Source organism: Panthera leo, chromosome D4 (assembly GCF_018350215.1).
Source record: "Panthera leo isolate Ple1 chromosome D4, P.leo_Ple1_pat1.1, whole genome shotgun sequence".
NCBI classification, from domain to species: domain Eukaryota; kingdom Metazoa; phylum Chordata; class Mammalia; order Carnivora; family Felidae; genus Panthera; species Panthera leo.
Window position 1 is genome coordinate 22,489,620 of NC_056691.1, and position 72,089 is coordinate 22,561,708.

General features: G+C 37.6%; 1 long non-coding RNA gene and 1 pseudogene across 1 annotated transcript; one reads left to right on the forward strand and one right to left on the reverse strand.

Annotated features, from left to right (window-relative positions):
• Positions 1 to 26,222: 26,222 nt before the first annotated feature.
• Positions 26,223 to 40,734, forward strand: LOC122204652. The gene is made up of 3 exons (XR_006195729.1): positions 26,223 to 26,316; positions 26,449 to 26,528; positions 40,349 to 40,734. It is a non-coding gene; the product is annotated as an uncharacterized LOC122204652 (long non-coding RNA).
• A 4,998-nt stretch (positions 40,735 to 45,732) lies between these two features.
• LOC122204650 lies at positions 45,733 to 53,377 on the reverse strand (annotated as a pseudogene).
• Between the last annotated feature and the right edge of the window lie 18,712 nt (positions 53,378 to 72,089).

Sequence of the window (72,089 nt, forward strand, 5' to 3'; positions counted from 1 at the left end):
AGTACTTTGAATTTATGCCCATTTCTGACCACAAGGTAAAATTATTATAGGGCAATATGTCCTTTGTCCTCTTTGAAAGTACATCATACTAAACTGAACGGCAATTCACAGACTAAGAAACACAGTAATCAATAAACTCGAAAAATGGTGTGACTTTTATCTGTGATAAGAAATACATACACAAAAATAATGTATCACATTCCACCTTTCAAATTTGTTTAATGATAATCATCGATTCTGGCAAGAATACAGAAAAAAAAAAAAAAAAAACAGATATTATCACACATTACCAGGAAGAGGGCAATTTATACTTCTGATTGTAGAGCAATTTGTAGTAGATAAGAAGACCCTTAGAAATGCTCTATTCATTGACCCAGTAGATCTTCTTCTAGAAATTTAACTTATGAGATTAATCTGTGAGATTCCTAAAAATTGATTTAAATAAAAGGAAAAAAATGACAGCATATAGGGAATTTGGATAACAAAATATAGATAGACTTCTATATGATGGGAGGATAGAAAAAAAAATCAAATGCATCAATATCTTTCAGTTGTGCATAGTTAATTGATTTGGAATGGGGGCATTGTTTGAGGAAAAAATATACCTAAATTGAAATTAAATGAAAACATATCATAACCAATTCTTATATTGGTGGTCATTAGGTAAAAATAAACAAAAACCAAAGAAACCCCCAAAATATCCATCAGTTGCTTAGGCTGTTATAAAATCATGATTTGGAAATGAAGTTTGCTTTAGCATTGATATGAGCTGAATTGTGTCCCCCAAATTAATACATTGAAGCCCTAACTCCTAGTCTCACAATGTGACTGTATTTGGAGACAGGGCCTTTAAAGAGGTAATTAAGCTAAAAGGCTATCAAAAGGAAAGCCCTAACACAATCTGACTGGTGTCCTTATAAGATTAAGACACACAGAGAGACGCTAAGGATGCGAAAGTACAGAGGAAAGCCCAGGTGAAGATACAGCAAGAAGGTGGCCATCTGCAAGCCAAGGAAAGAGGCCTCAGGAGAAACTAAACCTGCTGACACATTGGTCTTGGACTTTTAGCCTCCAGAACCGTGAGAAAATAAATTTCTGTGTTTAAGCCACCCAGTCTGTAATATTTTGTTACGGCAGCCCCAGCAAGTTAATACTAGAATGAATCAGACTTCTCCATAGCTCAGGGAAGTTTGAATCATTGAAAATATGTAAGCATAACTTTTAAAGTTGAAAAATATTTTTAAATAATTATTGCCAATCTATCTACAGTGAAGGACCATTTTTTTTTTAATGTCAAATCCACTGTAGACCAATACTTTGTAAAACATAAAATCACATGCTTCGATGTTACTACCACAATGTCAAAATGCTATAAAAGTTCCTAAACATTCTCAAAATCTGTACTAATTTTTACAGGCTGGTAACAAATAGAACACAGATCTACTGTTTCATGGGCCACATTTTGAGTAAAGTCATCTTAAAGTTCATCTTGTCCAACCCCTTCAATTTATAGCTAAGAAAACTGAGGTCTTGACAAGTTCAACAACCTTCATAGTATCAGGAAGCTTGTTAGATTCCCTAGAGGAATCATGTTTCATTCAAGCTTATATAAGTCTCCAAAATCCTCAATCCATTTCCTTTCTAGCTTTGCTAATATAGGCCTGATTTCTCCCAGTTTTTCCTCTGAGAGATGTACGTCCACTCCTGACATCATTAATGCTTAAGACAACTGAGTCATTTAATTATCTTGTTCAGAAATTCTACCCCTTCTCTCAATAAATTACTTTTGCCACCTGTGAGAGACTCTTGCCTTCTCTACAGACATCTTGTTTTCATGTTCTTGAAACACACCTTATTATCAATCCTCTTGTGCAATCTTCCCTTCATTTTCCACCTTTGATTTGCCTGAGCTTTTGTACACTCTCTAAATTTATTCTGTAATCTCTTCCAGCCTCTTCTATCCCGAATGTTTTATACCTTGCATATGCCTCTTGCTCACCCTTGATTACTCTCAGCTCTGCTCCTTCATTTACATGGTCTCTATAAAGCCTCTATTGTGTTTATCATTCAATGGTTTGCATAGCCCCTGGGCATATATTAATTTTTGCTCAAATGCTTGCCATTTCCCTCTGCATCCTTTACTTCCATCAACATGTTTTATTTGTTCTCAATCATCACAGCATGTATTACTCAAAAGATTGATTTAAAGTTTTAAAAATATCCTTGATGGGGTGCCTGGGTGGCTCAGTCACTTAAGCATCCGACTTTGGCTCAGGGCACGATCTCATGGTTCATGGGTTCGAGCCCCACATCAGGCTCGGTGCCGACAGATCAGAGCCTGGACCCTGCTTCATGGATTCTGTGTCTCCCTCTCTCTCTGCCCCTCTCTCAAAAATAAATAAAACTTTAAATTTACTTTAAAAAAATCGTTGATAACTGTTTATTCAAAACCCTAAAATTATCTCCATTTCTTGTTAGTGACTAATGATGGTACTTATCACCCTTTTCTCAGCAGTTTTGCAGCTGACCAATTATATGATGTTGGGCAAGTCATTTAAATTCTATAGGCCTCTTTCCTTATCTGTTATATCAAATAGTTGAACTAAATATTTTACAAGTTCTATCTGGCATTAACATTCTAAGTTCTCAATGTTTACTATGTCATCTATCCCTGAAAAAGATAGTTTAATCAATCTATAACTTTTGGAATATTCTATTGTTTCTCCAGCCATCTGATCCTACCCATTTCTCAAAGTCAACATCAGATCTAATAGCTCCATTAAGTCATCCCTAATTATTCCAGTTTATATTATATTATATTATTATTGTTGTTGTTGTTATATTATATTAGAATCCCTCATGTCTTATATTGATTATTTAGCCTTAAAATAGCAATTGAAAAACATATCTAAGTTTACTGTCCCCTCAATGAAGAGTCTTTGATGGCAGTCACTATGAAGTGTTAACACATACATATGTTACATATATATGTGTGTGTGTGTATATACATATATACATATACATATATACACACACACACATATATATATAGTTAAGCCATTTGAAATTGCCCTTTTTTTGTAAGTAAAAAAATGACTGAATATCAATAACTTTATGTTTTTAATCTAATATATAAAATTTGATAATTAAAACTCTATTGAGAACCTACAACTTGATACTGTGCTGACTGATGTTATATACAGTGTTTCATTTAATAGTGAAAACAGCCTATGAGCTAAAGATTATTGTTTCCATTTTACAAAGAAGGCAAATTGAAAGGTATAAATGATTTTCCAAGATCATACAGTTGAAAATAGTTAGAACAAGGATTTACAGTCAGTCTGCCTGACTCTAGAGTTCTTCTTTCTCAAATTTCCTGGAACATAGCACAGAACAGGTAAATACTGATTTCCAACTTTGAAATAATAATTGTAAAAATAAACAAACAAAAAACTCAAAGCAGAAAAAGAAACCTTTGAATGTAAGTTAGTGATTTGCAATAGAGAGCAAACATTTACAAGTTAAGTTAGTGATTCGCAATACACAGCAAACATTTAGTTGGTGATTTGGTTCCTATTCTGACTTTCTAAAAATATGACTAAGATTTTAACTAAGTTAGCCAGTAACCACTTTCCTATTGCTAAAGACCTTGAGAGAAACCTAATTCAGTAACTCTCCTTCCAAATGGTTGGAAAGTTCAGTAAACCTAATTCAGTAACTCTCCTTCCAAATGTATCTACAATACAGTATGTAGTTATTTAAAAAATAAACTGGTAGCTCCACATGCACCAACACAAAAGGATATAGATGATACACTGATGAATGAAGTAGGAATTTTGTTGAAGAACAAAATTATAATACAATTACATATAGAGGTTTAGAAAAGCTGTAACTGTGCCTTTGTGGTAATGTGAGAATAGACCCATCTAATTACATATTTGTGTGTACAAAAAATATTTGGAAGGATAAAGTGTTAAGTAAAAATGGTGCCTGTCTCTTTTAATATTAGAGTAGAAATATCAAGTAAAAGACAAAGAAGTTTTCTACTTTTACATTTTATTCTTCTAGATTGTTTGCATTTTTTTTAAACAATTGTGTTCTTCTAACAGGAAAAAAGAGGAACATTCATTCAATCATCCATTTTAATGATAAACTACTTTCCTTATTGGGAACATAGCTATGCGGTTCATGTAAGTTTGTGTTGCAAAAAGTGCATGTTCTAACACTGACTGTAACATACAAGACTACACTTGACTATGTCTCTTTATTTCATGTGTCGTATTTCTCATTCCTATTGTGATCACTGTCGTTCCCCACTGAACAACCAATAGTAACTCTGCAATGCTCCATGTGACTTACAAAGGGCAGCTTACAAGGCACCAATAGGAAACCCTACCTAGCATTCACCTGTCGGCAAGATTACTTTTACTACAATAGTAGGCATTGATCCATCCTAGGGTTGTAAAGGATAATTCCTCATAACTACATTCTCTTATATCTTCTAATAATTTTTTTTAAGTTTTATAATCTTATATTTATGGTATCAACCATTTTGTGGCCTTAATGATAGGTTGTTCTAAAAAGATAAGTAGGATCAGTAACAATTCCCATGAAAACTGTCTCCCACACTGTCTAAAAATGTGAAGTCTCCTACTAAGTAAATGAAATTTCACTGATTAGAGCTGCTGATAAGGGACTTCTTATAAAATGAATAGGACTTTGAGAACCTGTGAACTCTTAGATATGTGTGTGCAATAACCTTATTCATATTTAAATATTCTCGAAAGACTGAGATGGACCAGAGTTGGTTAGGTAGAGATCCTAGAAATAGGTGAGAGATACAGGCATGTAACTGAGGAAGTGCTTCTTGGGAAGGCCCTACAAAGGACTGAGCAAAGCAGAATAAACACAAAAGGATGTGCTTTTCAGATTGTCTACTCACGGCCTGATCCACCACTGTCCCAACTTCAGGCAAGGAGGCCAGGCTTTGTACCCATTATCAGTCAGTCATCAGCATCAGGTGAAGAGGATGTAAATCCCAGAATCCTCTGGGCTACAGAGCAGGCAGTACCCCAGAGAAGGTTGGAGGGTATTAACCATTACTTTGGCCACTCAAAGCAGCAGGGAGTATGTGCATACTGACTGAAAATGGGATCTGGATCCTGTGCCTACAACATCTACCAGGGCTTTAATGAAGAAAAGGGAGGAACAAAATAGGGGTAATTATGGATTGGGGCACTAAAGAAGGCAAAAGGCAGAGACTAGACTAGGTTTTCTTCTTCTCATTAAGAGGTCACCGAAGGGTAAGGCAAAGGAGGTCAGGAAGAGTCAAAAGAGTTAAAGTAGAGTTTAGAGAGTTCTAAATAGAGACTGTTACTCATTTCTTAGTTAATTAAAAAATGTAAATATAGAACTTTGTTCTGCCACTGACTGGATTAGTTTTTTCCTTTTAGAACTTAAAGCACTGAAGATTATTACACACGTTCTGCCATCTATTTTGCAAACATCACCTTGAAAAACAACCTAAAGGAGCATCTGTGTAGTTAGGATTCACTAGACACCCCATGTCCTTATCTCCAGGACTCTACCAGAGAGCAGGGAACAGGCCCACGATTTACGGTCTTCACACTTGCGGCTGTGCAAAGACCCTCCTTGATTAATGTGACATCATAAAGCACCACCTGGAAAGAACACCTCAGCCCACTAAAACCTGAAAAATATCTTTTCCAGAAATATACTCACTCCTTTCAGACTCTGTGCTTTTCAGAACGATGTCAACTTATAACAGCTTCTTGACATTAATTACCATGCCATCCCGTAAGTTTAACTCTCTGTGAAGCCGCCTGAAGCTGTCAGGGAGGGTCACATATTTAATATCCACTTACCTTGACACCAAAGTAATGCTCACTTTCAGCTCCTCATTCCTTTTCAAACATTAGAAGGCAAGTGACCCACCATCCAATTCACAAATCTTGATTAATTCCTTCCACTTAGCATGTCCCAATTTCTGCCAAGGTATGTGGTCTGCAGATTGACAGCCTCATTAAGAGCTTATTCAAGTGCTTGATTATACAGCTTTGGAAGTTCCTTGAGACCTGAGTCTGAGGAGTAGAATCTCCCTCCCACTGCCCACTGCAGCACAATAGTCTGTATTATACCCACAGGCAAAGAGATTTAAGGACAGTCAGTCCCTGTACTTAAGTTCTAAGCAGCAGTTTCTGCTCTTAAGCTTTCTCTTCAGTAGTACCTGGGTGTCTGCCCAGTGTTTCCTCTCCACCAGGGCTGGGTAGAGAGGAGAATTCCAAGGACAGGCTCATGAAGGGACTGTGCACTCAGAATCCTTACCTAGAACCAACTCCGAAGCATGCACATATTAATCAAGCCAAAGATCAAACACAGAGTTACAACTCAACTGGTTATAAACTTTAAAATAGGGTAAATGAGGAAAGAGATCTATAAGAGAAGCACTATATTCCTATTTACAAAACATATCTTGGGGGCATGTGGGTGGCTCAGTTTGTTAAACATCCGACTCTTGGTTTTGGCTCAGGTCGGGCTCTGTGCTGAGCGTGGAGCCTACTGGGAATTCTCTCTCCCTCTCTCTCTACCCTCCCCTGATCACATGCTCATGCACACACTCTCTCTCTTTCTCTCAAAATAAATAAACAAATATATTTTTTAAAAAGTATCTTGGGGTGCCTGGGGGGCTCAGTTGGTTAAGCATCTGACTTCAGCTTCCTCTTTAGTAGGGGCTAGAAAATGACAGCAATAATTTAACACTGCTAAAATTAAGTTTCAGCCCCCCCTCCTTAGTAGTTTGGATCCCCCTGTGTTTCTTTTGGGTCAGTTATTCGGAAACTGGTAGTGTTTTTCCAGTGACACTATGTCAGTATGTTAGCAAAGGTCTTAAAACAACTTGCTATCAGCAACTTAACCATATCATTGTAAATGCCATCAAGCTTTGGAGGTAGAAACTTCATAACCAGCAACAAGATTATTACCCACATTTTCATATTTAAAGAACAAACAAAAGTTGAGATATAAAGAAGTAATTTTACCAAACTCATACAGTTTAAAAAAAAAAAAAAAAAAAAGACTAAGCCAGCATTGAAATGGTCTGTCTGATCACATAGAACTCATAACCACCATTCTCTACTCTCTCTTGGAATCACTGCTAATGGAACTATCCTACCAACAGGACTAGAGTTTCCACCACATACAATGATGTTCAATGAGAAATTAATTCCATTTATAAATCTAAATGCCCAAATCACCTTTTCTCTGACACCATCCCTGGAGTGAGAACAAAACCTGTCTTCCAAATTCCTCATAGCTCAATGCATCCCAGTTCTGCTTAGTAGCTACCTCTTTGAGGAAGCTTTCCCTAACCCCCTGCTCAGCAGACTGGGTTACAGGGTTCACTTTTGTGCTCCACAGCTCTCTTGATTGACCTCAGTGGCCACACTCACCTCACTGTTTTATAATCATCTCTCCCCTTTTTCGTCTCTTCCATTGGACCATGTGCTTCCTGATGGCAGGGGTTATGTGCTGACCAGCTCTTGATCCCCAAGGGCTGGTGCTAGTAATGTACCACCTGAAATTGACTGATGTGAGCAGGGGTGGAGGTTCTAGGGAGATTGAGGAAATAGGTAATCTAGATACTAGAATATCCTGGAGACAATTTCCCCTAGGAATCCTGGTTGATCTTAGACAGGCAGACCCTTCCTTTTCTGCTCAACCTCGAAGATCAGTCAACATCATTCCTATCAGTATCCCTACCCTATCAGGGTTTTTCTGTTCCCCTACGGTCCCCTGTGGAAGAGTCATTGCAGCAGAGGAAGAAAGAGTAAGGGATGACGCACTGTCTCTTAAATGTCTCCATGTCATTTGGTAGAATTAGTCATATGACCCTGCCTAGGCACCCAGAGAGCTGGGAAGTCTAGTCCTGCCCAGTCCACACAAAGGAGAGAACCAGAAATGGGGTAAGCACTAATAAACCCCACCACAATCCAGAACTTGGGACCTTTTCTTGCTTTGTTCTTTTTGTGTGTGCAACCTAATCTTTACGTTATTTTGTAGAAAGTTAGGTAGCCACTAGCTGAACAAAAATTCATTGATTATTTAGAGGACAACTTAGGAGCAGCATCTCTCTACCTCTCTTCCTTCTTGAAGAAACGATGATGAAGGTTTCTTCGTAGGAGTGAGGAGAAGGACTTTGAATTGAAGAGGCAAAGGTTGGAATTGGTCCTCAACTGGGTTATTGAGAGGTATTTTGAAAAAAACCACCAAATACCAGGGAGAAATGAAATGCCTACTGCTACCTAAGACAGCCACTTTCATAAAAGGCAAAAAAATAATAATGAGCTAAACTCATGAGCTAAACTCATAGAGCATTTTAGTACTTACAAAGCTTTTTTTAAAAAGAGGTTGGGGGACTTAGGTGCCCTTTTTTACCGTGATAAAGTAGAAATAACATAAAATTTACCATTTTTCCCACTGAAAAGTGTACAATGCAGTAGCATCAAGTACATTTATGACACTGTGCAATCATCACCACTGTCATCACCACTAACTGTTTCCATCAGGCCATCACTGTCCATTTCCACTTTCTCCCACCCCCTGAAAACCTCTAATCTGTTTTCCATCCCTATAGATTTGCCTGTTCTGAATATTTCATATAAATGAGATCATACAATATGTAACGTTTTGTTTTTGTCTTCTTTCATTTAGCATGCTCCCAGATTCATTCATCTTGCATCATGTATTAGGGCTTCATTCCTTTTCATGGATGAACAACATTTTATTGTATGGACATACCACAGCTTATTTACTTATCTACCTATTTACCTTTACCACTTGGCAGACATTTGTGCTGTTTTCATCTTTTAGCTCTTGTGAACAGTTTTGCTATGAACATTCATGTACAAGTTTTTGTTTGGACACCTGTTTTCAATTACTTGGGAGTATCATGTCTAGGAGTAGAATTGTTGGGTCATATTATAATTCTATGTTTAACTTGTGGCAGACTCTACGAAACTTTTTAACATACGCTATTACATTTAATCTTCCCAGTATGTATTACAATCCTTATTTTACAGATGAGGCTCAAAGACATTAATTGAATTGCCAAACTAGGCCTTGATTCACCATTCTACAGTAAGCATTTTATGAAATCACAGTGAAAACCAGAGTAAGACAGATTCATTTCTGGATATATATTTCTTCCACCTTAAAAATAAGATGAATCGTAAAACAGAATATTTCATAATAGTGATAGAGTACCATGGACTCCAGGATAAGGAAAAATCCTTCCTAGCTTCTGCAGTCTCTTGTATGCTTCATTAATTTAATTTTTAGGTCACTACTTTTATTAGCTTGAAGGAGCTGGCATAACAAAAAATGAAAAATGCTCTAAATAAAAATCAGACCTGTTACATATTTACATACACGGAAGTGATTCTGTCCCAAGACATAGAAGTGGTGGTGTCACTTGCTAAGTTAGGATGTATGAAATGTCACAAAGGGACAAATACAAAGAAATGGGTGACAGGGAGAGAAGTGGACACACCGGAGCTATAGCCAAAAGAGCCTCACCTTTTGCCATCCTGTAGTACACAGTCTGTGGCTAAAAAGTCCTGAGCAACTTTTAACATTTGGATAGTTTTGGTGGTCCAGCTCAGAACTATCCATTTCTGAAAACTGTCTCCTTCCACAGATCACAGTAGTGGAAGGCGGGGAATGTGGAAGCCAAGCTTGCACTTTGGGACCCTCACTATTGGTCTCAGTTGAATTGAACTAGGGCAGCTGAGGCCAATCAAATTCTCAAGCTTAGAAATTTGGAATTGAAACTAGGAAAGTAGTTAATGTATGCATGCAGTCAAGACTATAATGTGAGAAAACAGGGCTATGGAGCAGCCATATTCTGCCTTGTGGATAAAGGAGCAGCTTAAAAAAATAGTGGGATGAAACAGTGACACAAAAATAAACAGGGAGAAAGAGAGAGAGAGCTGTCTTATTTCTAGGTCCAGTCCTTTCCTGAAGATGTAGGATTCTGTGGGAACCTCTATACTCTTGTCATAAATCCCATTTGGCTTAAGCTATGTGGTAGACTGGCCAGCTATTTACCAATTACCATTACATGGCCAGCTAATTACCATTGGTATTTACCAATAAATACCAAATGAATATTTATATATCCATTTCCTTTCACCCTGGGCACACAGCCAAGTATATTCCCAGCCTCCTCTGTATTTATCTGTGGCCATGTGACTGGGCCCTGACCAACAGAATGTGAGAGGAAGTGACATTCTCCACTTTAGGCTTGGCACTAAGAACCTCCCCCATGACTCTTCACTGGCTCTCTTTCCTCATAGGCCAGCTGGGTGCCCACAAAGGCAATAGTGAAAGCCTTGTGTTGAAGATGTCACAGCCTTCTTAGCCTAAGTTCTGACAGCATGCTTGGAGCAGCCATCCCATCCTCACCAAGGAGGCTTTCCAAGCTCAAGAAATAAATTTCTCTTATGTTAAGATTTCAAAGAGACTTCAGGCTTTATGTAACACATCAAGCTTTATCTGAACTAATGCAAGGTAGTTTCGGTAGGTTTTTTTTTTTTTTTTTTTGAAACCTACCATCAAAGAGTCTTAAAGCATCACACCTTCCATAGCTTCTCTTCTTATTCAGTTACCGTCTGTTGAAAAGGCTGAAGACCTTGGGCCAAATACTTCATGTGCCACACTCTGGAGACTGCAGCAGAGGGTAGAGGTAAAAGATTCAATCTCCAGGATGCCAAACAAGGCTACCTCAGGTGACCTCACATACCCAAACACACTGCCTTTGTTGACAGATATCCTTTGAATGCTCTACCAGTTCTGAGAGTGATCGGCCACCCTCTCAGTCTCCATATGGCTGTGCAAGCTAAAAGCAAAAATCTTTCATGTAGAAACTTTGTGTTTCTATTGAAGTCAGTACTGAAACGTGTTTCCTTTCCAAATGATTCAGGCAGATTTCCAAGAGGGCCCAATAACACCCTGTTCAATTACTGGAGTTCTAGCAAGGAAGGGCTGACCAAAGAAAATGGCTTTATCAAAGAGCTATATTGACAGCTGCTATGCCTTTAAGTATTCTGGAAGGCAGGTTTGAAAGCAACAGCTTTCTATGTGCAATATACCAATTTCCTGTTCTCTCCACATAAGCAATAACTCCTGTGTAAGAGCAAATTTAATGGAGTCGTAAGGGCTATTAACAGAGGACATATAAGGCAGATCTTCTTGACATTATTTTACAAACCTAATTGGGCTGTCTGGTCAATAAAATGTCTCTAGAATAGATATGTTAAAGGCAACAGAGCTTGTTTTGAGCCCAAGTGCTTGCTTTAAATGGCATGTAGTTTTTGTAATATTTAAGCTAATAGTCTTCATTATCTATAACATACAAGTTGAAGGTGTAAGAGCTTAAGTTCAGGGGAAACAATGAAAACGTATTACCTCCATGTAATTTTATCAGTCTTTCAAGAATAGAAAAAGCCTCCAAAATGTGGGGAAATATTAATACTTCACTTTGGGATCTGTTTTTTTAGCACCAGTGCTAAGGCCCAGAGAGATTTGGGGTAGCCATAAAAGCTATCATCACCCTCCCAACTGCAGCCTCTTTCCTCAAACTCTTCTGATGTCCCACTTTACCCAAAATATGCCATTTTGTTCTTGTCTATAAAAAAAAGTCCACAGAATCTGATAAGCTAAATATTTGAAAGATCACAACATTAAGTAGAACATGGCGCTCCCCATCCTCGGAAGGCATGTATCCTCGGAGACATGTGGTAGTGGTGGGGGACTGTAAGTTCTTCAGCACTTTTTCTGGTATCTCAATATTGTGGTCCACAAAAGGGGAGTGAATGAGATAGAAGAAGCCCTCAGCAAGACCATAGTCAACTTCTTTAGTTTTCTACTTTGATATTGTACTCTGGAAGACACAAAGTACCTCATATAATTATCTCATTTAATATTTAAAAGAAGACTATGAAACAAGAACTGCAAAATTTGAAGATTAGACTAGAATAAGACAGAAAAGATCAGCTACCCAATAAGTGGCAGAGAGAGTTTTGATTTTAAGAACAAACAATAGATTTTCAGTCTTTCTGATGTTCATTCCTATGGATCTAACATAATTTTTTCCACAAGACTTTAACACTAGAAAAATATCATTAGCATCCACCATAGCTCTACAGACAAAGCAGAAATATTTGAGTGGACAGACACTAAGGATACATACAGTGCAATTTAGAGCCAATAGAGAGCAGCGATTCCATTCGTGATAGTGAAAGTCGTCCTACATAATAACATCCTCTCTTATCTCCCTCACACCAGCCATGAAGGTTTTCAAAAGTAACTGCAGGCTAATTTGTTTATTTTTCTTTATATTTTGTATTTTCTTTATTATTGTGTATTATATTACAGTACTGTAATCATTTTTATATGAATATTTTGGGGTTGTCGAACAAATCATCTGAGTTTCTGTTATTTCTTGTGGGGGAAATTCACGTTGATATACAAGTGCTTTGGATTTCAAGCATGTTTCTGGAATGAATTATGCTTGCAAACCAAGGACTTACTGTATCGTGAATGACTAAGTTGGTTTGGTTAAATGTGAATCTCTGGATATATCAGAAAAAATGAGAGGGGGTCGGTAAGACTTTTATGTTGCCTCAGGGGACAGAACTAGTAGGATTGATTTTATCTCCAAATAGTAAAAACTCTTTGAAATGAACAAAGCAGTGGCCTCCATGTGAATTCTTCCCTTCCCTGGAAATACAGAAACCAAGTAACTCCTTGTCAGATAGATGGCAAAAGGGATCCTTGCAAGGATGAATTCCTTAAATTATCCCACACTTGCAATTTAGGAAACCCTAAATTTCCTTAGAAATCCCATCTGCCCTGCTCCCCCTGCCACTTGTCTTATTTTTTACTGCCTCTCATTAAGCACTGTTAACTAATACTTCATTCAACCATCACAACATCTTCTGTGATAGATTATTATTACTCCCATTTTGTGATAAGGAATATAAGGCTTCCACATGTTAAATAACTTGCCAAGAATCATCCAACTAACAAGCAATAGAACTCAAATTTTAACCCAGATTCTTAACCATTATTCATTCAGCCACTTATAACTTCGCTATGTTACCTTACAACAGCAGCACTATAGCTTGTGAGAAATGCAGACTCTTAGGTCCTAACCCAGACCTACTGAATAAGAATCTGCATTTTAATAAGATCCCTGGTGATTTGTATGCACAAGAAAGTTTCAGAAACCTTAATTCATAAAAATGTATTTTTTAATAATTCCAAAAGTACTTCTGATCATTAAACTTGCTCCATGGTTCATTCTATTCCTGGGCCTAGTCTAAATCATGAACAATATATTGATCTTCTCACTCTTAGTTGTATATTAGTCATGTTTTTTACTTTGTTAGCTTTGACATCTTGAGGTCTTACTGACACCAGAAGGGACTATCCCTCCTGCGTTTAGCTAATTCCTAGGATAGTAAACATGTACCCAACAGCATGCTCTTCAAAAGCAAAACAACCAATCCAGAGCTCCTACCCCCAACCACCACCTTTACTGGGATCTCAGGGGCTCTCACATCCCAAGCCACTATCCACTTCCCCTAATCACCCCAGTGTCAGGTACCAGACAAGTAGGAGAAACCCCTACACCTCAGGGCCCACTGAAACTATTCAAACTAGCTAACTCCAAACCTGCTTTCTCTGATTTATCTTTCCCATGGAAACCACCATGAAGGCTCTTGCCCACATTTGCCCCCCACTTCCTTTGCCTGCTAACCAACCCTGTTGCTTTCTCTTGTTGTCCTGTGTGGCATGCCATGCCTCCTGCATCCAGGAATCCGTGCGTATAAAAATTTTTTCCTTTGGGGCACTTGGGTGGCTCAGTCGGTTAAATGTCTGACTTCAGCTTAGGCCATGATCTCACTCTTCATGAGTTGGAGCCCACATTGGGCTCTCTGCTGTCAACGCAGAGCCTGCTTCAGATCCCCTATTCCCATCTCTCCCTGTCCCTCGCCTGCACATGCTCTCTTACTCTCTCTCTCAAAAATAAACAAACATTAAAAAGAATTTTTTTTTCCTTTATGAAAATCTGTATGTCATGTCTGTATGTCTTACCATACCTGATTAAAACAAATCGGGTACATTTTAAAACAGTTAATATAAACTTAGGTCACTTACGTCTCAAAAATGTCTCTGATCTGTATTTAAAATGTTCCTGCTAGTATAATAGCTGGATTGGTTTTCTGAGTCAACTTGGGTATGAGAGCTCATTCTTCCTTTGAAGAGAATCATTGAGGATTCTTTAGAGAGACTCTTTGTAGTTGATAGAAGTGGTGAGTAGTTTGACTAGCCAGTTAAGATTCCTTCTTCAACCCCTGGGTCTCCACGGTGCACCTCTGAACCTCTATGTTGGGTTCCCATCACCCTACAGGACTGCCATAAATATACTACAAGATAGACTCAGGCAAAATGTGCTATTTTGACCCCAAGTCTATAGCAGGGCAGTTACTTAATAACACTCAGTCTTCTGCTCTGCTAGGTCATTCACCCAATCTCTCACTCTTAAGATGTCTCAGATGTGAGTCAAAAACCAATCCACAGCACCCCTCAAAATGCAGGAGTCACATATCAAGCTTTTCAAATTATTTGTTGAAACTCCTCTTGGGTGGATGATATAGACACTCCTGCTCTATCTCAATAGAGAAGAGGATTCTGAACACAATCAGAAGTTCTAAAGAAGTCTTCTTCTTAATGTCCAATTTTTTTTTTGGCATTTTTAAATCTCTGAGATTAAAAATGGGGGGGGGTGGTGAGCAGCTGAAGTCACTTTTAAAAAAGGGATGGATCTAAGTGGCCCAGACCTCCGGCCTTGATCCCTGATCTCTCATCCCTAGTCGAGGGCCTGGGCTCCCTAAACTGAGGCAGGCAGCCTCCCAGACAGGCCCTAGAAGTCAAACCCATGGGCTGGTCCCGTTTTGAGCCCGTGGCCAGGACTGTCTTGGCCCCTGGGCCTGCACTGCCTGCAGGGGCAGCCCCTTGGCCTGGACTGGGGACTGAAATGTGGGAAGGGTGGTTTCTTTTTTTCTTTTCTTTCTTTTTTTTTTTTCTTTCTTTCTTTCTTTCTTTTTTTTTTTTTTTTTTCGTGCTTCAGAGACACCAGAATTAATAACACTATTTTTGATTTTGAAAAAAAAAAAAAAAAAAAAGGGAATAACTTGGGGCGCCTGGATGGGTTAGTTGGTTAAGCCTCCAATGCTTGATTTCAGCTCAGATCATGATTTCACAGTTCATAGGATTGAGTCCCATATCGGGCACTGCACTACCAGCAGAGAGGATGCTTGGGATTCTCTCTCCTTCTCTCTCTGCCCCTCCCCCACTCGCTCTCTCTAAAAATAAATAAACTTTTAAAAAAAATAAATAAAAAAGGAATGTTTACCAAACTATAACTGGCATATAGTAAATTGCACGTAAAGTATACAATTTGAAGTTTTGACATACACTCACACACCAATGAAGCCACACTACAGTCAACATAAGGAACATGTCCATCACAGCCAACAGTTGGCTCATCCCCCTTTGTAACCCTTCCCCCTCCTTGCTGGCCCCTCCAGAAACGACTGATCTTCTTTCTGTCACTATATATCAGCTGATTTTCTAGATTTGTATATAAATAGAATCACACAGTATTTACTTTTTTTATTGCAAGATATACATGACATAAAATTTATTATTTCAACCCTTCTTGAGCATATATTTCATTAGTATTAAGTACATTCACATTGTTGTACAAGTATGCACTCTTTTTTTGTATGACTTCTTTCATTCAGCATAGTATTTTGAGATTCATTCATTTCAATGTTCAATAGTTCACTCTTTTTTATCACTGATCAGTATTGCATTGTATGGCTATACTATGATATGTTTATTTATTCACCTATTAATGGACATCTTGGTTGTTTCCAGCTTGAGGCTGTTGTAAATAAAGCTGCTACAAACATTTAAGTATAAGTCTTTGTAAAGATAATTTTTCATTTCTCCTATGCAAGTACCAAGCAGTGAGATGGCTGGGGCACATTTAACTTTATAAGATACTGCCTGTTTTTCAAATGGGCATAGCATGTTACATTCCCACCAGTGGTGTCTGAGAGTTCCAATTCCTACACATCCTCACCAATATTTGGTATGGTCAGATTTTTTTCCCTAGTCGCTCAATAGTTGTATAGTGACATCTTATTGTGGTTACATAACTTAGAAAAGGTGGAATCAGAGTAGTGGTCATTCTGGGGCTAATCATTTCTTAGTGCTGAACCGAACCCTTCTGAGTGCTCTATACAGAGTCTTATACATCATGAGGTTTTGCCTGGGGGGCCCAGTGGGAACAGGAACTATGCACCCCCTCCCAGGAGAGAAGGTAAAACTGACCCCTGTTATTCTATCTTGGCAGAAAGCTGAAGACTCCAATTGATTTTTGACCATCTTCTTTAGCAGTTCAGGCCAAGTAGATTCACATCTCACTTTGGAAGGTGAGAATAAGAGCCATCTCTTTTCTTGGGTATTCAATCAAAACAGAAAGGAAAATGTCACTTAACATATTATTATATGTATAAACAATACATCCCCCCTGTGTTTTGTTTGACTGAGTTTCCATAAATAATTTCATATGACTATAGCACGGGGTGATGGTTCTCTAGACAATGATGATGAGTCATGTACATCCAGTTTCTTCTGGCACACAACTTTCTAAGGTACGTTCTTTACACTCTTACATATACATTGACTCCAATATATTTGGTAAATTTACAATTCAAACTTAGATAAAAGGAGGGTGATTATAAAGTAAATCTTGACTTGGGGTGAAGGGCATGTTTCTGGAGTCATTCAGGACTGCGTTTGAATCCTGACTCTTCACTTACTGGTTGTGAAAAATTATGCAACTAACAACCTCCTTGAGCTGCCAGGAAACCAAGTTGCTTACAAACAAGGGAAACAGGTTCACAATTAGCTAGCTAAATATGATGACATAATGCAATGCATCATTTTCCATATAATGCATATAATGCTTTTCCATATAATGCATGTAATGATGCAAGATAATATACAATACAACTATAATAAATTTTAATATACTTTGAGAATTATTGTTATGCAGTAGAATTACTTCTTATCATAGAAACTAAGGCAATCCATAATCTGCAGAGACATGGACATTCTAGAACTTTGAATAGACACTTCTCTAAAGAAGACATCCAGATGGCCAACAGGCACATGAAAAGATGTTCAACGTCACTCCTCATCAGGGAAATACAAATCAAAACCACACTGAGATACCACCTCACGCCAGTCAGAGTGGCTAAAATGAACAAATCAGGAGACTATAGATGCTGGCGAGGATGTGGAGAAACGGGAACCCTCTTGCACTGTTGGTGGGAATGCAAACTGGTGCAGCCACTCTGGAAAACAGTGTGGAGGTTCCTCAAAAAATTAAAATAGATCTACCCTGTGACCCTGCAATAGCACTGCTAGGAATTTACCCAAGGGATACAGGAGTACTGATGCAGAAGGGCACTTGTGTCCCAATGTTTATAGCAGCACTCTCAACAGTAGCCAAATTATGGAAAGAGCCTAAATGTCCATCAACTGATGAATGGATAAAGAAATTGTGATTTATATAAACAATGGAATACTACGTGGCAATGAGAAAGAATGAAATATGGCCTTTTGTAGCAATGTGGATGGAACTGGAGAGTGTTAGACTAAGTGAAATAAATCATACAGAGAAAGACAGATACCATATGTTTTCACTCTTATGTGGATCCTGAGAAACTTAACAGAAGACCATGGGGGAGAGGAAGGAAAAAAAAAAGAGGTTAGAGAGGGAGGGAGCTAAAACATAAGAGACTCTTAAAAATTGAGAACAAACTGAGGGTTGCTGGGGGGTGGGAGGGAGGAGAGGGTGGGTGATGAGTATCGAGGAGGGCACCTGTTGGGATGAGCACTGGGTGTTGTATGGAAACCAATTTGACAATAAATTTCATATTAAAAATAAATAAAGATAAAAAAAAAATTCCACAGTAAACCTATATGAGAAACACTTACTTGGCACTAATGTTTGTAGGTTCAAACATAGGGGTGATCCAAAGATACTCCAGCAATTTCAACTCTTCTCTCTCTTAATGATGAACAAATGAAAGATAATAGATTAAAAAAAATGTATTATATAAGATTAAATGATTTGTCATTACTACTAAACTCTTTGTACTTGAGTATTTGGAGAATACAATCCTTCAAGCCATTTTGGCTTTTAACTTGATTATTAGGTTTCCTTTGCTGACTTTCTTTCTCGTCTGCAGAATGGGGACAATAGTGGTGCCATGTGCCACTGTTGTGGAAATTCAACAAGATAATTCTTGTAAAGCACTTAACATAGTAATAGTACTCAAGGCTATAGGCTATAGGCTATAATTACTTTATATACACACCAAGACACTCAAACTAGAGCGCTTTGGATCAAGGCAAGTTGAAAGCTTAACAGTTCTCAGTGAGACCATCATAAGTTATAAACCAATTCAATTGCTTCAAATAAAATAACCACAAATTAAACACGTTACCTTCAAAGGTTCTATACCATATTCTCAGCCTCTTAATTAAAATTGTGGAGTGATATTTATCTGTTTCAAGTGAAAATGTTATTTGGGAGCCATTGCAAACAATAGTATAGTTTTATTTTACATACTAACTGAAGTCCATAAAAAACAATGAGAAGAACCAAAATTATCAAGAAATTTTATATTTTTACATTCTAGATTCTTCAGATATGGTTGATGTCATAATTCCCCAATCAGAATTTAAGTTTCTTGAGACTAAGGACTGTTTATTACTCATTACTGTCTATCACTTCTAGGTAACGCATAAATAAATGTGTGCTGAAGTAACCAGATCCCAAACACCTTCTTCTTTACTCCATCTTAAAATGTAAGGTATAGGGGCGCCTGGGTGGCTCAGTCGGTTAAGCGTCTGACTTCGGCTCAGGTCATGATCTCGCGGTCCGTGAGTTCAAGCCCCGTGTCGGGCTCTGTGCTGACAGCTCAGAGCCTGGAGCCTGTTTCAGATTCTGTGTCTCCCTCTCTCTCTGACCCTCCCCCGTTCATGCTCTGTCTCTCTCTGTCTCAAAAATAAATAAACGTTAAAAAAAATTAAAAAAAAAAAAGGTATAAGTAAAACAAAACAAAACAAAACAAAAACACTGATTACCTAAGTAAAGATATCTATATTTAAAAGTAGATCTTAAGCAATATATACCAGTAATTTGCTCTTTGGCACCTCAAACTAATTTGCATCCTTCTAGAAACATCTGGGCAGAATCAAAATTTACCATTTTGATCCTACTTCATTTATCCCTATCTTACCTCATCTTCTGATGGATTGTCTATATGAGAAGTTTTCCCTTTCCCAACGTACTCCAGCCCTTACTGATCACCCGCACTTTCAGACTCCTAAAACACTAGTGATCTGTTACATAGTGAAAAAGTATCTCCAATTTAATAGGTATTTCTGACACTTCAAGGTAGCTGCTCTGAGAGAGAAAAACCCTAGAATTAGAGTCTGAAGCCTGGGTTCAAATGCTGGTCTCACTATTTATAGGCTGAAGGGACTGATGCTTGACATCTCTCTATCTCAATTTCCTTAGGGTAAAACAGGCATTGTATTTTAAAGTTCTTATCTTACCACGGGTGCCTGAAAAATGGCATGTCAATTGACTGATTCACTGAGTGATTGATAAAATTCTCACCAATAGTAAAAATACTGCAGACCCCACAAAATTCCACAAAACAAAGTGAATAGCTTATGAAGTTTTCTTTATGTGGCACATATTCTTGTACTGACACCCATGGACTTCAAGAGAGCTGTGCATGCCCTGAGATGGTATGAAAAATTACATGTGTGTATTCACATGTGTGTACTTGAGGGAGAGATGAAACCAGCAGTGTTGAGAACCACTGTTCTCAGATGATATAAAGCCAGAAGTGAGAGGGTAGAAGAGGGAAGGGGAGCATATAATTCAAGGTGCCGAAGGAGCTGGCGAGGGTAAAACAGGACTGCTGGTCAAAGCAACAGTAGGTTGGGTACTTATCTAACTCTGGTCTAGTCTAGACCTACTTAGTCTCCTAATCCATGATCTCTCTCTCTAATTAGTCTAACCAGTCAAACTTGCCTTGCCCACAATACCCCTACTTCCCACCACAGTGCCTAGAAAATAACAGGCATGCACCAATTATCTGCTAAGAACTTCTTCCAATTTTCTTACCTGTAAAAGGAAGGAGATTGAGTAAAAACTATCTTGAAGGTTCCTGCCAATGAAAAACCTCTATTACATTCGAAGCTAATTATTTTATAGAAAAACAAAACAAAACAAAACAAAACAAAACAAAACAAAAATATGGGAACTGCCTTTCCCCATCTAGAGAAGGTCAGAATTCAGCATCCTACTCCAGCCTCACACTTAACTTGTTTCTAGATGAACCTCACCTCCAACAACTCATTTCTCAGAAAGATGACTTCTAGAGACACCTGGGTGGCTCAGTTGGTTAAGTGTCCAATTTCGGCCCAGGTCATGATCTCATGGTTTGTGAATCTGAGCCCCACTTTGGGCTCTGCACTAGTGCAGAGCCCGCCTAGGATTCTCTCTCTCTCCTGCTCTCTGCCCCTCCCCCACTCACTCACTCATTCCCCCTCTCTCTCTCTTTCTCTCCCCCTCTCAAAATAAAAAAAAAAAAAAAAGAAAGATGACTTTTATTATTTTGGTTGTTATTCTCTTAAGTAAGCTACTGACAACTCCTTAAGATCCCTGCTTTCTTTGGGGTTCTGACAAGGGGCAGGTAATGGATACAGTGCATTAACAAATCAGTAATATTTGAAGAGTTACTCCTCTCACAGCCAGGCTTTTAACAGGCCTGGATTTAAATGGCATCTCTTTCAAGCACATTTCCTTTATCAGTATTCGAAGTTTCAAAGAGCAATCAATGTCAAGGATCTGAATGTTAAAATACAGCAGACCTTTGGAAATGCAATTATCATTTTCTCCTATAGATAATTAACAACTGAAAAAAAATTTACTTCTACTGAGGGCTTCTGGGAAAATACCACTGAATCCTACCTACATGCTTTGAAAGAATCAGGTGTTCAAACTACCAACAGGGCAGCCTGGGCTTTGTGGTGCTGTTCTAGCAGTGGTGATGGTTTCGAACTAGATAAGCTTCCCAGTGCTACCCCTTCCTCCCCCTTCCCATCCACATACCCACATGAACTGCAAAACACTGTACAACCTGTAGCTCAGGGCTACAGCCAATTGTGATGAAATAGTTCTTTCTGTTACACACAAAGGAGCATCAGAAGAATCAAACCTACAAGCTTTCACTTCAGTACTCCTCTGAAAAAATACAAGATGGTTGAAATTGACTTCAACTAGTACTGAAATGATAAACATCGCAGCATAAGATGTTGGTTGGACTTAAACATAAAGGAATTTCTAACAGATTCAGCTGCTCAAAAACGAAATAGGATGTCTTCAGGGTATAACAAAAGTTGTTCAAGCAAAGCTATTTAATCTACTATCAAGGGGATTCCCACAGAAAGTGGGGGCTCATTTTTCAGGTCTTCCAGAGCTTTAGGGTTCTACCTTTCTCTAAAGCAGACCTTTCTTTAATTTGTTTCATTGCAGTGACATGGAAATTTTCAGACACAAAGAGACAGAGAATCTCACATAGTATTTATCCTCTAAAATTCAAGACCAAATATTTTTACAGTTAGCCCATCATACTTTAGTCCTCTGCCAGACTCTTCCATAGTCTGAGTATCCCTGGGCCCCTGGCATGTGTTAATATCTCCATGATTGGGCAGAAGGAAGAGGCATCATAACTTTTTTGTCCCGTCATTTCCCCCCAAAACAAAAGAAAGTGTTACAAAATTCTACCAGTGCACAACATGCTTCATTTGGGAATTTTCCTAAAATCCCCCATAACCGTTTGTTTCCCTCTTAAGGAAGAAGGAAAATGAGTAATTTTTGTTGAGTACCAGGAAATATGCTAATGGCTTCAGATACCTTCATTTCATTCATTTCAGTCATGAGAATCACACTTTGAGGTAGTTTCAGTATGTCCACTTAATAAATGAAAAGTCTGAGACCTAGACAGTTTAAGTCAAATGTACATGGTCACACCACAAGTAACACAAAAGCCAGAATTCGAGACCTTGTGTGTTCAAAATACCCCTGCCCCAACCTATCTAGAACTCTAGCATATAAAGGTGTGGTCATAAACCAGGAAACAGAGACCTGCGCATCTTTATTCTAACCATGAACTGATCCTTTCAGTAGGCTTTGCAAGAGAGGAATCATTAGAGTGCAAATAACCTAAAGGAAAAAAATTTTTTCCCTGAAAACTGAGGTGAAAAGAATGTGGGAGAGCGGGGCAGTGAATTGTCAGGGAACAGCTCGGCTAAGGAAAGCTCATCCACATCAATCAGCTCTTGGAGTCAGTGCCCTAAGAGAGAACTGACATGAAATTACACAAAAAGTTATGAGGCTCAAGACACTGAAGCTCTTCTTGGGAAGAAAATCATCTTTCATCCTCAGCTGACCCCAGGAAGAAAGGGGGCAGAATAAAACCTGAGAGATGACAATCTGAGGAACTAGGGTGGGGTTTTGGTGTAGCTGGAGCGAGAGCAAGATGAATTAAAAAACAGATTATCTGCATAGATTCAGCTGAAGTTGAAATGAATGCCTCTTGTTCAGCTAGTATTTCAGGGGCTCCTGTGTGCTCCTCGTGGGGGAAATGGTACCCAGATCAATGATCTAGCATCAGAGCAGCTAGTGGAGAACAGACTACAGAGCAAGACACCCCATCACACCAGACTCACAGGTAGTTTTGAACATAAGACCTCTGTTCCTGTGCTGGCTGAAGACTCATGAATTTCACAGAACTACTGCTGGGAATTGAGACCCAGAGAAAAAAGGAATGGGGAATATGCAGCATTCAATGATAATGTCTTGATGGTATTCAGAGGAGAGTTTTTGATATTTTCAACTAAAGCATTAGGAAAAAAAAAAGGAAATTTGGCCTCTATCTCACATCACACACAAAAGTTAATTTAAGCAACGATGATGTTTTTAGAGGAAAACATAGAATATTTTGTGAAATATGAAAATTTTTCTTGGATAGGACACCAAAAGTACTAACCACAAAAGCACAAGCCAGACTCAAAATGATATATATTCTCTCCGACACAATGTCCAATTCAAGCTCTCCTCTCCTCATGAATTTTATTTTGGCGGGGGGAGGTAGAGACACACACACAGTGATATCTTCTTTCTCTCAACTCCTGTTGTAATTATGTCAGAATTATTTAAAAATTATCACACAGTGCTATCATATTTATTGTGAACAGTTCTTTACTGCCAGCCATGGTACAGTGGAAAATGTTTAGTAACAGGCTCTCTAGGGTAAAAAGCCCTTATATGTAACATTTGCCAATTTCTGTGGTGCAAATACTCCACCATGGCCTATTTCAAGCCATCAACATGACGTTACTAGATGTAGAGTTGGAAAGAAATCCACACAACTGCATGTGAGCCAGCTCAGCCGGCTGCAGCACATCCCTGGTTGCCTGTCTCCCCAGTGAGTCTGTAAGCAATCCCTGGTGGTCTAATTGAATTCAACATGGTTCCTCAGTTTCCTCATTTGGTGAAAAGTGGATAAACATACTCAGAGAGAGTAACTTCCTCAGAGGATAACTAATTCTAAAGCTCTATTGAAAGTTTAAGAAATTAGAGTGGACATAGAGTGTATCTTCAACAGCCATATCCTCTTCTAGAAGAAGTCTCTGTTTCCCATTTCAGATCCCTCCCTCCCTCATTTTTAGTCCACAGTCCTCAGGTTAAGCTCCCAGCCCAGCTCTGGAGCAGATCATGACCAAGACCAATTTGCACATGACATTCTCTAGCCCCAGTGATTGGTCCATGGGATTATCATGTGATCCAATGACAAAAATAAGAAGCAGTGAGACCTTTGCTGAAAATCCTGTCAAGTAACTGGACATTTGTTATAAGGGACTTGAATCAAAAAGAAGCTGTTTGCATCTCCATCTTGGCTCCACATGCAGCCTGTGAAGGATGTAAATCCAACAGAAAGAGAAAAATTAAATTGTGAAAATGTTTGAGCTTTGAAGTAAAAAATAAAAAGCCAAAATTTGCAAAGCCTCAGCCTTAGACATTCTATTTAAGTAAGCCAATAATCTCCTTTTTCCTTAAACCAATCTGTGTTGGGTTTTCTCTCACATAGAGCAAAAATTTCCAAACTGATACAGAAATACACCCTGATTAATAAGCTGTCTGTATTATTAACATATTGGGAAACAGTAGCAAAATATCATAGCATGATAATACTTTTTATAAAGCATCATTTTATCAGCTTCTTACAAAGTTAAATGTACCCTTGTTATATGTTCTAGTTGTGGCAGGCAGAATAATGTCCAAATTCTCAGAACCTAAGAGTATATTACCTTTTCTAGCCAAATGGGCTTTGAAAAGAACTTAAAGGTGTGATTAAGCTAAAGATCCTGAATTATCCAGGTGGGCCCAATATATTTATAAGGGTCATTAAGAGGGAGGCAACAACAGAATCACAGAAGGAGATGTGACCACAGAAAGAGAGGTTGAATGATGCAGGGCCACTAGCTTCTGGGTTGCTTCCAGAAGCTGGAACAGGTAAGGAAGTGAATTCTTCCCTAGAGTCTCCAGAAGCAACACAACCCTGCCAACATAGTTTAGACTTCTGAGCTCCCCAACTGTAAGAGAATAAGCTTATGTTATGTTTTTTTTAAGGGATTAAATTTGTAGCAATGAGTGACATCAAAATAGAAATCTAATAGCATAGCAATCCCACTTCCAGCTGTTTTACCCAAGAGAAATGAAACCTGATACTCCCCCCCAAAAAACCATATGCAAATGTTTATGGCAGGTTTATCAGAATTGCAAACACTGAAAACAACCTAAATGTTCTTCAACTGATGAATGAATAAACTGGGTAGCATTCAACTCAATGGAATACTACTCAACAAGAAAATAAGAATGAACTATTGATGTGTACAATGAATGGGTGAAACACAGATGTACTATGTCAAATGAAAGAAGCAAGACTCCAAATGGTACATACTTTACAACTACATTTATACGGCATTGCAAAACTATAGTGATAGAGAACAAATCAATGACTGCCAATGGTAGGAAGTGGAGAAATGGTTGATAACCAAGGGACAGCACTCGGGAATTTTAGGGGTAAAGGAACAGTTCTGTATCTACAGCATGGTAGTAGTTTCACAACTATATGCCTACGTCAAAGCTCATAGGTCTGTACACCAAAAAACAAAACAAAACAAAAAGTGAACTTTCCTGAATATAAGTTAAAAAAATAAAATTGAATGGAAGTTAAAAAAAAAAAAAAAAGAAGGATCTATATATTTGAGAACAAGTTTGAGATGCTGGCATGAAATTGTCTGTAGGAGTTGTCTTCCTATGTTCATCTCACTCACATTGTCAAGCTTTCACAGGCTTGCCCTTCAACCACCATCTCTCAAATAACTAAACAATGGTATAAAAACTATACTAAACTAAAGAGGCAAGTCCCTGAAGGACCTACCATCTCTAGAAGCTCAGCCAGCAGTTCACTAATCCTTTAAAAATACAGTTCTTAACCAAACTCTGACCCTAAGATGTTGCTTGGGTCTTCATCCCTATTATTGCCTTATTAATTTTTAAAAGGCAAGCATTTCCACAGTTACACTGGGTTTACAGCCAAAAAATAATAACCTTTGTGGTTTTTTAAGAGTTCACAACTTTGACCTATGTGCATCACCAGAGAAAAACACTGGGACTATCTTTTAAAAAGAGAAATAGAAAAGAAGTATAGTCTGATAAGAATGGATACAGTGAGGGGTGGGGCACAGAGGGTGGCATATTTCCAGGAAAGTAGATAGATGCATGGAATGTTCGTGCATGACCTCAGGCATGAGGAGGGCAGAGTCATCCTTCTTTATGACCCAACTTCATCTCATATTATTCTGTAAGAGTACAGTGCCTCATTTTCTTCAGAGTTCAGGGTTACAACTAGACAACAGCAGAGGAAGAAAAGAAAAACAAGGGGGAAAAGGCCATTTTTCCAGGATCTCAGAAATGGAGCTCAGTATTTCTATAACATCTTAGTGGGTCTTGAGACACAAGCTTAATGTTTTTTCATGAGATCCCAGTTTCTACTGCATGGAAATGTTAACATATCACTCATGTCACAAGCCAAAGAAATAAAATCCCTGTCTGTCTTTATTTTAATACCACAGGATAAAGAATCTGAAGTCCATCAGATCCTCAGAGAATTCCAAGGTGCTCTAAGAGTGATCTAAATTTGGGCCATCTCAAGGTAAAGAATAGTTATGATTTTGGCTCTACCATTTCACTAATTCTTGCCTTAACAATCCAAAACAGGCAACCCTGCTATAAAAGAATCATCTTAAAATCATCAAACAGAACTCACTTCCCATTAATTCTATAAACAAGATACTACTTCTTTTGCCTCCCTACCCTATTAGTCTCTGCCCTTCCCTCTAGGAAAACTAACAAAAACTCATCTTCCAAGATTTCTTTGCTAGTTACTAGCTACCACAGGTACTCTACTCAACATCTACACCATTTTATAGACAGCATCAACTCATTTTTAGGGTGATCTGGGAGACTGGAAGTCATGTCACTGAAATTTCTAAATTAATTATTTCATTAAACAATTAGTAAAATAGTTTCATTGCTGTACCATGGGAACAAAGAGATCTAAAGAAATGCACAAACAATAGCAAATCTTACTCTTTTAATCACAAATAAATTTGGGTATTATTTTAATTTTTTGAGAACAAAATGTGAGGGAGGAAAAACTTTTGCACTACTCTCTTTTGTTCACTGACTGGGGACTTGTGAATGAGACCAGCAGAAGACAGATTAACAAGGCACATGATTTTTATTAATGTCTTAGGTGCACAAGAGTTCACAGAAAAGAAATGATACTCAAAGTAGTTGGACTTGGGAGCTTATATACCATTCTAACAAAGGAAAGGGGTTGGGGCTTCAAAGGATGATAAATTGTGGGAAAGTGACTAGAGAATATACAGTGGAGCCAATGGAAGACAGGGTTGTTTTGGTAGGGTTGTGTATGCAGACTCATCTTAGTGCAACTGTCTATCTCTGATGATGAATCTCTCTCTTCTTCCTGGTACAGGAGAGGAACACCTTCACAAAAAGAAATTTACACCCTGCTTTTAGGCAGAAAAGGGGAAGGTAGAGAGCTCTTCTTACATCTGTGGATTCTCAATTGCCTACAGCTCAAAATAATCCTTATGCCAAAGTGGCAGATTTTGGGGTGGCATATCTTGATCCCCTTCAAAAATCTTTCCAAAACATACTATAGCCAATCAAAACATAATTTAATCTTTTCCAAAAAACAGGGTCATCAATAGGAACTCCAATTAATATACCACATGACAATATAGATTAGTTCTTATTACTTACTTCTTCCTTTTCATAGCAACCATGTTGGAAAACAGAATATAGGATTTGTATTATAAGTAGAAGAGTTAAGATGGCATAGTATGGGGACCCTGAGCTTGTCTTAGCCCTGAAACACAGCTAGATCAGCATCAAACCATTTTGAATACCTAGGGAATTGACCTGAGAATTAAAACAACAATCTACATAATTGGAACCAGAGAACTTGGCAGGTACATGGTGTGAAGAAGTGACTTGGGGGAAAGAAAAGTCATGAAGCTGCAGAGGGTAGGAAGCCATTTTTGTCAGAGAGAGAACAGAGAGAAACAGAAAGGGTTACAGTGCAGCACATTGGGATGGTGCAAGAAAAGCACTCCCCCTGAAAGTAGCTGGAGAGAACGAGAGAGAGAAGGAGTGAAAACACTCGCAAGGGACTGGACAAAAAATCTGTTCCCCAAAACCACTGATGGGGAGAAAGGAGAGGGTTTCAATACCACCAGGATTTTATAAACAGTGGAGTGCAGAATCTGAAGTTTCAGATCTTAGTGCCTGGTGGTGCTCTGGCGAGGAAGTAGGGTGAATCCCCAAGAGCAGGCAGCAGGGTCTGAGGGGTCTGTGTGCCACATGGGGAGAAGTGATTCCCCTGCTTGGAGAGCATTTGGTAGCAACCATATGGCCTCCTTGCCAGCAAAAGTCCCAGCGGACCCTGGAGAGCAGCCACATTTACTGATATTAGAACAAAGACACCAGAGGGCAGCAAAACCTGGCACCAGTTGTGTGTTGTGATTTGCCATGAACTCTGGGCCTCTGCCACTGCATGGTTACATGCATGTTTTCTGGGACAAGCTGACCTGGCCATTGCTTGGCAAGACCCTCTCCCAGAAAGTCAGTGGAGGTCCAAGCTGTGGGTGTCTCTGAAGTATGGGAGTCTGAAACACAGCCCCATTTGAAATAAAATTCTGGAGGAAGATGCCACCGGGCAGGTGGACAGCTTGGACACAGAGTAGAGGTAGGGAGCAGATGGAGGCCTGAGACAAAGGAAGGCTGCTTGATCATGGGTCAGCGAGGATGTAGGGTTCCTGCACCAGACACTAGAGAGCTTGGTGAGGCCACTTTCACTTCTAGCACATGCGCACATGTGCACACACAAGGAACAACCCCAGTGAGCTAAGCAGTGGCACCAAATGGAGAACAGAGCTGTTTTACCAAGCCCCACAAATTGGCAACCTCGAGGCACATCCTCCAGAAGACCAGCACAAATTCCTTCCACCTGCTTAGTTAATGGACTATAGCATGCTGCAAACTTTCAGTTCTAGGGAAAACTGGATGTAACTTCATTAGGGTTTCATTCTTTTTGCTGGTTCATTTATTTATTTGGTTGGTTTCTTTGCTTGTCTTTGCCTAGGTTGTTTTCTTTTTTCTTTCCTTCTATTTCTCAGATACTGAAAAAAAATTCCATTTTATGTAGTTATTTTATTTTGTAATCTATTTTATTTTCTTTGTTTTATTTTATTCTATTTTATTATTTTAAAAAAATAATTAAATTTTTTTTTCTTTCTCTTTTTTCTCTATTAATCTTCCTTCAACAAGTAGACTAAAACACACCTAGGATCTAGCTTCCTTTGATTTTTTGCTTCATTTTTAACTTTTAAATTTTAATTTTTCATTTCATTAATATTTTTCTTCCTCCAAAAATGAAAAGATGGAGGAATTCACCCCAAAAGGAAGAACAGGAAGATGATGGCCAGTTAAATTCTGAACTAGAATTAAAAACCATGATTATAAGAATACTAGATGGGGTTTAAAAAAAAAGCATTTAAAAGACCAGAGAATCAATCCCTTTCTCTGAAGATTAAAGAACTAAAATCTAGTCGACCAAAATTAAAAATGATATAACGATATAACCCAGATTCAATCTCAAATGGATGTTGTGATGGCAAGGATGGACAAACCAGAGCAGTGAATCAGTGATACAGAAGATAAAATTATGGGATGCCTGGGTGGATCAGTTGGTTAAGCATCTGACTTCCACTCAGGTCATGATCTCACGGTTTGTGAGTTCAAGTCTCAAATTGGGTGAGCTCCTGCCCTGCTTCAGGTGAGCTCAAGCCCTGCTTTGGGTGAGCCCCACTTTTCTCTCTCTCCCTCACTCTTTGACCCTCATGGGATTCACTCTCTCTCCTTCTCTCTCTCTGTACCACACTCACTTGTGCCTTCTCTCTCAAAATGAGAGAGAGAGAGAGATAAACAGTTAATGCATTAAAAAAAGAAGATAAAATTACAGAAAATAATGAAGGAGAACAAAAGAGGGAAAGAAAGGCAAAAGCTCACGATACAAGACTTTGAGAACTCAGTGACTTAGTAAAAAGGAAAAATATTCGAATCATAGGAGTCCCAGAAGAGGAAGAGAGAGAAAAAGAGGCAGAAGGTTTATTTGAGTAAATTATAGCAGAAAACTTTCCTAATCTGAGAAGGATACATACATGAAAATTCAAGAAGCACAGAGAACTTTCATTAGATTCAATAAAAACCCACCATCACTAAGGCATATCATAGTCAAATTCATAAAATACACAGACAAGAGACAATTATGAAAGCAGCAAAGGAGAAAAGAGTCCTTAACTTACAAGGTTCTCAGCAGATCTGTCCACAGAAATTTGGCAGGCTAGAAAGGAATGGCAGGATAGATTCAACATGCTGAATCAGGAAAATATGCAGCCAAGAATTCTTTATCCAGCAAGGCTTTCACTGAAAATAGAAGGAGAGAGAAAGAGTTTCTCAGACAAACAAAAGCAAGCCATGCAAGAAATTTTAAGGGGGACTCTTTGAGTGGAGAAAAAACAAAAAAGACCAAAAGCAACAAAGACTAGAAAGGACCAGAGAACATCATCAGAAACACCAACCCTATAGACAATACAATGGCACTAAATTCCTATCTTTCAATAATCACTCTAAATGTAAATGGACTAAATGCTCTAATCAAAAGACATAGGGCATCAGAATGGATAGCAAAAAACAAAAACAAAAACAAGACCCATCTATATGCTGCCTACAAGAGACTCGTTTTATACCTAAAGACACCTGCAGATTGAAAGTAAGGGGATAGAGAACCATCTATCATGCCAATGATTGTCAAAGCCAGAGTAGCCATATTTATATCGCACAAACTAGATTTTAAAACAAAGACTATAACAAGAAATGAAGAAGGGCATTATATCATAATTAAGGGGTATATCCACCAAGAAGTTCTAACAACTGTAAAGACTTATACCAACTCGGTAGCACCCAAATATATAAATCAATTAATTACAAACATAAAGAAACTCACTGACAATAATACCATAATAGTAGGGGACACCCCACTTACAGCAGTGGACACATCATCTAAGCAGAAAATCAATAAGAAAACAATGGTTTTGAAAGACACACTGGACTGGATAGACTTAACAGATATATTCAGAACATTTCATCCTAAAGCAGCAGAACACACATGTTTCTGAAGTGCACAGGGAATATTCTCCAGAACATATCACATACTGGGTCACAAATCAGCCTTAAACAAGTACAAAAGATCAATATCATACCATGCATATTTTCAGACTACAATGCTATGAAACTTGATATCAACTACAAGAAAAACTTTGGAAAGATTACAAATACCTGGAGATTAAAGAACATCCTACTAGAGAATGAACGGGCTAGCCAAGAAATTAAAGAAGAAATTAAAAAGTATATCAAAGCCAATGAAAATGAAAACATGACAGTTCAAAACCTCTGGGATGCATCAAAAGTGGTCATAAAAGGGAAGTATATAGCAATCCAGTCCCAAAGGAGGAAAAAATGTCTCAAATACACAACCTAACCTAACACCTAAAGGAAATGTTAAAAGAACGGCAAATAAAGTCAAAACCAGCAGAAGGGAAAAAATAAATATTAGAGTAGAAATGAATGATAAAAACAAAAACAAAAACAAAACAGTAGGATAGATCAATGAAACCATGAGCTGGTTCTTTGAAAGGATTAACAAAATTGATGAACCCCTAGCCAGATTTATCAAAAAGAAAAAGTAAAGGACCAAAATAAATAAAATCATAAATGAAAGAGATGAGATCACAACAAACACTGCATAAATACAAACAATAGTAAGAGAATATTATGAGCAATCTGGAAGAAATGGAAAAATTCCTAGAAACATATAAACTACCAAAACTGAAACACAAAGAAGTAGAAAATTTGAACACTCATAATCAATAAAGAAACTGAATCAATTAATCAAAAAAATCCCAACAAACAAGAATCCAGGGCCAGAAGCCTTCCCAGGGGAATTCTACCAAACATTTAAAGAAGAGTTAATACCTATTCTTTTGAACCTGTTCCAAAAAAATGGAAATAGAAGGAAATCTTCCAAACACATTCTATGAGGCCAGCATTAACTTGATTCCAAAACCAGACAGATACCCACTAAAAAGGAGCAATGAAGACCAACTTCTCTGATGAACATGGATGCAAAAATTCTCAACAAGATACTAGCAAACTGAATCCAACAATACATTAAAAGAATTATTCACCACAATCAAGTGGAATTTATTCCTAGACTGTAGGGCTGGATCAATATCCACAAATCAATCAACGTGATACATCACATTAATTAAAGAAAGGATAAGAACTACATGATCTTCTCAATAAATACAGAAAAAGCACTGACAAAATACAGCATCCTTTCTTGATAAAAAACCCTCAAGAAAGTAGGGATGGAAAGAACTTACCTAAACATCATAAAGGTCATACACAAAAGACCCACAGCTAATATCTTCATTGGGGAAAAACGAAGAGCTTCCCCCCTAAGGCCAGAAACACAACAGGGATATCCACTCTCACCTTGGTTATTCAACATGGTACTGGAAGTCTTAGCCTCAGCAATCAGACAGCAAAAAGAAATAAAAGGCCTCCAAATTGGCAAGGAAGAAGTCAAACTTTCACTCTTTGCAGGCAATGTGATACTCTACATGAAAAACCCTAAAGACTCCACCAAAAAAACTACTAGAACTGATACATGAATTCAGCAAAGTCACAGGATTAACATCTAGAAATCACTTGCATTTCTATACACCAATAACAAAGCACCAGAAAGAGAAATCAAGGAATCAATCCCATTTACAATTGCACCAAGAACCATAAAATATCTAGGAATAAACCTAACCAACGAGGTATAAGATCTGTATGCTGAAAACTATAGGAAGCTTATTAAAGAAACTGAGGAAGACACAAAGAAATGGAAAAACATTCCATGCTCACGGATCAGAAGAACAAATATTGTTAAAATGTTGACACTACCCAAAGCAATCTACATATTCAAAGCAATCCCTATCAAAATAACACCAACATTCTTCACAGAACTAGAACAAACAATTCTAAAATTTGCATGGAACCATAAAAGACCCCAAAGATCCAAAGCACTCCTGAAAAAGAAAACCAAAGCTGGAGGCATCACAATTCCGGACTTCAAGCTGTATTACAAAGGTGTAATCAACAAAACAGTATGGTACTGGTGCAAAAACAGACACATAGATCAATGGAACAGAACAGAAAGCCCAGAAATGGACCCACAAATGTATGGCTAACTAATCTTCAACAAAGCAAGAAAGAATATCCAGTGGAAAAAAGTCTCTTCAGCAAATGGACAGCAACATGCAGAAGAATGAAACTGTACCACTTTCTTACACCATATACAAAAATAAACTCAAAATGGATGAAAGATCTAAATGTAAGACAGGAAACCATAAAAATCCTCCAGGAGAAAACAGGGAGCAACCTCCTTGACCTCAGCCACAGCAGCTTCATATTAGACATGTCTCTGGAGGCAAGGGAAACAAAGGCAAAAATGAACTACCGGGACCTTATCAAGATAAAGAGCTTCTGCATGGGGAAGGAAATAATCAACAAAACTAAAAGGCAATTGACTGAATGGGAGAAAATATTTGCAAATGACATGTCAGATAAAGGGTTATATCTAAAATCTATAAAGAACTTATCAAACTCAACACCCAAAAAACAAATAATCCAATGAAGAAATGGGCAGAAGACATGAATAGACACTTTTCTAAAGAAGACATCAAGATGGCTAACAGACACATGAAAAGATGCTCAACATAACTGATCATCAGGGAAATACAAATCAAAACCACAATGAGATACCACCTCATACCTGTCAGAACGTCTAAAATTAAAACTCAGGCAACAACAGGTGTTTGTAAGGATGCAGAAAAAGAAGAACCCTTTTGCACTTCTGGTGGGAATGCAAACTGGTGCAGCCACTCTGAAAAACAGTATGGAGGCTTGTCAAAAAATTAATAATAGAACTATCCTATAACCCAGCAATTGCACTACTATACTAGGTATACTATACTATGCTAGGTATTTATAAATGCTGTTTCAAAGGGGCACATGCACCTCCCTCTATGTTTATAGCAGTGCTATCAACAATAGCTAAATTATGGAAAGAGCTCAAATGTCCAAAGTCTGACAAATAGATAAGATGTATTACATATATACAATGGAATATTACTCAGGGATCAAAAAGAATGAAATCTTGCCATTTGCAGCAATATGCATGGAACTAGAGTGTGTTATGCTAAGCGAAATAAGTCAGAAAGATAAATATCATATTATTTCATTCATATGTGGAATTTAAGAAACATAACAAGTGAACATAGGGGAAGGGAAGGGAAAAAAAAGATAAAGAGAGAGGGAGGCAAACTTTAAAATACTCTTAAATACAGAGAACAAACTGAGGGTTGCTGGAGGGATGTGGGTGGGGGGATAGGTTAAAGGAATGCTGGGCAACAAGGAGCGCACTTTTTGGGATGAGCACTGGGTGTTATATGTAAGTGATGAATCACTATATTCTACTCCTGAAACCATTATTACACTATATGTTAACTAAGTTGGATTTAAATTAAAAAAAAAAAAAAAACGGATTCAGAGTCTAATGCACATAGGTGGCATTCTAGAACTTCATATGGCTATGTCACCCTAACCATGTCTCTTACCTCCACAGAGGTTAGTGTTTTACTCTGAAAAGCAGAGCAGTATGTTTTTCTCCAAGAAATGCTAATTAAGACTATACAGATAATGCTTGTACCATAAAAATTGATGACTTGAGAATATGACATATTGATTGGTTAGGTCTTAATCACATGATCCAGTCCCGTGCTGAGCCTATTAAAAACAGTTAACAGGCTATCAATAAGAATGGAAAGTATTATTGTAAGGTTTCAGATACCTCTGAGGTATTAGAAGTGTTTATGTTTAGAGCAAATGGCCCTATAATTTCCTTCTCAGTTTGTTTTGGCATCTGTTTTTTCATGATTTTGTATTTCCTTTTTCCCTGCCCGTGTATCAGTTGCTTGTCTGTGTGTTGCTTTGAAGGTACATGTAGTAGATTATATTATTTGTCTCAAGTCTTCACTAAAGCATATGCATACATGTCCTTGCTATGGCTTTATGATGGAAAAAGTACTTTCCCATACTTTGATTTTCAGTGTGACCACAGGCTTTTCATTATCCAAGGGGATATTAGCAGGTGTTTTACAAGCAGAGATTTGAAATGTATTTGTGCAGTTTGACATGCTCACTTGCAGTCCAGCCTTTATCATCAAAAGAAAGAACTCAAGTAGCCAGTTATTGCAATGAGATAAGAGAAACAGAAGCAAACTTTTACTCAACCTGCAGCTTGGAGCCTTAGGTCACTGGAACTTAAACTAACATGCAGATGCAGAAGTAAAAAATAAACGATTTCTGGAAGCCACTGAATTGGTGTTGTTAGGCATCTTTGTTGTGGCATAGCTAACTACACAGTGCCCTCAATCCTTTGGTTCAATCTCACTGGATGATTATACATTTCCCAAGAACAATAATTCTCATCATTATCAACATGGTAGCTTCTACCACACTCCCCACACCATACTTATCCTAACACTACCTTCTTTTTTGATTATTCAAATTGCTGGAAGATTTTTAAATACATACAATTATGTTAGTATTGTGTGATTAAGGATTAAATGGGTCGTAAGAGAGAGTCTGAGGTAGCACTGTCCAGTAGCAATATGATGTGAGCCAATACAGAATTTTAAATTTTCAATTAACCACTTTAAAAAGTAAAAGGTGACAGCTGAAATTCATTTTAATAATGTATTTTATTTAACCCAATATATCCAAGATGTTTTCATTTCAACATGTAATAAAGTTTTTCTTTAAAAAATATTTGTTTTTGAGAGAGAGAGAGCAAGCATGAGTGGGGGAGGGACAGAGAGAGAGAGAGAGAGAGAGAGAGAGAGAGAGAGACAGAGGATCCAAAGTGAGCTCTGTGAGGAGAGCAGAGAGCCCGATGTGGGGCTTGAACTCACTAACAATGAGATCATGACCTGAGCCAAAGCAGGATGCTTAACCGACTGAGCCACCAATGTGACCCATCAACATATAATAAAATTTCTGAGATATTTTACATTCACCTTTTCATACTGGGTCTTCAGAACAACATGTATCTTAACTCTCCTGAACATTCAGAGTAGCCACATTTCAAGTACTCAATAGCACATGGGGCAAATTGCTATCATATTGTATAGCACATGACTGGAGGTTTTCATAAGAAGTGAAATGGAGAGACTTCTGTGTAGAGCTTTACTGACAACTACTAGAATCACTCAAAGGCTTTTATTTCTTCCTTTCCTTTTCTCCCTTTTCTTCCTTCCTTTCTTTTTCTTTTCTTTCTCTCTCTGCCCCACCTCCCTCCCTCTTTCTCTTTCCTTCTTTCCTTCCTTCCTCCTTCCTTTCTTCCTTCCTTCCTTGCTTTTTCTTTTCTTTCTCTCTCTGTCCCACCTCCCTACCTCTTTCGCTTTCCTTCTTTCCTTCCTTCCTTCCTTCCTTTCTTCCTTCCTTCCCTCCTTCATTATTTCTGGCTGGCTGGCTGATCTTTCTATGAATAGAGGTTGGCTTAGACTTGGCAGCATTCTGTGATCTGACCTCAAACTTGTGTTCCTCTATTATTTTATCCACATTTTGATTTTCACTGATTTCTTAGTTTAAAAAAAACAATTACCATAATATTGGTATTTTTCTGAGCTTTGACACTATGTGAAGTGAAATGGGATATAAATAGTATAGGGTTACTTACTGTGCCTTGCTAATATTATTCCTTTAACTTAAAACATTTTTCCTCCCTTTCCCCAGATACCCCAGTAAACTACTTCCTCTAGTCCTTCAGCTTAACTGCTAACTCATCTTTAGGGCTTTGGCTTTTCCTTATCCTACCACACTCCTCAGACTTCTTCATTTGTTTCTAAGTCCTCAGGGAGACTGTAAACTCAAGGAACTACTTCAATTCCTTTTGTGTTCAAACAGCCTTAAGTATCCTATCAAGCACAAGATTCTTCAGCCAAATGGAGGCTCAATAATATTCAGGACTAATGATGAATGGCCATTACTAGAAGATTCCCAGTAAGGAAGTCCATGAGCATCATCTTTTTTTGTCCAGCCCTGGTAAACTCTGAATTCAGCTGAAAACATTATCAGTAAAAGCTCACATGCCCTCACTATCCATGGCCCAAGAATTCCCCTGTGGGTGATACCTGAGTTTTCTTACTCCTATCCATGCACTGCTTGCTGTCAGGGGAGTACAAATGTAAGTTAGGCTCAAAAAGTTACATAATAGAAGTGATTTTTAATATTCCATTTTAGTTTAATTTCAGAAGGTTCAGAACCTCATTTATTTCTGATTATTTTTAATATTTTGGCTCAGAGATTAATATTATGTTTTTATCCCCCCTTTCTTTTCTTGATATTGCTTTCTGTAACCAGGCTACATTGGTTAAAACTCTAATTAGAGAATAAAAGCATGGGTAAATTATTTTTAATATGACTAAGACCAGACTATCTTCATAATAAAATTCCTTTTGTTAATGAATTTAAAATAATCTCAATAATGATTTTCTACTGAAACTGGTAACACCATTGGAATTATAATGATTTCATATTTTTCTCATACAAAGGATAAAATTAATTTTTGATAACGATTTACACTTCTCCCAGATTCAGCACAGATCTACAAATAATTTTTAACAGCCAGGTTGTCCACTGAACATAATGTTACAGCAGAAAATATCTGTGCCATGGTAAGGTTGTGGGATGAATATCCAAAATGTAAGAAAGCTATTCCAAATGCTCATGAAATAAAAAATATTTGAGTCTGACAAAAAAAAATCAAGATGAGTCTATCACAAATCATCCTGCACATCCACAAACAATCAGTAGAAAAGACAGTAAATGAGGATGCTTGGATTTCTTTTTTTCTTTTTACCTTTTATTCTTTGGCCTAATTTTCATTAATATATTTGAAATGATTTTTACTTTATTTCTTGCAAGGTGATTTTCAGATCTTATTTAGAGTTATAGTACTAGGAAGGTAGAAATTTAGAGTCAACAGGGAGTAAAGTGTTACTAAAAGGACTACACATTTTTGGCTTATTTTCAAGATTCTGTTTTGCATTTACTAATACATGCCTTAATTCATTCTAGTTCCCTCTCTCTCTCTTACACACACACACACACACACACACACAGAAAGACAATTATATCTAAGGTGGTATATTGGTTTCATAAAAACCAAAGATACTCAGATAAAGGTTTTTACTTTCTAGTCATAATAAAAGTTGTCGATAAATAATTTTAATAAAGACTTTTTAAAAGATGGAACATAAAGGAGATTTTTCCATGGTTTTAGAGAAGTAAAATATTATTTACGAGGGATAGAGGGGAAAGAAGGATTATTGGAATGAAGAATCAGGGTAGACTTCAAGGAAGAGGTGGCATTTACTGTAGTAATAAGCACTGAGATGTCTAAATACAGAGGTGATGGGAAGTGAAGGGAAAATACTCCCAGCTTCTGGAAGTGTCTGCAATCGAGAAGAGATATTTAATAGAAGAAAGTTGTTACTTTATTTATTATTCATATGTCAACCCATTCTCTAAAATACTACAGGCAACTTAAATGAGTACGTATGAAATTAATAAAACAAGAACTATAAGATTCATTCATTTAAAAGAAAAAAAGCTTACTGAGCACCTCCCAGGAGCCAGGCTAGTAGAAAAAAAAAATCTCTGCTTTCATGTTTACAATCTAGTATGAGAGACTCACAATAGGCAGAAAAATAAATACATAAACAAATCTGTAATGCTATGAAAAAATATAAAGGAGGAAAAAAGAGAAAGAGTAAGCAATGAAGGGGATCATAATAAGCTACCCTAAAATATGCCACTTTTGCAGATAATTTTAAGCTGAAGGCAATGAGAATCGGGAGATGCAGAAAGAAGCCTTCCTGGAGTTTCCCTTATTGGACTAAAAGCAGAAACTTATGAGAAATGAGGACTGCCATAAACCCCCTCTCCTGGGAAAGTTTTATGGTCAAGAAGAAAACGAGGGACTCCTGGGTGGCTCAGTTTGTTGAGCGTCTGACTTCAGCTCAGGTCATGGTCTCACAGTTCCTGGTTCGAGCCCCATGGTAGGCTCTGTGCTAACAAACAGTTCAGGGCGTGGAGCCTGCTTCAAATTCTGTATCTCCCTCTCTCTCTCCCCAACCCCTGCTCATGCTTTGCCTCTCTCCGTCTCTCAAAAATAAATGAATGTTAAAAAAATATATTAACTAATTAATTAAAAAAAGAAGAAAACGACATTTTGGCACTAAGATGGATGTGCACAAGCAAACCTTACTAAAATGGCCCTTACTTTCATTAGTTTACCCCATATATTTACCTTCCCACAGTTTGTCACCCTCAGAAGCATAAAACCTTTTTCCTTTGTCTTTTCACATCTCCACAATCTACTGCTCTTTGTTAGACATGGTATATAAGCTCTCAGGCCAGCTGCTTCTTTGGGTCTCCATTTCTTTTCTAGGAAGGCCCCTTCGTCAATAAAAAATTAATATCAAATAAAGTTTGCATACATTTTCCCCTATTGATCTGTCTTTTCCCAGTCTAATTTGCATGGCCCCAGAACTGATGAGAGTAGAAGCAAAGTTTCTTTCCCCTCCCCTGCACTAGGTTAGAGAAAGACATGCTTTTTTAGATATAAATTGATCAAAGATGTCATTCTGAAGACGCCATTTTTGAGCAGAGACTTGAACAAAATGAGGGAATGAACCTTGAATATGTCATGGAGTCACCATGGTTGGGCCTCTTACATGGTGCCTTGGGCCTCACTGATTGTTCCCAGAAGCCCAGGAGGGAAGCTGCAAAGCTTGTTAAGAACTAGTTTCAGAAGAAACAAAATTTCACTTCCACCTCATTGTACAGGACAAGTGAGTCACTAAGACAGCCCAAATTCAAGTAGAAGAGAATGAGTGCCCATCTCTCAGCAGCAGATGTAGCAAGAATTTGTAGCCATCCTTAATCCTCCAGAGCTGTGCAAATTTTTCGAGTTAGGTTGACATATCTTTCCCTAAAGAAATAATCTACATCGAGGGTCAGCAAACTATGTCTAAGCAAAATATAACCAGTGGACCTACCCACCCCACTGACAGTTTTTATAAATAAAGTTACATTAGAACACAGAAATATCCGTTCATTTACATATTATCTGCCGATGGCTGCTTAAATAGTTGTAACTGACTTCAGAGCCTGCAAAAAATAAAATGTTTACTATCTGACCCTTTACAGAAAAAGTTTGCTGACCCCTGGCCTACAAGAAAGCAATCATGACATTCCTCAATCATTCCACACAGATCTCCAGCAATTTTATTTTCAATCTTGGCTATAGCTCCTAGAAATAATTAACTTTGCTTTAAGTAAAGTGAAGCTAAAGAAAATTTTCAAAACGTACACTGATATCTAAGCAGAAAGCAGGTGCCTTGGTGAGAAAGATAAATGTGTTGAAGCAAATCACACCAGACGTGAAGCTAATAGAAGCAGAGCTGAAAGAAACAGGACCTCTTCACACAACCCAGAGAACTGGGCAGCCAATCCACTACAACCTTCTCAAAGTTCTTTGTTTGGTGCTTAAAATTAAGGAGAGGAAAAATATCTCAAACCTTAAATAAAATGTATTTTTTTCTACAGACTGGATATTAAATCCATTAGAAAAGCTTGGGCTTTTACACTCTTAACAACATTTCAAGCGAGGAAACTCAGGCCCACTTCAAGATGTTTGCCAGCTCTAAAACAATGCAACCATTGGCTAAACTAGAACCTTAACCACTGGATGTGTTTGGCATCGTGCCTATTTGGCATGCCTCCCAGAGACCTGACAAATCACCCCCACCCAGAGTCAAGAGTATAGTGTGAATTAAACCAGTCCTCAAAAGTGGAGGCATCCACTGCACTGGGTCGGACTCATGGTCTAATCAGCCAAATGATCAGTCTCAAGACTATCTCAAAGGAAAGTGAAATAAAGAGTACAACCCTAACTGCTACAGCGTGGATTTTACAAGGGGTATATTAGGACTGAATAGCATACAGTGTCAAAGAACACAATAATATTCTCAGAACAAGTATGCCATTTCTCCAGAAAAAGTCATTATTGATGTTGGAAGGCTTTTCATATGTATCTTCTCACAATGTGAAGTTAAATGTGTGTATGGGGGGAAGGTGCTTAAGGATGTTGCAACACATTGGGTGACTATCAAAGTGACAACTACTAAGCAACTGGTCTCACCTGTTGTGATGAGCTTCCCACCAATGTCCATTCTTGTCAGCCATTATACAAAAATCAAGGGCTAAATCCAGAAACAACAACAAAAATCTAATGGAGATTGTTATTATTAAAAGTAAACAATAGATAATAAAAATTATGTAACAGATGAGGACGTAAGTTTAAAAGCAATCAACATTCACAAAAAAACACATAACAAAGCTTTTAAAAAATCAATTATTTTTAAATGTAAAATGTAAACATAAATGTAAAAAAAAGCAAGAAAGCCTTTAAAAACAATAAATATTTTTAAATGTAAAGCATGAATATAGGGGCACCTGGGTGGCTCAGTCAGTTAAGCATCTGACTTCAGCTCAGGTTATTATCTCACTTCGTGGGTTCAAGCCCCGTGTCGGGCTCTGTGCTGATAGCTCAGAGCCTGGAGCCTGCTTCAGAGTCTGTGTCTCCCTTTCTTTCTGCCCCTCCCCTGCTCACACTTTGTCTCTCTCTCTCTCTCTCTCTCTCTCAAAATAAATAAACATTAAAAAAAATTTTTTTAAAAAGCATGAATATAAAAAAATGGCCTTAATAAACATTAAGTATGTTTAACTTATGATATTAAAATCTAAAGTAACTTCAAAGTAAGGACAACACAAATTCATAAAAATAAACCTAGATTTCAAAGTTAGAAATTAGGAATAAAAGAGATTTTGAATTATAAATAACAAAATGAGCTATTAATACAAGTGATAAAAGGTAAAACTGGCAAAATAAAAAACTAAGAACCTGGGGCAGCTGGATGGCTCAGGCAGTTAAGCATCTGACTTCAGCTCAGGTCATAATCTCATGGTTTGTTGGTTTAAGCCCTGCATCAGGCTCTGTACTAACAGCTCAGAGCCTGAAGCCTGGTTCGGATTCTCTCTCTCTCTCTCTCTCTCTCTCTCTCTCTGTCCCTCCCCTGTTTGTGCTCTCTGTCAAAAAAATATTTTAAAATTTGGAAAAAATACAAAGAACCTAATCCAAGTTAGCAGGATAAAATATTAGGGACAAAAATAAGAAGAGAAAATAAACACGATTTTTAGAAAATACAGGGAAAGATAGTACAGGAAACTCGAAAAGTTAGCAAAGTCCTGAAATGGGCTGAGAATAGCAGATAAAGAACAATTAAAACAGCATGCATCAATTTGTTAACAGTACTCAAAGCCAGGACTATAAAATAAAATTCTTTATTAAAAATAAACACCCTGAAGACAACACCACCTGGAAACACAAGAGTGGTAGGACTCCTATTAAAATAGAAACATCAGCTTGCCCTGTGGAGAAGTCTTCAGAGCCTGAGAGGCTGGGAGGACGGCCAGAACAAGATGCCCTTCCCTCCTACCTGTCATGTCTGCCCACGCCCCAGCTCAGCCCCTTTGCAAACGATCTGTGTGGTGTGTGGTGAGCAGCTTGGCTTGCTAGCCACGGGAACATGGGAAGGTAAACAGTGAGAAATCAGGCCAGAAATACAGGATGAGAAAGACTATACAAGGCTTTGAATCCATACTAAGTCAGTGTTTTCCAAACATGAGCATTCATTAAATACAGAGGTTCATCCTGGAGATTGTGATTTAGTAAATCTGGGGAGGGGAGTAAAGGGGAGGGGAAGGGGTAGGGGAATGGGGAGGGCAGATGCTCTGTGATTATCACTAATGACCTTCTTCAAACAGGTTCCAGCCCTTTTAAAAAGTCTCTCCCACCTCAAGTAATTTTGATATTTATCCAAGTTTAAGAAATAATGATTCATGGGGTACCTGGGTGGGTCAGTTGGTTAAGCGGCTCAGGTCGTGATCTCATGGTTTGTGAGATGGAGCCCCAAGTCAGGCTCTGTGCTGACAGTGCGGAGGCTGCTTGGGATTCTCTCTTTCCCTCTCTCTCTGCCCCTCCCCCACTCACATGCACACCCTCTCCCTCTTTCCCTTTCTCTCTCTCTCTCTCTCCACCCCACCTCAAAATAAATAAATAAACATTTTTAGGGGCACCTGGATGGCTTGGTCTGTTAAGTATCCGACTTCAGCTCAGGTCATGATCTCGTGGTTCATGAATTCAAGTCCTGAGTCGAGCTCTGTGATGATAGCTCAGATCCTGGAGCCTGTTTCAGATTCTACATCTCCTTCTCTCTCTGCCCCTCCCCTGCTCACGCTCTGTCTCTCTCAAAAGTAAATAAATACTTAAAAATTTTAAAAATAAATAAACATTTTTTAAAAAAAGAATGATTTATGATCTTGAATTCACTAAGACTTTTCAATATCCAGGTATCAAATTCCAAAACATGGGTGAAGAGAAAAATCCTTTGAATAGTGGCAGGTCAGAGTTACACAAACCCAGTAAAAGTTGCAGCCAAGTAAGAATGACGCTGGGAACCTGTCGCTTTCACATGAAACTCAACGGTTTTTAAGGCTTTTTGCTACTGCCAAGAACCACCAAATTAAGAGGAAGCCATGAATATACGTGTCACTAGTGGCTTTTAAGTATCAGAACATTGCCAAAATAAACAGCAAGGGTCCTTTGATATTCATATTTCTTGGGGATCAAATGTGTGCACTCCAAGCCATATCTACCTCCTCTGAGACACTGAGAGGATAAAAATTAAGATGATTCAAGGCCTTTTCTTCTCAACTTCAGAAGAGCACAGTGCTCTCTCTCTCTGTCTCTCTCTCTCTCTCTCTCTCTCTCTCTATATATATATATAGCACTGGCACACCTAGGAAATGATGTTTGAACAGCACACTGAATAAACTGTAGGGGATTTGGGAGCCTCTGCATAGATATGGTGGAAAAAATTCATTACATTTTCCTTACATCAAATAATTTGAAAATATAAATAAAATATAGAGTTTCAAATGCAGTATTGTGGTGGGCAGAGAACGTGCCATTGCAACTCCTCTTCATGGAGAGGCTTGGCTCAGGGATTGTCCCCTTGCCCAGGGATACACCGACAGGGGCAGCTCATATCTAATGGGCAACCAGGCAGGATCTAAGGATCCAACCATAGTGGCCCAATAGGGAACAAGTCCGAGGGGGGCTTGACTGCTCCAGAGCTGCCTGGAGATGGGGTGGCCCAGACTTTGACTGCCTCACAAAGCAGTGTCCTCTTCCCAATCCTGCTCTGGCCTCATTCTCTTCATAGGTGTGGATCCTTAATAAATACCCGGCCCTACAAATTCCCTTTCAGCCTCTGTTCTTGAGGAACCGTCAAATGACAAAGATAAAGAATAATTTTATTTAATAACAAGTTTGATGTCCTTTATTCAAGGGAAAACAACCCACGGATGAGGAGAGTACGGTGCCTCACAAGCAGTGAAACACTCTTCCCAAGGGATCTGGGGCAAGAGAAAGTTTTTATAGCACTTTCCTTCACATAAACCCCCAGAAGTGGAATTGTTGAATCATATGGTAGTGCTATTTTAAATTCTTTGGGGAACCTCCACACTGTTTTCTACAGTGGCTGCACCAACTTACATTCCCACCAGAAGTGCACAGGGTTCCTTTTTCTCCACATCCTCACCAACACTTGTCGTATTGTCTTTTTCATACGAGCCATTCTGACACGTGTGAGTTGATATCTCATTTTGGTTTTGCTTTGGTTTGGTTTACTGCAGCACTTTATTTTCCTCACATAAGACACATTGCTGGGGCCTAAAGTTCTCACATGACAGAAAACCAAAATTTGCTGTCATCTCCTAAAGAATTGAGAATTGCGCGCGCGCACACACACACACACACACCACCTTACATAAATTAAAAGGATGACTAAATTTACAGGTGTAAATGCAAACTGTTTCTTGACTCAAGGCAAGCAACAACCCATGGGTGTTTTGGGGGGAAAACATTAGCTAAGAAAAAAAATGGATCTGAAGGCTTAGACCTTTCCAACCCTATCAGATCAGCATGGCAGAAATGACAACTGGTTCAGGACTCTCACCAGCCTCTACAGAAATACTGGAATAGGCAGCCTTTATACAGTAATAACCCACACAGATCAAGAATCTCATGGTCTGGTAGACTCTCATGAAGCCAATGGATTCCTCTCCCATAAACATGCTCTCATCTCAGCCCTGACGTGATCAAGCAGCATGTACTAAGGTTTTAAGCCAAAGATATACACGGGGTACTAACTGTACAAATGTAACAGTTAACTTGAATACAAGGTCAAAAATAGCAACAAGTTCTAACAATCCAGTGTTAGTTTCATATACACATTTCAAGGACATATTTCTTTTCAAAGGCTTATTCCAGCTTCACGAGGCTAGCATGAGGTGTATATACATTTGGCAGGGAAATTTTACATTCCTGAATTATTTGGATGCATTTGGAAGTTATTTGGAAACATTTGATGCATGCAGCAAATGCTATGCATCTGCTTGAAGTCCATTTAGAAGTATTTGTGGAGAACAATGGCAGGGTCTACCTCCTCATATTTCTGCTTATTGATCCACATCCACTGGAGGGTGGACAGTGAGGCTAGGATGGAACCCCCATCCACGCTGGGTACTTAACTATGTTCAGGAGGAGTGATGCTTTTGATTTACATTGTGCTGTGGGGCCAGGGCCATGATGTCCTTCCATATCCTGTCAGTGATCCAGGATACATGGTGGTCCCACCAGACAGCACCTTGTAGGAGTACAGTGTGTCATCATCATACTTCACAGTGGAAGTTGAAGGTGGTCCCATGGATGCCACAGGATTCCATAGCCAGGAAAGAGGGCTAAAAGAGCACCTCTGGATACCAGAACTGCTTGTGGCCAATGGTGATCACCTGATGACTGGGCAGCTCATAACTCTTCTCCAGAGAAGAGGAGGATGCAGCAGTGACCCCATCTCCTGCTCTGAGACATAACAGACTTCCATGATGTCATTCAGGATTTCTTACTCAGCCACTCTGGTGAAGCTGCAGGCATGCCACATGAGGATCTTCATGAGATAGTCTTTCAGGTCTCAGCCAGCCAGGACCAGGTACAGGATGCTATGGGGCAGGGCATAGCCCTCATAGATGGGCACTGTGTGAGTGACCTGGCCCCCAGACTCCATAACAATACCAGTGGTATAGCCAGAGGTATACAGGGACAACACGGCCTGATGTTCATGTACATAGGCAGAGTGTAGCAGGTCTAAATGTGATCTGAATCATCTCTCAGTTGGTGTTGACATTCAGGGGGGCCTCAGTCAGCAGCCTTGGGTGCTTCTTGGGGTTGTAGAAGGTGTGGTGCCAGATCTTCTCTATGTTGTCTCAGTTGGTGATGATGCCATGCTTGATGGGGTAACTTAAAGGTCAGGATGCCACTCTTGCTTTAGGCCTCATCACCCAAGTGGTCCTTCTGCCCCATGCTCACAATGATGCCCTGGTTTCAGGGGTGCCCAACAGTAGACAGGAACATGGCTTGGGCGGGGGTGGGGGTATCATCCCCAGCAAAGCCAGCTTTGCACATGCCAGAGTCATGATAAGCAGGATGGTTTCTTCTGGTGGAGGTGGTGGGCCCCAGGGTGCCGTGAAGCAGGCATTGTGGTTTTGATTTGCATTTCCCTGATGACTAGTGATATTGAGCACTGTACATTTTCATACACCAGTTGGCCATCTGTACATCTCCTTTGAATAAATGTTATCCAGATCCATCCATTTTTAACCTGATTTTTTGTTTTTCTCTTTTTTGCTATTGGGTTGTAGAAGTTCTTTATATATTTAAAAAATTAACCCTTCCTCAGAAAATTTGCAAATATTTTTCTCCCATTCAGGAGTTGCCTTTTCATTTTTGTTGATGGTTTCCCTTGCTATGCAGAAGCTTTTCAGTTTGATGTAGTCTCACTTGTTTATTTTTGCAAATAATTCTTACTAAATAATTGAAAATAATGATGAAGCTCTTATTTATAGACTGCACACATATTACTAGAGCTATCACCATGTAGCTCAATTCAATGTTACTAAAAGTGAATAGCCACTTCACCCAAGACAGAGGTATCTGATATGAAATCAGAGAGGTTCAAGGCTGCCTCCCGTGGCTGTGCTAGTCAGAAGGCCTTACCCCTGACCTACTGTGCCCTCTTCAGGCTCATGAAACACAAACACCTTTAGCAACTTTGGATCTAGCGATTTTAGTAGCCCCCTTCTTGGCCGTGATCACAGTATCAGAATGGAACAGGAAATGCCCAATTCTGCCCATCACCCTTGCCCATCACCTGATTTACCATCAGACCTCCTCACTCAGGCAGTCCCCTACAAGCCCTGGATGAGGCTGCTCGTGGCTGAGTTTGCCAGGAGAAATGTAAAACATTTAGTTAAATTCGGATTTCATACAAAGAAGATTTTTCTTTTTTAGAAAAACCATGTCTCAAATATTACCTGGAACTTACTTGTATTAAATTTTTTAAAGTCTAAAATTCAAATTTAACTGGGTGTCATGTATTATTATTTGCTAATTCTGGCAACCCTGTTGGAAGTCTTGAAGGTTCTGGTCATCTCAGGCCCACCCCAGCCTGGGATGAACTAAGGAGATCAGTATTTCTTGGATTACCCATTATTTTCTCTGTGTATCTTTTGGGAAATGCTATTGTTGGATTTGATACTGTTGATTCCTTCAGTCTCTTTTGAAAACTCTTCTTTGCCTACCCGGACTCATTTTTCTTTTCTTTTTTAAATCTGACCAGTCTTTCTCTGGATTCTAATTCTTCCCCCACTGTCTAAATCAAAGGTTAGTCAATATTTTCTGTAAAGGGTCAGACAGTGAATATCTTATGTTTTGAGGACCGCATAGTATCTGTTATCCTGGACTCTGTCTTTATAGTACAAAAGCAGTCACTGGCAATATGCAAATGAACAAACATGGCTGTGTTCCAATAAAACTTTATTTACACAAATAAACAATAGGCCAGATTTGGCCTACAGGCCATAATTTGCCAATACCTGCTCTAGATGCAGGTATACATGGATCAGTCCTTGCCTCTCTTCTGTTTGCTCTTTCATCAATCTCATCTAATTATACAATAGACCTACCATTTGTATTTCAGTGACACACAAATTTGCATCTTAAACACTGACTTCCCTCCCTGTCTGCATATAAGATGATTCTTCCTGAATGTCTTACAGACACTTTAACTTCATCAATCCCAACTTCCCCCTGAAAGCGTCACATCTTCTGTTCCTCCTCCACAATCTCTAGTTCTGCCAAGGTAACTACTATCCCTATGGCTAAACCCAGTTCAAAATTTCCATAGGTGTTTGGTTTCCTCCTTTCCCCAACTGTTTATATTCACCCAGTGGACAGGTTCTGTAAATTCAATACACTTATGTCCTATCTGTGTCTCCTGTCCCTTCCTACCACCAAAGGGAAGTTTTCTGTCCCCTTGCCCAGCCCATTGCAATATTATCCAAATGGCTCTAGATACCAGACACCAACCAAATTTCTCCAATACTGTCAGACTGCCTTTCCTTAAAATAGTCCTGATTTTTCTCTTTTGTCCTAAAAACATTTTGAAGCCCTCTTAATGATTTTGTATTAATGTCTATGTTCTTTAACCTGAAGTCAAAGACCCTCTGTGGCCATGCCCCACACTAACGATCCAACACTTTAATTGTGTGCACCATTAACAATAGTCAAAAGGAACTACATGCGGTTCTCTAGCCAAACACTTTATCTATTTAATTCTTTCATGCTTTGGTTCTCCCCTGCCCTTCCCAATCTTACATTGGATTCTACCTACATTGGAAGACCCAGCTCAAATGGTATCTTGTCCACAAAGCCATCCCTAACCTTCTCGCTAGAAGAAATGCTTCCATATTCAAACTCTTAACTATAGTCAGATTATATCTCTCTTACAGGTATTATAATTTTCTACCTTATTTCACATTTAGCTCTTGCCCTGTCTCCCCAGAACAGGTAGAAACCTGGAAACAGATTCTCTGAATCTCCTTTTTTTCTTTATCTCCCAAAAGATTCAGTAAAAAATCCTTCCAAGCTCCCTCATTTTAGGTGTTCAATATATAACTGCTAAATTAATTAATAAAATAGAAGATTAGCATTCTGTATACAAAAAAAAAAAAAAAATACTGAGTAAGTGACTGTGTTATGTGTAAAAAGAGAAAAATTGTGGACCTGAAGTTAATTTTAACTCATTCTTCATTTTTCCACCTTCCCTTTTTTTCACTGTGGAGGAAGGGAAAGGGGCATGAGGTAAACATTACTTTAAATTCAATCAGTAACCTAAAATTGATTCATAAAAAAACACATATCTTGCTGGGGCTAGGGACTATTGTTTTATTTTTTTGTTTTGTTTATCTACATGTTTATTTAGGGGTTTTTTTTGCCTCATTTTATTTGAGGAGTATAGTCCCTTTAATATTATTCAGAAAAGAATTTGTAAAACTTTCATAGCTATCACTTATGAATGTTTTTCTTGTGCCAGACACTGTGCTAAGTGTTTTTTATGTCTTATCCTGAAATCCCTTCAACAGTCCTTGGAGGTAGACAATCTTCCTCCTTTACACATAAAGAAACTGAGACTCAGAGAGGTTCAAACAGCTGAACAGAATTGAACCCAGATCTACCTAATTCAACAAACAGCCTCTATTCTTATCTAAAAAGACATACTGCCTCTTATATTGAAAATAATAATTAACTTGAAAGCAAGGACTGGAGACTATTAGTAAATGTGTGGTTTTTACTTCATGTGTATTAGGAAATGGAAGGCAGAGGCAGAGTAGCAGTCAGGTCCCGATCTAATACGGAACTAGGAACCATACCAGTTATTTTAACAGAGAGAATATAATATAAAGAATTTTGATTAGGTATAAAGTTGAAACTAGATAACTGAAGAAAGAAAGAAGAGAATTCCAAGGTATTAAAGATGTGATTGTAGGAGGCAGCTACTGTCTCTGGGGCCTGGGAGAAACAAAAGGAAGAGATTCAAAGTATCAAAGTTTACAAACTTAAAAGAAGAACCTCCTCAGGGGAAACTTAGATTCTGAAAATAGGGACACTGTTCAGGTGGTGTTAAAACACGCTGCAAATGAAGTCAGTTGCACCTACGGGAAGGAACTGCTGCTGCCAGGGAGGAGCCGCATCGCTGGGGAGACGGGGTAAGAACAGGAAGTAGAGGGGGAGGAGCAAATCCCTGCTTCCTCATCCGGAACCTCTAATGTCCCTACTGACAGAGCCTACTAGGGAAGCAGCTGGCCAAGCAGAACTGTGGTGTGCGGAGTCCCAGGCCCTGCAACACAGAGATACAGAGTTATAAAAGGATGGGTTTGGAAGTGAGAGGCAATAACTTAAGAAGTGGCCCAGGAAGGACACCTATGAAGAGGTATCTATTGAAATGTGGTCCTTGTGAGCTGAGAGTAAAGTCAAATAGGCCAACATAAGCAACGTGGGATAGATCTCTCACCTATAAAAATAAAATTGTAAAGACCTCTAGGTGGGGGGCTTGAAATAAGTAATGTAAAAGAAATAAAAGATGCAGATAGACTTCTCGACTTCAAAAATCAAACAACGGCTCAAGAAAACACCACCAAGGCAAATTACCTGTGATGGTGGCGGTGAGCAAATTTGCCATAATTGGTAAAGCACTGTTAATTCAAACCCCAAGGAATGCTAAAATGCCATCGTTTCACACTAGAGGTCACCCCCGGTAAGAAAATATAATTGTACCATCCTTTATTGTCCCCCTGTAGCTGTTACAATATTGGAGAGCTGCTCCTTATTGCAAAGAGATTGGATTTTTATGAGACTGACATGCTAAGCAGCTTTCTAGTCAAGTAAAATACTGCATTAAATAGAATTCACTTTCATACTTTGGTTGAGAAGCAGATATATTGACTATATAGTACAGAAGACAGTATTCATTACATGCAATCACTGACCTATTTCTACGGTATCAACTTTAATCAGAGGTAGGTCAACACTGTTATCAAGAAACAATACATTGTATATTACATAGAGACTGATCTTGGGGAAATACTGCCTCATGTCAGTATTTAAACTGGGGAAAATACTGCCTTGTATCAACAGAAAGTAGGTGTACTACCTGAAATAATTATACCACATATTTTAACAAACTCATTAATTTTGGAGTTTATTGCATTAAAGACATTTATGGCTTGGGAAATTAGGATGCCTGTTATCACTTTCTGGCAAATTATGATTCAAGGACATCTTCTAGAAATGACATTTGCTAAAATTCTTAATGGTGGGGAATCCTCTTTAGGTACAGAATTCCAACTTTCAAATTTATCTGAATGTACTAAAAATAAGTTGACCATTATTTAATAAGACCATGCATTGCTATGATGCAGGTCACTTTTACTATATCTCTGTGTCAGTGCTCCTTTGATATTTGTGCTCCCAGCTTTTACTACCCAATAACTCTCACTGCTGTCATTCTTTTGTTGTTCTTGTTTGTTTGCTGCTCTCTACCTATATTCTGATCTTTCTACATTATTCATGGAAAGAAGCAACACCTAAGGTGTTCTGGTTTTTTTTAATGTACTTTACTCCAGCTGCCATTCCTGGAGCCACCATGACTGTGTTGGTTAAAGTGTCCAAGAACTTAACCCTTCAACTTCATCACTCCCTCCCTCACTGTGGTCTTTTCTTGCACCCCACTTTACCACTCACCTGATCACATCCCTTCCCTTTTCATCAAATAAATGCACCACCTTCAAAATTTCTATTAGATATATGCTATGTTGTATTATATTATTATATATGCTTTCATTGTACCATGCATCCCTAATATATCCAAATCCAGTGACACTTCACTTTTCCACAATCTATCACTTCTCGGGTTGGTACTGTCTTCCATACACTGTTTAAAACCCATGGATTATCATTATAATCACTCACGAGTTACTCACTCAACTCTCTTGCCCCACTTTTCTTTGATCATGTTCCTCTGGATAAATCCTCACCTTGGTTAAATCCAACTATGTACCTATTCTATGCTCTTTTCCATTAAGTCAAATGTTACTAGGGAAAAGAAATGCAACCACACTGTCAGGTCTAAATTTGAAAATCAAAACCAGAACTATTTGAAAATAATAACCAGAGAATCAAAGGGTCTCTCAATAATTCAAATATTCTTCCAGGATATATTTGCTTACCTACTTACCAAAATGGACTTTTAATATTTTCTCTTGCCTTGAACCTCTAGCACCACTATTCCCCAAAGACACATATACACACATACTCTCAGCTAATGATATTGCCTCATATTTGAGAAAAAGGAAGCATCTAAAAGAAACTGCCTTATCTTACTTACCACCACTAAGTCCACTGCCTTCCCTGGTTCTTTTCCTGTAGTCTCTGGCTGTCCTTCCATTATAATGGATGAAGTATGCCTTCCTACATACCCCTATACTTGTGTCTAGACCCCATTCTTTCTCTACTGTTCAGGGTATCCATTCAGTTCCTGGTAATCAATTTCTCCCTCTCTACTGAATCATTCCCATCAACGCATACACATTCTTCATGATGTCACATTATCATCCATTTCTACTGACCACATACAATCTCCACTGACCCCATGGTCTACTTCCAGTTTCTGGAGTACTCTTCTGCTCCTTTTCATAGCAAAAGTTCTTGAATGGCTTATTTATGGCCCAGACTTCACTTCCTGCCATGCCATCTCTCCTTAGCTCATTATCTTTCCCACATTATGGATTATTTTTGTCAAGGTTATTGGGAATCATCACTGAAATCCACCATGTTTCCAAATTTACTTGCCAGTTATAATTCTTTATCTTATTCAAATTCTTGGAAAGATTAAACACCATCAGCCACTCGATCCCTCTTAAAACACATCCTTAATTTTTGTGATTCCACATTTTGCTGTTTTTCCTCCTTACATCTGAATCACTTTGCTCAGTCTCTTTTTTTCTGGCCCTTCCCTTCAGTCAAAACTGAGAAGCTGGAGTGGCCAGGGCTCCTCCAAGGCTCCACTGTTCTTAATCTCCAGTGCTTTCCTTGGTGAGCTTATGTATTCCCATTATTTTAATACCATTTGTGGAGACTATCGAATTTGTGTCTCCATCACAGACCTCTCCACTGAGCTCGAAACTCTAATCTGTAATTAACTGTAATTCTATGATTGACATTTCCACTCAAATATCTAATCATCTTATTAATCCCAATATGGCCAAACAGAACCTTGATTCCCTTGATTCTCTCCCCAATGTGCACTTTTGAACTCCTTCCCTGCTAATATCTCAACCAACCACCTGTTGCACAGGTACAACATTTATCATCATTTCAGTTCCTCTCTTCCCTTCATTCTCCTCTCTCGCATGCAATCCCTAAACCAGTTACTTCAGATTCAACTCCAAAAGACATTTTAAATCTACCTGCTCCTTTTTATCTCCCCTGCACCAGCCACTTCCAATTGCAATCATTATCACCTGCATGATTGCTCTATTCTACAAGAGAGGTCATTTCCATTGTTGAACTTTTCAAAAAATCAATTTTCTTATGTGACACAACATATCCCAACATATACACACTCACATACACACACGCACACTTAAAACCCATGATTTATTTCCCTTTGTGCTTAGAATAAAACCCAAAGTCCTTCCTGTTGCCAAGATGATATGACTCACATTTCTAGCTTCAGGACCTACCGCTCTCTCCCTATCTCATTATACTTCAGCCCTAATAGATTTGTTTTTATTCCTCAAACTCACCCAATTCTCTCTGCCTCAAGGCCCTTGTACTTGTTCTCATCTCTGCAGATCTCTGTGTGGCTGGACCTTACTACAGCTGAAACTCCCATCTTCACAGAGGCACCTGCGTTAGCTTCTTTCATAGCATTGATTGCTATGTGAAACTCTCTTGCCCATTCTTTGCTATTACTTACTTTCTTTTTTTCATCTATCAGCTCTCTTTAAGTCAAGACCCTTGTGTATCTTTTTTACTATTGCATCTAGAGCCTAGAGTATCTAGAGCATAGTAGACGCTAAATAAATACGTATAGGAGGAGGAAAAATGTGAAGGAAAAAAATGGGATTTAATGATTTTCTCACAAAGGTAATGGTACAACTACTTATACAGTTTCTCTAACATCTGTCTTTCCAACTTCCCCAACTAAATTTCATCTCTGCAAGTTTATGCATAAGACAGTACAGAGCACAGCTTGGCTCAGAGGCATGTCTCTGTTAAGTAAAACTAATCTGACAGCATCAGACCACTGGGGTTTAGCCGTTCACATTCTGGATGGCTGGAAATGATAGTGTGCCAAACCTCCTTGGGTACTCAGTGAACCACACTCTCCACCATCTCCCTACACACTCCAGGCAATTACCCATCTGGTTTGCCTGGCTCGCCCTGTCATATTTGAATGAGGTTTTCAGCTGAAAGTGAATGGTGTGTGTCCGACCTGAAAGGCAGCCTCCGGCAGTTGTATCCCAGGACTGCTTTCGACTGTAGCCACTCTCTCCAGAAGGGGGTCAGGATCCTCCCCAAAAGCAGCAGGACAGTTAAAGTCCTAGGCAAGAGTCAGGGGACTTGGGTTCTAATCCCTGTTTGTCTCAAGTTCACTGTGTGATTTGATAAAATCCCTGCACCACTGTAGGGCTGTTTCCCAACTGCAAACTGCGGGGTTCATATTAGGTAATCTCTGGAATTTCTTCCAGCTCTAACATTCCAGACTTGTAAACCACCAAGTGGCAAGCATTTGCTGGGTTGCAAATTCTCCAACCCAACAAGCCAATCTCCAACCTGGGATGAATGGCAATATTACCACCATTTGGGTTTTTTATATTTGCCCAGAACCTCATAATTATGAGGTTACCCTTACCACACCCTTTGACATAGATGGGTGACAAACACTAATTACCCTGCTCTGCAGGAGGAGGAAGGATGGCACAGAATGATTAAATGACTCACCCTCTATTTACCAAAAGCAGTGGTCTGGCAGGGACTAGAAATCCATGAGCTTCTGAGTTGTAGACCTAAGCTTAGGACATTAGGCCACAGGACTCTGCTAGAGTACTTGGCTTTGCTTGTTTTTTATTCTGGAATAGATGAAAAAAACACTCATGATTGCATTCTCTTTTCTGAACGATTCACTGCTACTAGTGCTAATGCAAATGGATAAAAAAGAAAAAGTTCTATTTACTTCAACCAAAACCCCAAGAAAATTCTGTGTGGGCAGGCACTGAGGTACATGGGGAGAGTGTGGACTCTGAAGTAAGAGACACATGTCTTTGTTTTGTGAGCAAGCATCCTTCCAGGTATTAAGAAAGCACGAAAAGCATAAAGATGTGTAAGACTCAATTTTACTCATAACTCTGCAAGGTACCTAATTCTCTGAGTCTTGCTTTCCTAATCTATAAAATCTGACTAATAAAACTTGCCCGCAATATTCTTGCAAGGATGAAAAGTGATAAGAAAGACAATTAACTCTCATTGTGGTTCCTCAATTAATTAACACTTTTTCCTTTTCTCCTCTTCCTTGCCTAGGGAACGCAAATTAGGGTGTTCCCTACTCACACATCCAAAGTCCCCTGCCACTCACCATCATCCAGTACAGAAGGACCACAGGCCACTAAAACAGGCGACCAATCATCCATGGGGTGAAAGGATCCCCTAGGATCTCCGTTTCCAGACTCATTAATGACGTAGAGTATCTAAGAAATGAATGACTGACCCTGTGTCTCCTCCTATAACAGTGGAGTTAACCAAACTGTCCCAGGGAATATTCTGGAAGGAAGGGTCTCTGAAAGGTTTATAGACTCTTGGACATAAAATGTAGACTAAGTGCTATGATTTTTTTTTCAAACAGTCTTTTATGGTATACTCAAATTATTTCTACTCCTCTGAATAGCCACTTCAGACTCCTTGTCCATCACCTGGTCCCCGTCATGCCACCAGACATGTGCAGAAGTCAGAGGATAAGAACAAAGAGACACAAAGTAGGGAAGGAAGGATGTACAACTTACATTGTTAAAAACAAGGGAGTTAGAGTAACAAACAAGAGACAAGTTTACACTGAGGTGATCTATGTCCTTCTGGTAATGAGTCCCGGAACCCTGGATGCTGAGTTGGGAGACATGCTTTCAGGTCTGCCTCTGCTACCCATGGGCTGTGTGGTGATCTGTAGAGTATGAACTCCTACAGTGAACTGAGACTCAGTTTGCCCACTTTTGTATAAGTAGGGTAAGAACAAACTGTCCCCAAATGCTTACTAGCACTAAAGTCCTAAGAATCCTGGAATAAGGTACATAGAAGCTGACACACAGTATCCACACATGCCTTATATACACAGGTTTGGGGGCCCATAGGTCCAAGGGTCCTATATCTTCATACCCTTTGTTATAGCATTGTACATTTTTCTTTGAGGTAGAAACAAACTTTATCTCCCCTAAATATAAATGTGTATAAGAATTATGTATTCCAATACATCTGTATCATTAACAAGTTTCCTAGGCATTTTAAACTAAAAAAAAAAAAAAAAATCCAAGGATCATATTTTGAGAAACTCTGGTCTAGACATACATGTCCCAAACTATTAACCAAGAAAGCAAAACACAGAAAAAGACACTTTCAATATTTGAAAGAAATTACTAATGAACATGCCACTTAAAATGATTGTTCTTAAACTGTGTAAGGAAAGTTTAGAAAATTCAGATTCCTGAGCCCTAATTCTTAACTGTTAAGAACTGTGGGAAGGAGTGTAAATGGCCCAGATACAGGTGTGTTTTCAAAGCTCCTAATGCCATGCTGCTGATTGCCCAGGTCTGGAAACCACTGTTAGAAAGCAAAACCTCAGCAGCCAAGTCTGGCAAGTATGTCAGTCCCTCTCAGTGCCCAGCAGAAGTAATTTCTCCTCTCACTTGTGAACATCTGTGATAATCATCATGGAGAGCCGGCTTGTTTGTTAATGGGGGGAAGAAAAGCTATTTACCTAGTTTGCAAGCCAAGGGAGAGCTTAATTAATGTCAGAGCAGATACGATTTCCTCCTCTCTCCTTGCCCTAGGAACTCACAGGGATAACGAGAGGATTTTTAATTAATGTTTGAAAAGCATTCTGAGATCCCTGGATGAGAGGTGCTAGAGAAGGGCACAACATGATTATTATTGTTATTAATAGTAGTAGTATTAATAGAAATAATGAAGTTCTCTAAAGTGACTTTTTAGAAAATTGATTATATCAATTGCCAGTGTGCTGTTGTGGGAAGAATTTTTGGAGAATAAAGGAGAAGGAGGGAAAAAAAGACATAAGAAAAATAAAAAATGCTTTTTTTACCCATTAGAACTGGATAACATTTTGAGGTCCTAGCATGAGTGCTCTATGCCAAGTTCTTCTTATACTTTTCCAATGTAAATTAAAATACAAATATTAATTTCTATGTTACCAGTGAAAGATTTTGAAAGAACATAGTTATGAAGGAAAGATACTATTGCCAAGTTTGGAAAATAGAAGTTCTAAATTTGGGGCTTATCATTGGCTGTTTACTGGCTTATCACTAATTATTTAACTTTGGGCAAGTCACATTATCTATATTTATTTATTGGTAAAATAGAGAGATATTGAACTATGTTCTACCCAACTCACAGATTAATGAAAATGAATGGAGATGATAAATGTGGAAAACTTTTATGTCTGTAAGTTGTTAAACAGAAGTTGATGATGATGATGATAATGGTTACACCAAAATTCAAATTGTAAGATGGTAGAAATAAATGTGCATTATTTATGATAAATTTTTTACATATATTTTTTAATTTATGAAGCCAGATTGTTCTACAAGGCTTACAATAAAAAGCAACTATAGGAAGTTTAGAAAGTTAGAGTTCCTCAAGTTTACAGTGAAAATCAGCTAGTCCCTGCCCATCCCTTCTACTATAGTTCTTATTCCCAGAGACTCCCCTTTTTTATGCTTCAGCTGTTTCTCTTGATGTTTATCTCTATATTGTCAATTATTATGATTGAAATGCTATATCTAGCTCTGTACAAATGTTAAGATCATTTTTTTCCTGTTATAATAGATATATTAATTATTTTATACTACCACCCTCACTCCCCTCCTTTCTACAGATATAGTTACATTTACCTTTGCTAAAATTAATATTTACTATTTACATAATTACTATTGCTAAAATTAATAATTACTATTTACATAAATAATGTTTATTATTAACCAAATAGTATACTACCATTACATTTGCTCTCTTACAACAACTCTTTGTTTTTCCTAGGGTTATTAATTGCCTAACATTTAAAAATTTGCTTACATTTCTATCAACTTCACACTAGGTTCATTCCATGAATTCTTGCAGAGCTATTAATGTCCTCTGAAAACTACTGTATTTTCAACCTTGTCAAGTGCATCAGATAATATAGTGCTTCTTTTTTTTCCCAGACACCTGCCTCTCCTGTCTTCTTACTGCAATCAAACAATACTATGTCAGAGGCCATTAAAATAGTAGTGAATCCTTGGATCTATGGGCTCCCACACTGTGAGTATAAGGCATGTGTGAAATCTGTGCATCAGCCTCTATGTGTGTTGTTCCAGGATTCATAAGACTTTAGATCTAGTAAGCATCTTGTGGACGATTTATTTCTACCACACTTATTATACACAGGTGGGGAAACTGAATCTTAGAGAGTTCACTCTTCGACAGTAGAGGCAGATCTAAAAGCACATCTCTCAGTTTTAGTTTCACCCAAAATGCATGATTACTAATATTTCTGTTATTTACATTGTAAATGACAGGTATATAAAAAACTACCACCCAGAATACTATTCCTGGCAAAAATGTCCTTCAGAAATGAAGGGGAGATAAAGACATTTCCAGACAAGGAAGGAAGGAAAGAAGGAAGGATAAAGCAAAAAGCTATGGGAGTTTTTGTTTTTGTTTTTTGTTTTTTGTTTTTTTTTTTACCACTCATCCTGTCATACAAGAAATGCTAAAGGGGTTTTTCAAGTTGAAGTGAAAGAACACTAAGTAAAAACATGAAAATATATGAAAGTATAAGGCTCATCGGTAAAAGGAAATATACAGTGAAATCCACTGTAATAGTGTGTGTAAAGTACTCTTATTTCTAGTATAAAAGTTAAAAAAGCAATATTAAAAAAAAAACTACAGCTACAATAATTTGGTAATGGATAAATAATATATAAAAAATATAAAATATGACATCAATGTGGGGGAAGGAGAAGTAGATTTTTGTATGAGATTAAATATAAAGTGTTATAGGCTTAACACAGATTGTTATATCAGTAAGATGTTATATGTAAGCCTCATGGTAACCAAAAAGAACAAACCTATAGTAGATATACAAAAGATAAAATGAAAAGTTAAAGCATACCACTATGAAAAAAAGAAAAAAAAATCACAAAGGAAGGTACCAAAAGAGGAAGAAAAGAACCAAGGAACTAAATAAATAACAATATAACAATAGTAATTTTAACAAAATAGTAATTTTCTACCTATCAAAAGTTAGTAATATTTTACCTATGAAAAATTAAAGTAAATGGATTAAATTTTTCAATCAGAAGACAAAGTAGCTGGATAGACTAAAAAACAAAAAACCCAAAAGACCAACAAGATCCAACAATATATCCCATGCAAATGGTAACCAAAAGAGAGTGAATATGCATAACAATGGCTCCACATATTTCATATAAAGAAACCTTCAGCCAAATTTGTTACAAGAGACTAAAAATGTAACTATATTATGATAAAAGGGTCAATTCATCAAGAGGACATAACAATTGTAAATATATATGCACCCAACATTGAAGCATAAAAATATTTAAAGGAAATATTAACAGAACAGAAGGCAACAAGAATCAGTAAATTTAAGATTGAAATCATATTGAGTATTTTTTTTACTACACTAAATACGAAACTAGAAATCTGTAACAGGAAAAAAAAAAAACCCAGAAAATTTGCAAATACATGGAAACTAAACATCACATGCCTGAATAACCAATGGGTCAAAGAAGAAATCAAAAGAGAAATAAAAAAGAATCTTGAAACAAATGAAAATGAAAACATAACACTAAAATTTACAGAATGAAGCAAAAGCAGTTGTAAGAGAAAAGTTTATAGCAATAAATACCAAAAATTAAGAAAAATAAAAGATCTCAAATAAACAACCAAACTTTATAGCTCAAGGAATTAGAAAAGAACAAACTAAGCCCAAAGTTAGCATAAAGAAGAAAATAATAAACACTAGAGCAGAAATAAATGAAACAGAGACCAGAAAGAAAATCAACAAAACTAAGCTAGTTTATTAAAAAGATAAGCAAAATTCACACGCTGTTAGCTAGACTAATCAAGAATAAAAAGGATTCAAAAAAACAAAATTATAAATGAAAGACGCAACATTAAAACTGACATCAGAGAAATATAAAGAATTATAAAAGGTTACTCTGCATGTTAAATGGGACAACCTAGAAGAAAATTAATAAATTCCTAGAATCATACAAGCTACCAAGATTAAATCAGGAAGAAAAATCTGAACAGACCAATAACAATTAAGGAGATTGAATCAGTAATCAAAAACCTCCCAACAAATAAAAGCCCATGATTAGATGACTTCAGTGGAGAATTCTACCAAACATTTAAAGAAGAATTAATACAAATCATTCTCAAACTCTTCCAAAAAATCAAAGAGGAGGAAACACTTCCAAACTCATTTTATAAGGCCAGCATTACCATGATACCAAAGCCAGATAAAGACACTACAGGAGAAGAAAACTGGAGTCAATAGCTCCAATTAGCAGTGATGCAAAAATTCTCAAAAAACTCAAATTTGGCAGCATATTAAAAGGATCAAACATCATGAACAAGTTGAGATTTATTCCTGGGATGCAAGAATAGTTGAACATGTGCAAATCAATAAACCTGATATACCACATTATTAGAATAAAAGATGAAATTCATATGACCCTCTCAATACATGCAGGGGAAACCTCTGAAAAAATCCAAATCCTTTCATAATAAAAGCTCAACAAAATGGGTATAGAAGAAACATACCTCAACATAATAAAGCTACAAATAACAAACTACTGCTAGCATAATACTCCGTGAAAAGCTGAAAGCTTTTCCTCTAAAACCAAGAACAAGACAAGGGTGCCCACTCTCACCATTCCTATTCAATATAGTAATAGAAATCCAAGCCAGAGTAATTAGACAAGAAAAAAAAAAAAGGACATCCAAATTGGAAAGGAAAAAGTAAAATTGTCTCTGTTTGATGATGGCATGCTTGTATACACAGCAAACCTTAATAATTCAACCAAGAAAAAAAAAAGTTAGAACTAATAAATGAATTCTGTAAAGATGCAGAATACAAAATAAGCATACAAAAATCAACTGCATTTCATGCACTAGGAACAAACTATCTGGAAGAAAAATAAGGAAATGATCCAATTTACAATAGTATCAAAAACAATAAAATACTTAGAAATAAATTTAACCAAAAAGACAAAACGTATGTACAGTAAAAATTATAAGATATTGATGAAATAAATTGAAGAAGACAGAAACAAATGGAATGATATCCTGTGTTCATGGATTGGAAAAATTAAGATTTTTTAAATGTCCATACTACCCAAAGCCATCTATAGATTCAAGGCAATGCCTACACAGAAATAAAAAAAAATCCTAAAATTTGTACAGAACAAAAAAATATCCCAAATACAGCACTCTTGAGAAAGAACAAAGCTGGAGGCATCACACTCCTGATTTCAAACTATAATCCAAAACTATAGTAATAAAACAGTACGGTACTAAGATAAAAACAGTCACATAACTCAGTGGAACAAAACTGAGAACCCAGAAATAAAACTATGCAGATCATGTCAACTAATATTTAACAAAGAAGCCAAGAATACTCAATTGAGAGAAGACAGTCTTTTCAATGAACCATGCTGGGGAAACTGGATATCAACATGTAAAAGAATAAAACTGGACCCCAGTCTTATGGCACTCACAAAAGTTAACTCAAAACAGATCAAAGACTTAAGACCTGAATATAAAACTCCTCAAAGAAAACATAGAGAAAAAGCTCTTTGACGCTAGTCTTGGAAATGATATTTTGTATATGACACCAAAAGCAAAAATAAATAAATAAAATAAAAATAAAAAAATAAGTAGGATGATATGAAATGAAATAGATCAAATCCCTATGGGATGGGATATTTATAACCCATATATATGGTAAGAGGTTAATATCCAAAATATATAAGGAACTCATAAAATTTAACAGCACAAAAAAATATAATCCAATTTTAAAATGGGCAAAAGACCTGCAGACATACAAATGGCTGACAGGTACCCAGAAAGATGCTCAACATCACTAATCATTGTGGAAATGAAAATCAAAACCATGAGTTATCACCTTACACCTGTTAGAATGACCATTATCAAGAAGACAAAAGATAACAAATGCTGGAAAGGATGTAGATAAAAGGAAACCCTAGTGTGCTGCTAGTGGGAATGTGAACTGGTACAGTCACCATGGAAAACAGCAAGGAGGTTTCTCAAAAAAACTAAAAACAAAACTTCTAATGATCCAGCAATCCCACTTCTGGGTATATTTCTGAAAGAAAGAAATGCAATCACTATCTCAGAGATATCTGTGCTCCCATGTTTAATGCAACATTATTCACAATAGCCAAGACATGGAAACAACTTAAGTTTCTATTTTTACAGTGTAAAAATGCATATTTTTACAGTGGGATATTATTCAGACACAAAAAAGAAAGAAATTCTGCCATTCCCAACAACACTGATGGAATTTGAGGGCATTACACTCTGTGATTAAACAGAGAAAGACAAATACTGTACGAATCTAAAAAAGCCAAACTCATAGAAACAGAGTAGAATCGTAGTTGCCAGGGTCTGGGGGTTAGGGAAAATGAAGAAATGTTGGCCAGAGAGCACAAACTTCCAGTTGTACACAAATCAGTTCTGGAGGATCTAATGTAAAGCATGATGACTATAATTAACAATGCTGCACTACATACTTGAAAGTTGCTAAGAGACTACATCTTAGATGTTCTCACAACAGAAGAAAACGGTAATTATGTGAAGTGATGGTGTGTTAACTAACCTTATTGTAGTAATTATTTTGCAATATATACATGTATCAAACTATCACACTGTATACTCTAAACTTACATAATGTTACATGTCTTTTATATCTCAATAAAGTTGGGGAAATTTTTATTATGAAGCTACAGTAATCAAGACAACATGGTACCCACATAAGGATAGACATACATATCAATGAAACAGACTTGAGAGTTCTGAAATAATTCCTTACATTTATGATCAACTGATTTTTGGCAAGGGTGCCAGGTCAACACAATGTTGGTTGGGGAAGGAAGGAAATGGTGCTGAAATAATGATATTCTCATGCAAAAGAATGAATTTAGACCTTTACCTCACAAAATATGCAAATATTAACTTGAAATTGTTCATAGACTTAAACAGAATTGCTAAAACTATAAAATTCTAAGCTGAAATCTTCAGAATAAATCTCTTTAACTTGGATTTGGCATGGCTTTAAAATGACACCAAAAGCACAAGCAACACAGGAAAAAAATAAAACAAATTATACTTTATTAAAATTAAATTCTTTGTGCACAAACACCCTATCAACAGACTAATTGTAGTGATCATTTCACCATATTTACAAATATTGAATCATTATGTTATGTGACTAAAACTAATATATGTCAATTATACTTCAATTTTTAAAAAGCCCACTATCAAAGGAATAAAGAGACAATCCTCAGAGAGACAATATTTACAAATCTACACCTGATAGATGTCTTGAATGCAGATTATATAAAGGACTCACAAATCAACCATTAAAAGATGAATACCCCAAGCAAAGGACTTAAATAAATACTTCCCCAAGGGAGATATTCCCCCTAGGAATGCTCAACACCATTAGTTATCATGAAAATGCAAATCAAAACTAGGAGATACCACTTCACATCCACTAGGATTGCTAAAATAAAAAAGGCAAATCATAACAAGTGCCACGACAGCAAGGATGTAGGAAAATTGGAAACCTTATATACTGTTCTTGTAAAATGATGCAACTACTTTGGAAAACAGTTTGGCAGTCCTTCAAAAAGCTAAACATAGTGCTTCTATATGACCCATGAATTCTATTCCTAGGTACATACCCAAGAAATTGAAAACATATGTCCACACAAAAACCTGTACACAAATTCATAGCAGCATTACTGATAATAAATTATATCCATACAATGGAATATTATTAAGCCATGAAAAGGACTGAGATATTGATATATGCTATCAATGTTTCAAAAATGAATACTAAACACATTATGCTAAGTGAAAGAAACCAATTAGAAAAGGCCATACACTGTTATGATTCAATTTTTATTAAATTGCCAGAATAGGTAAATCCATAGGGAAAGAAAGTAGATTAGTAGCTGTCAGAAGCTGGGGGATGGAGGGAATGGTGAGTTATTATGAAGGGGTTTCATATGGCCATGATATAAATGTTCTACAATTAGATGGTGGTGATGGTTGCACAACTCTATGAACACAGTAATAAACCACTGAATTGTACATTTAAAAAAAAAACCACACTTCTTGGGGTACCTGGGTGGCTCAGTCAGCTAAGCATCCTACTTTGGCTTAGGTCATGATCTCACAGTTCATGAGTTTGAGCCCGGCATCCCTACTGTCAGCTCGGAGCTGGCTCCCTACTGTCAGTGCAGAGCCTGCTTCCAATCCTCTGCCTCCCCCTCTCTCTGCCCTCTCTATGCCCTTTCCCTGCTCTTTCTCTCTCTCTCAAAAATAAATTAAAACATTTAAAAATTAAAAAAAGCACTTCTCATATAGCTTATCATATGCCATGACAAATGTCAAAATCTATTCAGAGATTATGGGAAGATAGCAATGTGCTGTGTCAGTAAAGGCACAGAATAATTACTATGTGTAATAAAAATTAGTTTCTTAATGACACATAAATTTCCTTTGTTAAAATTATCAAAATATCTTCTTAAACTAAAACACTATTGATGCTGAGTAAATTTGCCTTATTGAATGATAATTTGTTCCATTTTTACTATCTAGACCTCTTCAAAGAACATTTTTAGAAAAAAAAAATTTTCATCTTGAGCTTATCCTTGTTAATTGCATGTGTATCTTTAAGCATGTATACTGGCACAGAACAAAAAAAAGAGAGAGAGACAGACAGAAATTCACTTTATTAGTATCATCTTTTTACCTTAAAACTTGTCCTTTTCACCATTTTCCAGGCATTTTCTGAAGTAACTAGTGTGTTCTGGAGTTGTATGGCTGTATCACTGGCTTTTAAAACAAAAAATGGGGGTGCCTGGGTGGCTCAGTCAGTTAAGCATCCAACTCTTGGTTTCAGCTCAGATCATGACCTCACAGTTTCATGGATTCAAGCCTTGCATCAGGTTCCTCACTGACAGTGTGGAACCTGCTCGGGATTCTCTGTCTCCCTCTCTGTCTGCCCCTCCCCCACTCATGCTGTCTCTGACTCTCTCAAAATGGATAAATTTAAAAAAAAATTTTAACGTTTATTTATTATTGAGAGACAGAGAGACACAGAGCGTGAGCAGGGGAGGGGCAGAGAGAGGGGGAGACACAGAATGCAAAGCAGGCTCCAGGCTCTGAGCTGTCAGTACAGAGCCTGACGCAGGGCTCGAACCCACAAACCGTGAGATCATGACCTGAGCCAAAGTCAGTCGCCCAACAAACTAAACCATCCAGGTGTCCCAATTTAAAAAAAAATATATTTAAAAAATGTAATCCTCAGATACAGGGCTCCAAGATTTCCTTTCTCTAAAACAGTTCTACATCACACAAGAACAATGTTGAGGGTACAGTCTATATCTGGATAGCTTCCTGCACTTATTATACCCTCTAACACTTTCATCAATAACCCCGTGTAATCGTGATTATTGTCTGAATTTGAAAACCAAACCTAAGCACATCAGCACTCACTCAAAACTCTTGGCAATGAGTTTAGATTCAATACACACTGACAGAAAGAAGAATAGAAAAAAACAAAGTGACAGTCAGCATTCTTAAAGCTAAACGATAAAGGGGGAACAGAATTTACCATTCAAAGGAATAAAGACGAAGGTACTACTGATGGTCATCAAGTAGTTGCCATTCTCAAGTGCTGGCCCACTGAATGATGTCCAATACACTCTGAGAATCTTGAGGGTTTTGGCTCCCTTAGCTCTTCAAAACAATGATATCATTTCACAAGAGGCAGAAAAGAAATCCCACTCGTGGAATTATAGCCTTTATTGAATAGCCTAAAGGTAATTTAATATCACTGTGATCGTTTTGTGGTAGCTAATAGTAATAACTTGCATTTTTACCATGGTGTGTTCAAAACACTTATACATCATCACAGTCATCATCTAATGTCAGAAGAGATTAGGTGTTATTAATATCACTGTCCACATAAATAAATTGAAATACAGATCTATCTTCTTGGCTGTGCAACCTTTTCACAGGCTCCCGTACCTTTCTTCTCTAAAGCCATTTCTTTGTAAAAACACCACAAAAGTATGTGGAACATAAACCAGTGACATGATCTAACTTACTCCTTAATAAACATATGAATATTTTCAGACTAGCTCCTAAGAACAATTTATACCTTTTTAGAATAATAAAGAAGAATGTAAAAGAACTTTAAGTCCAAACATACTCTATAACATGTAGCATCCTGAACACTCAATACCTGATGCTTGAGAAAGTTCCAAAGAGCCAGTATTCAGCATCAACTACTGAAGGCATCTTCTTCAGCCTATGTGTACACCCGTCTCTTAAATAATACTTATCATATGAGACATTCTGCACCAGAGAATGCTTATGCATTTCCTCATGAAAATGGGTCTAAGATGTGACAAAATGTATTGATACATTTAATAAATTTATAAAGAAATTATTCCAAAAGTTTTGGAGAATGAGAATAAGAGGGTAATGTTTCATGTCTTCTTTTAGGATGACTTTTATTAAGGGAACAAGTAAACAGTGTGCGTACACATCATTTTTTTTGCAATTATTATTATTCAGTAAATATTTAATATTGATCCCTATGTATTAGGTTTATTCTTGGCACTGAAGATACAGACTTGAACAAAAACTAGAAGGTCTTCACTCTCAAGGGGCTTACATTACAGTAGACGGAAATGGACACTAAGGAAACACAAAAAGTAAAAGACTAATGGAGAATGGAAGCATAGAGAAAGAGAAAACTAATATGTAATATGGGGCAATGCAAGAAAACAACTGAGTAGATATTTTTGATTGGTTAGCCACAGAAGGCCTCTGCTGAAGGTGTTATTTAAGCTGATATTTAAATGACCAACAGAAACAAATTTAGCAAAGATATGGAAAAAACACCACAGTGTTCTAAAACGAAATGAGCTTGTAGCTTTTCTAGAAATAGTCTTTGGGTTGCTTTTTTTAGTTAATCTCCTCCCCATCATCTTCTCATATGTAAACTCAGCCTTTGTTGAAAGCAATCAATGGAAAAGTTGTACAATTTCCTTGGGAAAATAAAAGACAAATATGTAGGTAAGTTGTTTTTTAAAACTGGAATGAGCTTGACTAGGTGAAAAACAAAAAGAAGTCCATTGTGGCTAACTGAAGGATTACAGATGGTGTTGGAGAGTAGGCAGGAGACAGATTACATGAGATTTTGGTAAACCAGAAAAATCCTGGTTTACCAAAGTTTTACCTGGTAAGCCAGGATTTATTCAGGTACTGAAAGGAAAGGTCGAGTGCAGAAGGAGAAATTGATAATGGTGGGCAGAGGAGCATCATAACCTAACAATATAATGCTAGCTTTTTACTTGCTCCTCTTTTGCTGTATGTGTTGTTTGTGGGTGACTTAGTGGGAGTCCAAGTATAATCACCCTATAAAAATAAAAATGGTGAAGTCTTCCAGTAAAGATAGCTACCTTAGTTCTGACTTGAATGCAACCTCTCTGATCCAGAGAATAAGCAATTACACATAAGGATAAAAATAGAAAATAGAAACACATAAAAAATTTATCTCCAAATCAAGACAAATATCTCTTGGATGAGAAGGAAGAAAAATACAAAGTGGTCAGCTCAGCTAAAACCATGAGCTGTAGACCTCTAAGTTTGAAAAAGACAGTGACAGCCCACAGGGAAGAAGAGACAGGAAACCAGGCTTATTACTTGGATCAAGAGGCTTTGGTGAAGCTCTCTCTCTTTTTGGATGAAGGACTGAAATATATTCCTGTGGCAGTGGTTCTACACTGCAGGTACTTTTGCTCTCCCCGTTCCATCACCCAGGGAACATTTGGTAATGCCAGGAAACATTCTTTTTTTTAAATTTTTTTTTATTAGTTTTCTTTATTTTTGAGAGGCAGAGAGAGACAGAGTGCGTGTCGGGGAGGGGCAGAGAGAGAGGGAAACACAGAATCGGAAGCAGGCTCCAGGCTCTGAGCTGTCGGCACACAGCCCGATGCAGGGCCCAAACCCACGAACCGCGAGATCATGACCTAAGCCGAATTCTAACGCTCAACCAACTGAGCCACCCAGGCGCCCCATGCCAGAAAACATTCTGATTGTCAGGACAGGAGATGTAAAGATGCTACTCATATCTAATATAGAGATACCAGGTATTCTGTAAAACATTCTACAATTAATACACACACAAAGAGCCTCCCCGCCCCCCACACAACAAACAATTGTTTGGGGCAAAATGTCAATAGTGCCAGTATATAAATAATGCATTACTGAGTGCCAAGCCTCAACAGTGAGAAACCTTGGTCTAAAGGCCCACTTTTAGTCACTTAATGTCGAGTGGCAGCAAAAAACACAGGCAGTCTCTCAACCAAAAATTAAGCCAAGTTGTCCACTGGCTCAGGGAATGGGTCTGTCAGTTCCGCAATATTGCTTTGAAGCAGGAGCCACACAATAAATAATGAGACTCGCTTACAGAGTGCAGTCCTGAAAGGCAAGCACTAAACCCATAGGAATGAAAGAGTTGGAACAGAAGAGATAAGAAACACCAATCCAAAATGACCCTTTCAATCAAAACTCAAAACATGCGAAGCAATGCTAAGAAAGCCAGAAAACAAAAATAACAATTAGAGTTATAAACACACTTAAGATAGGATTAGTTTTAAGGAAAAATGATAAAGATTTTTAAAGGGTACTTATATTCATTAACAGGGAATATAAGTATATAAATATCAAATAAAAAAACAAAGAAAAAATAAAACAAGAAGTTTTACAACAAAGAAATACAAGAAGAAATACAACAAAAATCCATGAAGTGGATTTTATACTAGACCAGACATAGGCACAGAGAACTGGGCTATAAAGGTGATCAATTCATTTAGAGCACAGAGAAAGGAGATAAAAAGAATTTAAAAATGTGAAAAGTCAGCTAGGGAACATAAAGGATAATCTTCAGGTTCCAATACACATCGTATAAGAATTTCAGAAAAAAAGATAAAAAAGGAAATGACTGAAAATCAGCATCTACAAAGGAGAGCTGAGAATTTTCCAAGAGTAGAGAAAAACACAAATCTTTTAACCAAAAGATATTCCAAATTTCAAGCAAGATAAATACAAACCTATTCTTAGCTAATGCCACAGCAAAACTGGAAAACATCTAGAAGGACTATAAAATGTTAAAACCAACAGAAAAGACGCTGTATAATCAAAGTAGATAAATTCATCTATGAGACAGCCAATAAAGATAAAATAATGTCTTTCAAATATTTGAGGAAAATGCCTGATAATTTAGAATTTTATACCCACCTATACTATCTTTTAAGAGTAGAAGTGAAATAAAGACTCTATGTGTACAAAGATTATAAGAGTTTATCTCCTGTATACCCTCTCTAAAATAAATACTAAATGCTAGTTTTTGTGAAGAAGAAAGACAGATAGAGGAAGACCCTTAGGATCCAGAATGAATGTGGAGTGAAAGTGTAAAGTACATATTTTTTAACAAAAAACTGTCAGTTGTACATATTCATTCTCTGCATAATAATTAGGATACCAGTAAACTGGTACAAGACCCTAAGCTTTTCCATAAAGAAATCTCCTATAAACTCAATCAAAGAGTATGGTAGAAAGGTACCATATAGGATCTACCTAGAAATATTACAAGGCAAAAAAATAAAAGCAGAAAACACACATGGGGAAAAACAGATGGAAAACACTCACTTAAATCTTGTGATCATGGATTTTGTTTATGAGTTTTAAATTTTTGAATAGTTCTTCAAATCTAGCACAAAGGAGATCTATAAGAGTTTGGAGAAACTATGGCAAGACAACAAAAAGTGAAAATTTGAACTTGCATAGATCCAAAAATAAGTGGAAGAAGCAAGTGAAATAACTGCACAATGACAACCACAAAAAGCCATTTGGAAGTAGCTCAAGAATAATAGCCATTGCTTAAAACATAGCAAAGGACAGAGAAAACATGACTGAGGCAAGTGAAGAGAATGAAATGAAAATAAAACATTAGAGAGATAATGTTATAGAGAGATAAGCAAATAATATCCAGCATAAGGTTAACTGGTATCTCCAAGAAAGAGGAGCAAAATAATAGAAGAAAAATACTTAAAGAAAAAGTTTCATAAATGAAAGAATTTAGTCATAAATTAATGCCTAAGGAAATATTAATCTATAGCAACCAATAGAAAGACATAATCTAATAAAATTGCTGGGAGTTCAAAGATAAAGAATCCTTTGCTTGACCAACAGCAACAACAAAAAAAAGTCAAGTCATCAAAAAAGAGGTAAAAATTTAGGCAGGCCTCAGACTTTTTTGCCAGAGCAAGTCTTAATATGTGGAAACTATAAAGCAATGCCTACAAAGACTGAAGAAAGTATGACATAATACATAACCAGACAAACTGTGGCCCAAATATAAAGGTAAGAGAAAATTAATTTTTTAAAATGAAAAAACATAGTTCCCAAGAGTTTTCTACAGAAATTCCAGAGAATGAACAGAAAACCTATGGCACAAGAATGAATGCTAAGTATTGGATCCATTTTATCATAAAATTAAGATTAAAATAACGTGGAGACTATCGTTACAAAAGAGAATATAACTGTATAATCCTCACTAATAAAGCTGATAGAAGGGAAGATGAGAGGCAGTCAATGTGGGCAGATTTCTTCAACTCTTATCACCAAGTATCAAAAGATATTCAGATACAATAGATTAAATAACAGTGGTATAAATGTATTTAAAGGCATCAGATAACATTAATAAAAATAATATATTCAACAAGAAAAATTGAGTAGCAACACAGAGATAAAAATGGAAAATTTTAAATTGTACTAATTCCAGCATTCTTATAGAAAGGAATTAATAAATATAGTTGTTGGTTCACAAACTGGACACAGAGGCCAGGAGAGATTGAAGACAGGGGCAGGTCACTGCAGACGGGAAGGTGGCAGTTTTAACAAGCGAGGGAACTTCCAAGTCTTATCTCACTCGGGCAGCCAAGAGACCAGTAGATTTCTACACCTACCACCAGAATCTTCAAAATTTATATACAGGGGCCCTAACAGGGTTCAGATGTTCTCAGGGACACATTGCTCTCCCAACGCCGTGACCCTGAAAGCAGTGGCTCTGGCTGCCGGAATGGTGGGCAGGGCATGCATCCAGAGACAGGGGAGGGGTGAGGAGACTCCAATTGCCAGCTTGCCCAGATCTAGCTTGAGGCTCAACCACTGTTCATGACCTCTTGATGACTT